The following is a 72,089-nucleotide window of genomic DNA, read 5'->3' as shown; positions in this document are numbered from 1 at the left end:
AATTCTATTTCTGAAATGTCATCTCGATGGCTCCTGCCCTCACACTTTTCCATCAGATGGCGCTCTCATCACAATTTGTACAAGGTCAGTATTTTATAATAGGCCTACGGTCCCTGGGCCAAGGCGCTCATGCTTTTTGTAGAACGCTGTACTTGGTATAAGGTCTTTTGTCCAATGAATGACCTTCCACACTCTGATTGCATGACCAAGAACAAAAGCGATTTACAAGGGGAACTCACTCCCATTTTTTTTTTTTGAACTATCACTCAAATCCTACCTGAATATAAATGGATATAATGAATAGCATTTTTTAAAAAATTATAGAAACATATCCAATATTCTATAAAAGATAAAATTTGCTTGCACTGAGGTGATAAGAGGAAGACCTTGCTTCTTATTGCAAGATTAACCTGGGAAATTGGATTGGCTTTTGGAAGACAGGATGCAAAACAAAAAAAGTCCACCTGGGTCGTAGTGATGATTGCATATCTATATAAATTCCCTAAAAGTTATCAGACTATATTTACAATAGATAAATTGTATGGCATGTAAATTATATATCAATTAAGCTGCACAAAGTGGGGGAGGTGCTTCAACTAGAGAAAATTGCTGAGGCCCATCCCTAGGAAGACAGAAGGGGAACACTGGGGTCACGTTATCACAGGGCCATCTAAGAACCCTGGTGCCCAGAAGATAAGGAATAAGTGGTAATAACAGGGGAGAAAATCCTGATTTTACTCGGATTTGCCCACTTTCTGGGACACGGCCTGCCCAGATGAGTCATTTTCTTTCTCTACCATTTCTGCAGACTCATGTTGGGTGCGGCAGAGGGGGGCAATATTGAAATCACCCCAGAAGGAATTGACACTTTGATGTTCTTGGCTCTAAGCATTAGTGACCTGGGGCATGGAGGTTAGTAGCAGTTTTCATACAAGAAAGGAAGCAAGAACCTAGTAGAGCAGACAGAGGAAGTGCTATACTAACGCTGACCTGAGCCAAGGTATCCTGGGTGATCCATCTTAAAGGGAAAAGGGAAAGAAACTTGTCTGGGGTAAGTGAACAACCTCAAGGTCACTGAGGACACATGGGCCCCAACAGAAGCACAGTTCTGAAGGTGCCCCTAGACCTGTAGAAATGGTGTGTTGCTTACCAGTGAATGAGCATGATTGTTCCTAAAATTGTTCTTGCCTTACTCAGGTTTTCTCTAGGGGCTAGGACTTGTTCTCAGGCGGCATTCAAGCGTGTCACCTTTTCACACTGAAAGAGGAGGACGAACTATATGTAGGAAGATTTTGTTTTATGAAGAAAGCGTGCATAGCAAAAATTGTTGATTTATTTTGACTGTATTGACTGGTTATAAAACACTGATACTTTATGCCGTGATTATCCAGTGAGACAAGATGTCCGCAGCCCCCATAAAGAAGCTCAAATATAATGAGTTGATCTTGTCCGTGACTAATGTGGGGCAGGAGGAGGGAAAAAGTATTCTTTGCAGCGGTGGAAGACAGTCTTTAATTTTAATTTGCGCATGGAAAAGCAGTTTCAGAGTAATGAAGGAATGATGCTGTTCTCCCTTTTTGAAAGAGGAGTTGCACTTTGGGGAGTGAACACTTGTTATAAAACGTACGGACGTTACTGAAATAATTTATCCTGACTCCGTATCCCTAGCCCTTTATGCCCATGAGAACCCCAGACCCCTGATATTTTGATGTTGATCAAAATCCCAGAGAGCATCTCTGTCAGCCTTCTCATTTTATAGATAAGACGAGGCCCAAAGGGCTGGAGGTGGCTTTCACGAGTACCTGAGTGACTTGATCAGGGATGGCAGGCTCCCTCGAAGAGGGTCTTTTCCAACTCAATCTCGAAAACCACAAAGACAGTGATCAGTGTGCTGTGGAGAGCATGGGTTACCTAGAAAAAAGTCACTGCCTTCAAAGGGCTTGCAGGTACACCTCAGGGCTTTGTCCTAGCAGATCACATTGGTCAGAACATCCTGTGAAACCCCCCCATTAGAAAGTAGACGCCCGTTCTCTCAGGCTTTTCTGTTGAATGGCAAGGAAGGGTTAGGCAAATTCTTTAAAAAAAAAAAAAAAAGGAAAGCAAGCAAGCAGGCTAAACTCATTACCTATTTTCTCTCTTTCCACAGGATCATGTGTTTTTACTGCCAGTATTGAGAAATTCATGGAAGATATGTCAGCAGGAAGTAAAAATTCACGGAGAAGGGTGTGTGTGTTTGCTGCTTCCACACATTAATGGCATGATTTTTTTTTTATGCAAAAAGAAAAAAAAAGAGAGAACTACCCACATTTTAATTTAGCATGAGCCAATTTACAGAGCATGGAAATTCACTTTCACTCCCAGGATTGGCGCGTGTGCAATTAGCAATGCAGTGTATATACAAGAAGCCATGCTGTTAACAGTTTATCTTAAGTAATTTGGTGTCATTTACAAAAGGAAGAAATTCCTGCCGCCAGAACGGACAGAAGATGGGACGATGAAATCACAGAGAAACACTAAAATTACTAACTCCACAACAGCTCGCCTTATTTTTCTTGGACCCAAACTGTCAGGGTATAAACACTATTTGTTTCTTTTTTAAAACATCTATAGTTTTGCTGTAAATAATAACACTGTATAAATTCTAACAGAAAAATAGAATAAATGTTGATAAGGCACTGCCTCTTAGAACACAAACAGAATATTGCAAATGCATTTAACATACTAGGGGTCTCAAGTGACCACCCTAGAAGAGGGGGGAGGGATTTTGGGTGGGGGGATCTTCACTGATTCTTGTATATTAGCAATTATAATGTTTGTATATGCAAAACTGCTAGCTTGATTTAAAAAAAAAAAAAAACAACAAATCTTTAAAATCTGCTGCAAATTTAAATAATTCCCTAAATGAGGAATTCTGTAGTTCTGTGAAAAAATTTTTTCTTCAGAATACTAATATTTTGATGCATGTGTATCACCTTATTTTGATTAAATCTTTTCCAGTTTTGCAAACACTACAGTATACTGCAACACAGAAGATTTTATCTGTAAACACAAAGCCCTTCATCTAATATTTGTTGCTATTGCCAATTTTTCAATGAAATGACCTAAAAATGGAAAAAAAAAAATCCCTATACGGTAGTTGCTTTAGGGGGAGGGGGGTGCTGTTAGTGCTTAAAAGGGGGTAATGCTTGCTGCTTTAGAGGTGGATGGTGCTCATAAGAGGCCCCAGTCGGGCGTATTTAAAATGGACTGAACCGAAATTCTTAGCTAGTAGAATGGCAGCACGCTGTACAATTACTACTGTATCGTGTACTGGCTATAAGATGTAGACACCTTTGAATAAGCCAATCATTTGTAACCATTCTAGCAGTGTCATATTAGGTTAATAAGGCTGCTGTGTTTTAAAGGGCATTTTTATTTGGGTTTTGGTGAAATCCTTTAATTTGTTGATTATATTCATATAAAATCAGCATTCATTGACACATAGCTCTAATGACATATGTATGAAAAACCATACACTGGATGACCTAGTCGATTATTTAAGCCTAAAATAAATTGTGTTAAACTCTTCACCCACCTCTGCTCTATAGTGTCCTTGTGTTCTCTGGCAAAAGGTAACCGTCTGACTCCTGGGCGTCTGGCCTCCCCAGCCCCCTCCCCGGTCCTGTTCCAGCCCCTGCCTCCGGGGTCACTCGAGTCCCTAACGTTCAGTTGTGCCCCGCAGACTCCCAGCTTACAGAAATCTGTGGAGGAGCCAAGACTTAAACATAAACATTAACTGACAACTGATCTTTGCCCTCATCTGGTTTGTGCTGCCCACAGAAAAGTGGGGAATTGGGGCTGTTGCAACCACATGTCCGGAAGTTGTACACAGACCCTTGCAGCAAGCATCCAGCCTGCAGTTGTTTTAGCCCCTAAGGCACTCGCTTGTTGGCCATTGGCGTTCATTGTCACTGCTTGTAAGTCGGGAGATGTCACATGATAACCCAGATTCCTAACTTCTCCTAAAACACAAGATGGGGCAACAAGAGCCCTCATTCCCCGATGGCAACAACCTGCCAGGGCCACGTGGTCCCTGCGCTCCAACCCAGTGTGTGTGGTCCAGGCCACACGGAGGCCAGCCCACCTCTTACATTTATGAGTCCTGACGGGCCTGGTGGGCACCGGAATTTGCAATCACACCCTACATGATAAATTCAACAGGGGCAGAGACCATGGCTGTTTTAATTTGCATTCTAGCCCAGAGCCTGGCACATCGTGGTGATACTAGCAATTCTCACTGCTAAAATTGGAACCCTCACTGCATGCTCGGCTGTATACACAAGTGCATTGCATCGAGCAACTCAGTCCTCATAACCACCGTAGGAGGTAGGTCTTATCTTTGGTAGTCGTTGGCCCCATACCAATATTACATGGGTGCTTGGAGCCATTTGACAGCGTCCCGTATTTCTGTCCATTAAAGATGACTGCTGACGGGACACCTGGCTGGCTCAATCAGTGGAGCATGGGACTGTTGATCTGGGGTGTTGAGTTCGAGCCCCACATTGGGGGTGGAGTTTACTTTAAAAAAAATGCTGAATCAGATGAGTTGTTCCCAAAAAGGATTCAGGATCAATGCAGAACACATGTACAGAGAATCTACTCTGCATGAATAATGGGGCTAGACATTTGCATGATATCCCAAACAAATGGAAAGTACCTCTACACCTACACCAAAATCATCTGATGAGGAGCAAACTCAGACCCCTGAAAGGCTTTTAAAAAAAAAAGCTCCCCCAAAGCTTCTCTTTGTAAAACTGAGATCAGAATTCAGATATTCTAACTTCCCATCTAAGAGTTATGGATTTCTGACTCCCAGTCCTTGACAGATAGGTGTTTATCCTGAATTGGAAACTCAATGAAGTATACTTATCTGGGTATTAAATAATTGCTATATTACATTTATATAGCTAAAAAATTTGACTGCTGTTCAAGAAAAAGCTCATAAATTTACTCAGAAGTATCCAAAATAGGAAAATAAAGATTTTATTGTTATATATTATTATATATTATTATATATTATATATTATATAATAATATATATTATATATTATATATTATTATATATTATTATAACTATATTATAAATTATTTATTTATATATATTTATATATGTGTGCATAGATTGAATGAGGGCATACATTATATATTCCTAATAGTCTTTGGCCTGCTGGCTTATAAAAATGTATTTAAGCTTTTCCTTGATTTACATTGCGGTTTAAAAAAAAAAACTGATTGATAGATTTCTGATATTTGCTGTTTCATTTTATATTCTTAGCAAATTCCTGAATTTGTTAAATTGAAATGTATTATCACTATTGTGTTGCCAAGTTATAGCAATATACTGTGCATGGTTATTTCACCATTTCTAAGAGGGATCCCACTTCACCGAACACATAAGCATTTGTGTTTCTCCAGGGCAAATAAAAAATTGTTCATTTCCTTTATTATTATGAGCATCAGGTCACATTTGGCTGTGCAGCAGGGATATGTGGTAAGCCCAGAAATAGAAATCACAGGAATAACAACTCATTCCTTGAGTCGCTGAAGAAACTAGAATCCAAAAGCTAACTTCCCATCTGGATAAGTCTTAGTATTTTTGGTTTGTTAAGGAGGCCCTAACATAGTAAAAGATGTATAATTCCCTAGTCATATAGCACGGCTTCTTTCTCATGAAGTCATGACAAAACAGTCCATAAACAAATATTTTTGACATTGAGCTACGAGTCAAACTTCACAAGACTTCTTTCGATAATGGCGACAAGAAGCAATGGTGTAATTTCCTTATGTGGTGACTTGGCTAACAATGTACCAATACAAAACAAAAAACAGAATAGACTCTGAGGAGCATCCTTGGTAATCAGTCCAATAGCCTTTACTTCTTTAATAGGATTAAATGCAGACAGTTCCAAATAGGGCACAAGGAGCTTCTGCACTGTATCTGCTATGCTCGGTGAGTAGAAGCTGTGAGTAGCATGTACAGCTAAGTGAGTCTGCAGTGAAGACATTTTATTCTTTATCCCCTGGGCCTTCCTGAGTTAAGAAATAAACATCCCAAGGGTTGCATTTTCAACAGGACTTCCAGGGTGTCCTCATCAATTCCAAAGTCGTCCCAAAGCAAAGTAGCGAGGGACATGCTCAGAGGATTCTAAAGGCCGTGGGAGCTGCTAGGCTATAGGAGGCACCCAGGAAGCAAAATCTGCCAGGACTTTTTTTTTAAGATTTTATTTATTTATGAGAGAGAATGAGCAGGGGGAAGGGGCAGAGGGAGAGAGAGCAGCAGACTCCCCACTGAGGAGGGAGCTTGACACGGAACTCGATCCCAGGACTCTGAGATCATGGCCTGAGCCAAAGGCAGCCACTTAACCAACTGAGCCACTCAAATGCCCCCTGCCAGGACTTTTGGTCCAAGACCACCTCAGAACTTCTTGTTGATATCCCAGAACATAAGCGCTCTCCCTGCCTCCTTTCCCCTGACATCCTCAGTTGCCACTTCTCTTCTGACCCATAAGTCAAGCAAGGGCATAACTCTGGGAGCTGGGAAAGAACAGTGATTTGCCGGATTTTTATTTTATTTTTATTTTTTTTAAAGATTTTGTTTATTTATTTGACAGAGAGAGATACACAGCGAGAGAGAGAACACAAGCAGGGGGAGTGGGAGAGGGAGAAGCAGGTTTCCTGCAGAGCAGGGAGCCCGATGTGGGGCTCGATCCCAGGACCCTGGGATCATGACCTGAGCCGAAGGCAGACGCTTAACAACTGAGCCACCCAGGTGCCACCAGATTTGCCAGATTTTAAAAGTCCCAGTCTGTGAGGCACACTACCGGGTCCTCATGCTAGACTACGCACTTCCTGGAGCAGGGACCGGGTTTTGTTCTCTGCTGTATCCACAGCACTAGAATACTGCTCGACACCTCATAGGTAGTTTGAGTTCCTGAATGAATGAATCCATCACACATCAGAGGTCACAGAACAGTAAACAGGAGATGTTACTCCATGCACCATCCTGTGCACTATTTTCTATACAGTTTCAACCAAGTTGGAAATCAAAGGAAAGCATAGCTTTCAATTCTAATGATTTCATTCACCAAGGACAAATGTGCTCTTTCCAGTTGCACCATGCCCTTGTTAGCCACAAAGCCTTAAATAATTAGATTTGAGTACACCAGTGCCTTCCACGCAAACAGCACACCAGCCGCACTGCTGAGCTGGCCATCTTTCCCATGGCCAGAGCTATCGTCCGTGTCCTTATCACAAAGAGGCCACCGAAAAACCTGGCAAGAATGTGGAGAACCCATCATGAACCCTTGTCTCTGTGAAAGGCACCTTGGTCTCCTCTCTTTCAGATGGGATAGTCAGATTTTTTAAGAAGTCTTGCTACCTCAAGATTCCCACCCACTGCTGTTGTGTTTGCTGGGTTGGTAAAGGACCAGAAGGTCCAGAAATTATACCCTAGAAATCCTGGGGCCATATCCAGCCTGCAGAGATTTTGTTGGATCACATGAAGTTTAAAAAAAGATGGCCAGCATTTAAAAACCAGGAGATTTTAGGGGCACCTGGGTGGCTCAGTGGGTTAAGGGTCTGACTCTTGATTTCGGCTCAGGTCATGATCTTGGAGTCATGGGATCGAGCCCTGTGTCGGGCTCCACGCTCAGCGGGAAGTCTGCTTAGGATTCTGTCTCTGTCTCTCCTTCTGCCCCTCCCACTGCTCACGCACTTGCACTGTCTCTCTCTCTCAAGATAAATAAAATCTTTTTTTAAAAAAAATCAGATTTTAATCGAAAAATGGATTGTGAGTTCTTTTTAAAATCTCAAGAAGTGACAATGCTATTTCTGGAATTCCTTCTAACAAAGGCTTACCATGGCCTGCCCTTGTCCTACTGCCTCTAAACCCAGTCAACTTTATTCTTGTCTATTCAGTCTCAGTTTGGTCTCATTGGAAAATGGAGATGACAAATTGATGTGATCCTGCTTAAATCCTTCCTTTGTTTTTGGCAAACCAAACATCTACTTCATTTTCATCCTCTCTCTCAGTTTCAATAGGAAGATGGAATAAGGGCATGAGGAACTGAGAAGAGGAGGAGGGTTCTCCACACCCACCCATCCAGCCATCGCACTCAGCAACAGGCATTCCGGGCTGGCCATTTTCCAGGGGCTATCCTGGGTGCAGGATGCCACAGTTCCCTGCCCCCACCTTCAAAGTGAGGAGCACACAAACAGCCTCTGTGTGCAACTGAAACTAAGGCCCCCTCAGGAAAAAACCCTATGATGACTTGTGGCAACAAAACTGGTGCAGGACACTGTAAGGAGCCCATGCTGGAGGATGAGGGGAGACCAGGCAGAGGGAGAGAAGCAGCCCTGTGGCCGCTGAGGGTAGCCATGGCGCTTTCATATCACACCAGCTGGTCCTAATCCAAGGAGACTCAAGGGCTGATGAAAATAGCAATTCAACAGAAAACTTTATTTTTTTTAAGATTTTATTTATTTAAGAGAGAAAGAGTAAGCGAGCGAGAGAGAGAGACAGAAGGAGCAGGGGGAGGGGTAGAGGGAGAGGAAGAAGCAGACTCTGCACTGAGCAGGGAGCCCTACCTGGGGCTTGATCCTGGGACTCCAGGATCATGACCTGAGCCAAAGGCAGATGCTTAACCAACTGGGCCACTCGAGCACCCCTCAACAGAAAACTTTAAACACATCTCAAACTTATTTGATCAACTCTACAAGAGAATACAAGCCCACCTCTCTTCCAAAGATTCTGGATTTAGATGAAATCAGTTGAAACTTTAAATTCATGCATGATGTTTTTCAACTTCCAGATAGAAAGTTCTTCCTAGTCAGACCTCCTCACAAAGTCTCCCCTGCTGATGCTAACCCACACTGGCAGCTCAGGTAAACTAAATGGGTATCCCATGATTCAGCACTCAAGTCTCCTACCTTGACAGTTTCTCTGAGTGTCTTGCTCTTCAAGAACAAGGACTGTGCTCTCCACAGTCCCAAGAGCAGATCTGGGCACACAGAAAGCTTGTAATAAATACTCCGCTTTGCATGTATAGCTATTTACTAGTTCTCTCTGGTGAAGTCTCGGCAGACTCTAGCTCTGCTGCAGTACACACCGATGGCTCAGTAGGGGTGCACACCCCACACTCCAAAGTCAGGGCTTGGAGACAGTCAAGGGCAGAGGTAGAGCTGCCTCACAGCTTGGCTCACTAGCACCGTATCATGGTCAGCGTGACTTGTCTGCCTGGAACCTAAAGGAAGAAATAAATAAAGGGTATCTAAGAAAAAGCCTGTGGAACCTTAACCTTGAATGGTCAAGGCCATCTATGTAAGTAGGTAGGTAGGTAGATGATGGATGGATGGATGGATGGAAGGAAGGAAGGATGGAATGGTGGTCATTGAAGCATGGCAAGCTTTAGAATAACTGTCATGCTTCTGGCTACGATAAAGCTTTGAATACTCAAGTTCCATAGGCCAAAGTGGTCATACTCTCAAATATCTATGGGCACTTAGGCAGGTCATCTAAATTAGGCAAAGAGGTTGTGGTAGACAGTGTTATACAGAAGTTATTGTCTGCCTCTTCCTGCAGGTGACTACTCTCCAGCCCCATGGCTATCACCTTAACTGTGCAATTTGCTTTGGCCAATAAAAGCAGAGCAGGTGCTCTAAGAGCTAGTACATTTTTCTTCATGCTCCCTTTCCTCCTACCTCAATACCAGGGATGCTCCCCCAAAGAGACTGCTTCCTGACCTGGTGCTGGAGTGAAGGTGATGTGGAGCAGAGACCGTCACCCCGCAATGGACATGCAATGTGAGCAAGAAATAAACCTTGCTAGTAAGCAGCTGAGATTTGTCAGTCATCTGTTACTATGGCATAACCTGTCATTAATATACAAGTCAGGGAGAAGACATTAGGGGTGTTGGGTACCAGGTAAGCATATTCCCCTTCTAAGTTTTTAAAATGTTGGCAATTGGGGCACCTGGGTGGTTCAGTTGGTTAAACGTCTGCCTTCGGCTCAGGTCATGATCCCAGGGTCCTGGGATCGAGTCCCACATTGGGGTTCCCTGCTCAGCAGGGAGCCTGCTTCTCCTTCCCCCACTCTGTTTGTGCATGTGTGTGCACTCTCTGTCAAATAAATAAATCTTTTTTAAAAAATTGGCAATTAATTTGATTTTTTCCCCAATAATTTTGTGTAGGTCAAACCAAACATATCTGTGAGCCACCAGTCTTCAACCTTTACCACTGGCTGTTGGCATTTGGAGAACAAACATGTACCTGGATCACACTACATAAATTTATTGACGTGTGATTTTTAATTACACACTATAAAGTTGGTTTCCATAAGCAAACAATTTAATTCCTGAGTCAGTCTGAGGGATTACCTAACATCCCCGCCTCAGTGCAGCCTGGCTGTGTTCTAAGTGCCCTTTCAAGTGCTAACACTCTCATTAAGGGTCTAAAGGAGTCACTTGGCTTTTTAAGTTTCATTTCATTGCCTGTTAGTGAAGAGCTGATCTTCCCTTGTGCATCTGGGCCTGCGGTGGTGCCTGCCTCCCTCTGCGGCCACACCCTGTCCAACTCAGCCTTTTCTCTGAGGATCCGGCAGACCCGTGAGCAAGTGCAATCCACGGACCACTCTTCATCTGAGAATTCGCTGTTGCCCGCCCAGTGAGGTAAGACACCAGATCCAGAATGTAAACCAACTGTGTTCCTAAGCTTCACTTCAGCTGAGTTTCTTTTTTCTTTTTTTTTTTTTTCTTTTTTAACATCTATGAGGCTTTTTTGAGAAGGAAGTGGTGCACAGATTTACAATCTGGTGCAAGTTCCTCGTTGCAGATTGATGCGCTGTGTCGCACAGCTCTGGCAACACTAGCTTTCTTTTCTGTTCCTCAAAAGTGCCAAGTTCCTCCTCATCTCCTTCCCATCCCATTGTCCTCGCCAGGGAACCTCACATTTCACTCCCCAATGTCCCCGCCTCAGGCCTTCCCTGCACCCCTCCCCGACTCCCCCATTACACCGTCACACCTCCATATTTATTATCTTCATAGCATCACCACTCTAATCACTCTTTCGTTTGTATGTTTGTTTCTTGTCCCTATCCATTGCTATCTCCAAAGCATCCAACGCAAGGTGTTGCAGTAGTGGGCGCTCAGACATTTGCTGAATAAATAAAACGAGGGACGGAGGGAAGGACAAACCAGAATGGCTCAGGACACATTCCGTACAGATCTGTATGTGACAAGGAAACACAGCAACACCTGCTGTGACTCATTGTGAAAGATCAGAAAGACTTTGGCTTGCCTTTGAGGGTTGCTGTGCTTCACCCCCCAGGGAAGACTTGCTGAGGAGAGTTTTATAACTCAGCTCCCCCTCCACGGCATTTTATGAGAGCTTTGTTACAGACCGTCAGGTATCATTGTGGTGTTTTTCTGTCTTGTGCTGAGGACATGTGATGGGAAGTTTGTTAAAGTCATCTGGTACGTGTCACAGCATCAGATCTTCAAATGACTCTCTGAGTCACCCAAACACACAGCACAGCTGCTGTTAAACTGGTACTAGACAAATGAGCCATCTTGCCGGATGAAACAAGGGTCTTGCTGGTGGGACAAAAACGGAAAAGGGCTGCTCAGACAGCCCGAGGGACTACACTGTATTATGGCTACAACTCTCCCTACCCTGGTGGGGCCAACCTAGAATTGGAATCTAAATTCTCCTTGGGCTTCGCAAGGTTAAAAAATCAGATGCTACAGGGCCTGATGCAAGGCATGAGAAGTGATAGGGCCTGAGAGCACATGCCCCAATTAAAACCATGACAGTGAGTTCTAACAAGATATTACAATGCAGGAAGGCAGGCCCAGTGTCACCAGCACTTCTGGGTTTTTTCAAGAGAACCTGGAAATCTAAATGAGAATATGGAAGTGGGATATGGATATGTAGGAGTATAGTATCTATCCAATTCAACTCCAGTGTTATTTATCTCACCCATGCTATGTCCAAGTCACTGTCCTAAATATCTTTATATATCCTAGATAGAACTATTTTTCAAAAATAAAAAAGAACAAGAACTGGAATCCATAGACTCAAGAGGCTTTAACCTTCTCAGATAAGCAAGATAGGTTTGTTTGTTGTTGTTTTTTTTTTAAAGATTTTATTTATTTATTCATGAGAGAGAGAGAGAGGCACAGGGAGAAGCAGGCTCCCAAGGAGCAGGGAGCCCGATGCGGGACTCGATCCCAGGACCCTGAGATCATGACCTGAGCTGAAGGCAGACGCTTAACCGACTGAGTCACCCAGGCGCCCCTATTTTTATTTTTTTAAGTATTTTATTTATTTATATGAAGAGAGAGATAGCAAGAGCAGGAACACGAGCAGGGGGAGTGGGAGAAGGAGAAGCAGGCTCCCCGCTGAGCAAGGAGCCCGATGAGGGACTCCATCCCAGGACCCTGGGATCATGACCTGAGCCGAAGGCAGACGCTTAACCATCTGAGCCACCCAGGCGCCCAAGCAAGATAGGTTCTTAAATAGAACATGAGACGATCCGCGGAGGGCTACGTATTAAATAAGTAAATGTGTGTAGAGCACCTTGACGGTCCTGACTCGCAGTCAGTGCTGCATGTGTCGGCTCCGATGATGAATGTTATGAGCGTTAATAGTATGATTACATTATCCTGACAACCATGATCGCAGGATCACCCTGACAAAGTGAACAGAGAAAGCCAGGCAGAGAGTCTTGTACATGTCGGGCGCTCAGTAAACACCAGCTGAAGGAAGGCCTGCTTGCTGAGGGGGCGGGACTTGGGAAATGAGCAGAATTTCAACATATCAAGAAAGGAGGCCTGGGCAAAAGGAACAAAGAGGGTAGAAGGATAAATGCATCCCTAAAGCGTGGGCAAAGCTGGTTTGGGTCAGAACATCAGGAGAAAGCACAGGAGGCCAGGGTGGAAGGAGACCCTCAGCGGGAGAGCCCGGGCTGCCCGCGCAGACTCCGTGTGGACCGCAGGAGGCACCGGATCACATCGTAAAGCCCGCTGGGCACAGCCTGCTAGACAGTGTAAGTGACAACTGGGCCAAAAGAGAGGCTAGTTCTCAAGAGCAGCCCCAAATTTTAGATGTTTAGGACCTGGAGAATGGTTCCATGTGCATACATGCTTCTGTATAATTTATATCACGCCGTACTAGTTATATGGCCTCAGACAAGTTACTTAACCTTTATATTTCTTCATCTGGAAAATGGGGGTGTTAGTTTTATCAACCTCAAATAGTGGAAATGAGATCATCCACGTAAAGCACTTCAAAAAGTATCTGACAGAAAGGAAAGTGCTCCATAAACGTTACTTTTTATTATTTGTGGGGGTGTATTATGCTGAGAGGTGAAAGAGAGGAAAATGCCTTGCTTGGGCCTCTGTGATTTGTGAGTCGTGGTGTAGGTGGGAGGCCCATGACACAACCTTTCATGTCTAGGTTGCTCCACGCTGCCCCAGAGACCAGGGGATGGACACCCACTCTGGGACTCTGCAGTCCAGCCCCATCCCCATCACCCTCCGAGGCTCCAGCGGCCCCCCTCTCTCCCACCCTTGCCGGTGGACAGGTAGGCCTCCATCCCCAGCCCAGAGACAAGAAGTGAGTCTCCTGCCAGGAAACACCCCCCTCCCCACCGCGCCGCTGGTCTCCGGCGGTCTCCACCTGCTGCCCCACCCCCTCAGTCAGTAACTAGCTCCCACTCTAAGGCAAGAAGGTCCCCTCTTGACACAATCACCTCTAATCTCATTCTTGTTTCTCTAAATTCACTTCCTCTGCTCCATGAGAAAAGAGAAGTACTTTTTTGTTGTTCACAGAAGCGTAAAATGTGTATCTGTGGTGAGGAGCGGAGGTTGAGTTATGAGAAACTTGTATCCAGAACCTGTTTTTTAATGACCTGGACCCACAAGTTATACCAACAGATTAAAATGAAAAGATTTTGATTCTTTGATTTATCGACCTCTTCATCATCCACAATCATATTAAAATTCAAAGCTTACCAAGTCCTAAATGAAAGCAAACGCCCTGCAAAAATCCAAGAGGACGTTAGGATGGAGAGCTGCGTCTTCCGTGTACAGGCTGGGCAGCAGCCCACGCTGGGGACACACTGAGTTACAGGAGAGACCACACACCAAAGCTCCGTGATCCCAGCCGCGAAGCCAGGGCCACAGTCAGGACTGGAGAGGGGGGTTCTCATGAGGATGCAGGGAGGCTTTCGAAAGCAGTAATCCAGAAGCAAAGATGAGTTTGGCAACCAGGCAGTTGGGATAGGAGGTGAGTCAGGAAATTGGATTCAGGATTGCTGTCAAATGCTTTCCCTGTTGCTTGAGCCGGTTTCTATTTTACCACTTTCAAATGTGGCAGCTTTCATTCCAGCGACATCATAAGGCACCACTTGCCTCAGACGTCAGTCCTTTACAAAGTACCTCAATAACACAGGTTGTTTTTAATGGTTCTGCTATTAATAGTGAATGGTGGCTCTGATTCATCAGAAATCATTCAAAGTCTATTTGCCTTTCATAAATGTCTATTATTTTGGCTAAAGGACCAGGCACTCAATTTCAGTGCTTTGTTGCTTTTATTGCTTTCTACTGTGCCACCAATAGGAACAAGAAGGGACATTAGGCTCCAAAGACTTATTTTTCTCCTTATTTCTCTAACTTTCCAAATGCTGCTAGTTTTCCTTGTTTTTTGGTTTAAGTCTGTTTAAAAATAACAGAGAGATAAAATGTAAATACTGGTTAAAGAGAACTTGTCCTGTTGCCATAAAAGTCTCCTGTGAAGCGAAGGAAACCACCAACAAAATGAAAGAGCAACCTACAGGGGCACCTGGGTGGTTCAGTTGGTTAAGTGTCTGACTCTTGATTTCGGCTCAGGTCATGATCTTGGGGTCGTGAGATAGAGCCCCGTGTCGGGCTCTGTGCTGAGTGTGGAGGCTGCTTAGGAGTCTCTCTCTCTCTGCCTCTGTCCCTCCTCCTGCTTGTGTACTATTTCTCTAAATAAAATCTTAAAAAAAAAAAAAGCAACCTACCAAATTGGAGAAAATATTTGCAAATCATGTATCTGATAAAGAGTTAATCTCCAAAATATATAAAAAACTCATACCACTCAAAAGCAAAAACAAACAAAAAAACCCTCCCCAAACAATCCAATTTAAAAATGGGCAAAGAATCTGAATAGACATTTTTCCAAAGAAGACATGAAGACATTCAGATGGGCAAACAGGTATGTGAAAAGGCGCTCAACATCACTCATCATCAGGGAAGTGCAATTAGAAGCCAATGCGGTGTCACCTCACACCTCTTAGAATGCCTATTATAGAAAAGACAAGGACAAATGTTGGCAAGGTGTAGAGAAAAGGGAGCCCTCGTACACCTTGGCATGAATGTAATTTGGTTGCAGCCACTATGGAAAATTATATGGAGGTTCCTCAAAAAATTAATGATAGAACTGCCATGTGATCCAGCAATTCCACTCTTGGGTATTTATCTGAAGGAAATGAAAATGCCAACTCAAAAAGATACATGCACTCCCGTGTTCATCACAGCATCATTCACAATAGCCAAGACATGGAAGCAATCTAAGTATCCATCAATGGATGAATGGAATATTTTCCATATGGAAATTTCCATAATGGAAAGGTGGCATATTTTTCACCCATTAAAAAAAAAAAAATTCCTGCCATTTGCAACAACATGGATGGACCTTGAGGGCATTACACTAAGTGAGATAAGCCAGACAGAGACAACTCCCATGTGATCTCACTTACATGTGGAATCTAAACAAAAACCAAACTCCCAGAGAACAGACTGGTGCTTGCCAAAGGTGGGGGATGGGCAAAATGGGTGAAGGGGGTCAAAAGGTACTGACTTCCAGTTATAAGAGAAATAATTCCTGGGCCTGTAATGTACAGCATGGTAACTATAGCTAATAACACTGAACTGTATATTTGGAAGTTGCTAGGAGAGTAGATCTTAGAAGTTCTCATTGCAAGAGATGTGGAGGTGATGTGAACTGGACTTACTGTGATCATTTCACAATCTATACAAATCATGTTGTCCATCTGAAACTAAGATGTTATATGTCAACTATACCTAAATTAAAAAAAAATCTGAATACATCAAGCAAGTAAAGGCAATATGGAGAAATAGAATAGTCACAGGCTTCTCAGTATGACAAATCTGGGTTCAAATCCTGACTCTCGGTGATCATGGGAAAATGATTTTTCCATACGTACGTGGAATACTAACCCTATCTTGCAAGGATATTTGGGGATTCAAGATAATGTATGTAAAAGTTCTTGTCTGGTAATGTGCTATTTTAATCACAGACAGAATTTTGACGAGGAATTCAATGATTCAATGATCATGCCCTGACAGAGTCAGGTTGGATACCATGCAGATAGCAAACGAGTCATTTTAAAGGTGCCTTGTGCTGTGGCAGGTCTGCCGCATGGCTGGGTAGTAACAAATGGAAGGGATATGTGAGGGGCAGGGAACAAGTGTATTGCAAGTCAAAAACATTCTTTGTCTTTAAATATGCCGTTATAACTGTTCTGAAAACTCTTTGTTTCACATTGTTTGGGATAAATTAAAATATTAAAAAAAGAGAGAGAAAGGTCTTTTCATTCTTGACAAATGAAACTAAAAATGTCTACCTTTACCTCCTCCCTCAAAGGGAAGAAAAAAAGAAACTTGCTTTTGTCTTAGAAAATACAGAATGCTTAAGAGAACTCATTATTAAGTACGTTGACTTCCAAAAATGAGCTCTGTGGGTCGGTATTAAATCAGAAGTATGCTTATTGCCTGTACTGTGGGGGAAAAAATGGCTTTAAGTATATTTGTATCCCTTTATTTGTCTTAAGTCCTAAACATCCTGTTGTCATGGAAATGCATTCCCTGAGCATCATATATGAGGTGCGTTCATGTTCTGCGTAAAGAGATTTCCAGTATTTGTCACACTGACCAATCCCATATAGAAGAAAGCTGATTATCCAGGATTCATATATGATATATAATATCTGAAGCATCTGGCATGATTAAACCACAAGCTGGAACTGAAATGGAGTTGAAAGGAGGCATTGACAGCTCCAGAATGGCAAGGAGGAGGAGAAGAAGAAAGATAAGAATAAAACCATCGAGTGAGGCGACTTAGGTAAGAAGCACCACAGATAAGGCTGCATATTTCTTCTCTGTACTTTTCTAATGCTGATAACGAGTCAGGGTCCTTGGTTGAAAACAAAGGAATCCACCTGGCTAACGTGAGCAAAAAAAAAAAAGAGTTTACTGAAAGAATGTCAAGCAGCTCACAGAATCATGGAAAAGGTTAAAGCTTTGGAAAATAGGCACAAACCAGGCGAAACCAGGACACTGGAATTGGAGCCAGAGTCATGTCACAAGCAAAGCTTGGCTAAGGAGACCTTGGAAATGCCAGCCACGCTCAATGCCACCACTGTGCTCGCTTCGTCGTGACACTCACTCTAGACCCAAAATTCCGGGTGGGATGGTCTGACAGGCTAAGCTGGGTTGCATCCTAGCGGCCAGGGGCCAAAAGGAACTTCCACAGCTGGAGGTAGAACCCCCACCTCCTACCAGACTCATCAAATAGAAGGAGGCTTAGATGTTGGGCAGCCCCCACACAAAATCAAAGTTCCCCCACAGAAAATGTTCTTTTGCATTTATGGTTTATATACTCTTCCTACCTTCAGAGAAGACTTAAAGAGGCTAGCAGTAAAATGTACAGATTCAATGGCCATATGAAAATAAAGGAAAGGTATTTAGAAGCCCTGGAACAAGGCTAGAAAGGCCTTAGATTGGGGCAGAGGGACGCTAGAAGCAAGAAAATAATGTATCCTATCATTTCTGTTGCATTTTTCCCTCTCCCTCCCTTGATGAATTTTCTTTCATTCTCAGTAGTGTGAAAAGGTATAAAAAGACACTCTCAGGCCATAGGACTTCTAGAACTTGTTCTTCTGTCTTCCTGGATCAGTTTTCTCAAGGTTTAAATGTAAAGCACAACTAGTAGGTGCCTGGGTGGCTCAACTGGTTGAGCGTCTGCCTCCAGCTCAGGTCATGAACCCAGCGTCCTGGGGTTGAACCCCACATAGGGCTCCCTGCTCAGCAGGGAGTCTGCTTCTCCATCTCCCATCTCCCCCACTCATGCTTGCTCTTGCTCTCTCTCCCTCTCTGAAATAAATAAGATCTTTAAAAAAAAGAAAAGAAAAAAGGACCACTAGTATACAATGTTGAAAATCCTGGCACATCACTGGCCATTACTAAAAGCAAAATCCTCTGAATCTCTCCAAGAAATGAAAGTGGTTGAATTCAGGTGCTATGGTGAGATGAACCTTAGCCTGAGTCATCAAAAAACCATATTCCAGCCCAAGGTTTCACCTATTAGAGGTTAGAGGACCACAGGAAGCCCGCCTAACCTCCACCTTGGTATTCAACATTGCTAGAGTGACAAAAGACTATGTATGAAAGTTAAGGTGATTCCAGACAACTGTATTCATCCATCCATCCATCTATTTATTCATTGAGCACTTACTACATGATAAGCCTAGTGAATAAGCCACAAGGTTACTACCCTCAAGAAGCTGACATACTTGTAGGTTATTTAAGGTTTGGATAGAACTCAAATGCCTTCAGTGAACAGAACAGATAAGCCGTGAAGAAGCTGGTTTTTTTGGTCAGTATTGAGTGGGGAAGACACTCTGCACAAGTCCTACCTAAAAGCGTTGTCTGTTTAAAAAAAAAAGAAAAAAGGACATATATGTGAACAAATATTTAAATACAGAATACTGGGTGTAATAAAGTGTGTACAAATTCATACAGAAAGAGATTTGTTCACCATGGGCGTCAGGGTGTTAAAGTTTCCAAGAGAACGTGATGCCTAAAAAGGGTTCAAAAGACCAAAAGGAGACGCCCAGGCAGATAAGTGGGAGAAGGGCAGCTAAAGGCAAAGTGAGTATCCAGTGCAAAGGTTGTAGGATTGAAACTTTCAGGGTATGATGGGATCTATAAGATGTTTGGAGCAATGGAAACCCAGAAGGAAGCAAGGAAGAAACGAGACTAGAGAGAGAGACTAGGGACAATGAGTGGAACACCTATTATGACCACTTATAGGCAAGTAGGGAACAGACGGTTTCACACAGAGAACTGAGAGGATCTGGAAGCAGTTGGGTGGATAGATTTGAGAAGCATAAAACTGCAAGTGAAGAGAGTTACTAGAACGGATGGCCGTACCACAGGTGACAGATGACGAGGCCCTAAGTGAAGTGGCTGAGGAAATAGACAATCTAAGGACAATCAAGGAAGTAAGGCTGAGAAGAACTAGTGGTTTAATAAATCTGTGAGCTGGGGCACGTGGGTGGCGCAGTCAGTTAAGCGTCTGACTCTTGGTTTCACCTCAGGTCATGATCTCAGGGTCGTGAGATGGAGCCCCACATCAGGCTCCATGCTCAGCAGGAAGTCTGCTTGAGACTCTCCCTCTGCCCTTCCCCCTACTCACATGCTCTCGCTCTCAAAATAAATAAATAAATAAATCTTTTTTAAGAAAGTCTGTGAGTTAACCTAGTGTTAAATGTTCTGCCATTGAAAGAGATCTGTAGGATCAGGGAGGTAGAAAGACAACAAGGAGCCCACAGTGTCATGAAAGTCAACAGAGGAGACCATTTTAAATGGACATGAATGTTACCAGTGTGAAATGTTATGGAAAAGTTAACTTAGAGGCAGAAACATGTCTGCTTGACATTTGTAAGGCTTTCAGACATTTTGGCAAAAGCAATGTAAGCAAATTTAATGAATGGTAGGGATTACCCTAAAACAGGGAAATGCATCTCAGAAGAGGACAGTTTTGTTTTGTTTTGTTTTTTAAGATTTTATTTATTTGACAGAGAGAGAGAGAGACAGAGCACAAGCAGGGGAAACAGCAGAGGAAGGGGAGAAGCCGACTCCCCGCAAAGCAGGGAGCCTGATTCGGGGCTTGATCCCAGGACCCTGGGACCATGACCTCAACCGATTGAGCCACCCAGGCACTCCAAGAGGACAGGTTAGTAGAGGCCACGATGAAGAGGACCACTGGCCCTACACGGTAGACACAGAAAGGGAGAGGTGAGAAATGACCAGATAACTCCTATTTTGCGACCAGACATACATTCCTCCTTCTAGCAACAGCATCTTGATTTCCCTTTAGAGAACTAATCTTCCATCCCCCAGAACTGACTTGGCTGGGGATGTAGCCACCATATGGACACAAGACCCAGGCCTGGTCAGAGAATTCCATTCCCTTGGCCACAACAATGGATTCAGTGATGAGCCCATAACCCAAACCAGACCGTGAACACACAATCCTCCATTTGTTTTTCACATATTTGGGTTGGTTTGGTTTGGTTTGGTTTAGTGTGAACTGGTTTTCTGGGTTTTGTTGTTGGGGAGGGGCAGGTTGTAGAGCCTTGTTTTTGGTTTTGTTTTGTTTTGTTTTTTTAGAGCTTTTGGTTCTTCTCTCTGGAATCACTAAGTTTGTAGGATACATCCCTGGAGATCCCACCAGCTGCAGAAGACCGGCCTTGGAACAAGGCCAGCACAGAGGAAAGAAGCACTGAGAGGTGGGGAGGAAGCAGAGGAGGAGAGAAGGGGGAAAGAAGTGAGGTTGTAATGACGTCATTCAAGCCACACTCATATACTTTTCAATAAAATGGGCCAGTAGATCCTCTCTGGTTTTCTTTCTCTTCTATCCTAAAAGCCCAGTCTGAAACAGCAGGTGGAGAGGTTTAGAAGTAAACCAGGTCCTGCAGCCTTGCCGGGAGCCAGCTCTGAACACGGATCTCCATGTTCGCCCCCCACCCACTCAGGCACCCAGAAGTTTAGGGGCCTTACCCTCCAACGCCCCCAGGGGACTGAGTCAGAAGAACACGTGAGGAAGCTTGCAGGATCTCAGCAGCTTGGTCCTGAGCCCGGGCCATCCTCTTGCTGATGGATCAAGGTTTCCAGGAACCAGCTGTGAGAAATGGAGATAGGGTCCAATTCCGAGGGCTTTTGGAGCAAGGACCCCTGACTGCTGCTATTCTGTAGAAATTAAGGGCCAGACCGCCCTTTTCTGCCCAAGTAAGCCAACTTCTAAAATGCAATTACTGTAAGAAAGAGAAACCCAAACGCCTGCCACTCGGCATTTAAAGCAGATATTGGGCCTTCTTTGTGCAGAAGTGCAGTGCTTACCCCCAGGGGCACCAAACCCACGCAGTTATGTGAGCAGCACCCGTATACCCTGTTCCACCTGCACCGCCATCTGTAAGGCTCCTGACAGACACTCCCTAACCAGCTAATGCACATTCGCATCCCCGGCCCCTACCGCCCAGAAAGCCCCTGCAGCTGTGTGAACTCCAGAGTGGGGTGAGAAGAAAGCAGCCATGTGCAACAGCTCAGACAGCAAGAACCTTTATGGTTTCAGATCTTCAGAAATGAGCTGCTGAGTTGTCTGTATGAACCACCTTGTCCTGGTCCTCGGAGCTGAGTGCAGGGCAGGGTTCACAACCAAGGTTAACAGAACAGTCCACCCCAGTCTGAGCCCCTGTGCATTCTCTTTCCCAAGGAGATTAAGTTGATGAAACAGGGACTAAAACAGCCGCTCCTTAAGAAGGCATCTGGATTTTTGGCAATGGTGCTATTGAGTCCATTTATAATAAATAAAAATCAGGTAATTTAAATGTGGGGCAGCGTCAGAGTTTGGGGCCTTATTTAAACCCTCAGGATTCCATGGTGGCCCTTTTCCTCCAGATATGGGACACAGTGAAAATTCAGAATGAAGTGCCCAAAATCTTTGCAAGCCTGATACTGAGTCCACCTTCCATGATAGGATTAGTGTGTCCAGTGAGGCCGAGCTACAGGTGTTTGCTCCCCAACAGTTCCACGTGGGAAGTACAGAGAGATTCTCTCTAGCTTCCCAAGGCAGAGAGGGTCTCAAAGACCCAGTAATTGCCCCTAAACCTCAATGAGAGCACCATTCTGATAAGAGTGCTGTGTTGTTTTCTCCACACAGAAAGACTAAAAAGACATTTTTCTTATTTCTTCTGTGAAACTGCAAGTATTCAGAAATCATTTTCTCCCTAACTGTATTGTCCATTGGCAGTTTATTTGTGCTCATGGGTACAATTTGATTGGAGATTTTTAAATTTTTCTTGTACCAGTGAGAACTTCTGCTCACAGCGAATGATCTCCTGACCTCACCTGCATTTTTCTGAGTAGCAGAAACATTCACCTTGGATGATCTAGCCCTTAAAAGTCTGTACTGTGTGTTTGTTTCCAAAGAGTCACTGTTCCAAAATAAGAACTGCATTCACAATTGACAGAGGCCTTTGTCTTCTTTCACACTTTCCATGATGGGCTCTCCCAGCCCAGCATCAAATATGCTGCCAGTTCCCAGTTGTATAAATCAAACAGAAAAATCTTTTGATTCCCTTCAGTATTTCAGAGGTACGGATTATAACTAGGAGATCAGAGTGAGAACCTACCATGTATTAAGCACCTAAGATGTGCTTTACAGATACTATCTCTAATCTTAGAATAACCCAGCAAAAGAGGTATTATGAGCCCCATACAGAATTATTTGCTGTTACAGCTGAGATTTAAACTCACATCTACTTAGGCCCAAAGCCCAGGATCTTAGGCCATGGACTTACTCACTAGATCAGTTCAAGCATAGAAAGGCAGGCGTCTTTAGCTCGCAGAAAACAGGAATTTTATCAACTTGATATCACACACAGCACAGTTGCTCCAGGGACTGATTTGGAGACCCCGATGGCGGCAAGAGAGTGCTGATCATTAGATTTATAATGATCATGCGCTCAGGGATTAGGCCTCATTGGCTCAGTCAATAAGTCGGTAACACTCTTCACAGCAAGGACACAGAGGGAAGAGATGGCCTGTAGCAGATCAACCAGAGCAACAGGAAAAAGCAGATGCCAATCTTCGTGATTGGGTCCAGTGTTCGAAGGCAGCCAGGTATTTGATATTCAGACATAAAACACTGAATTGAAGAGTTGAGCACCTAAGTGGAACGCTTACGAGGCTAAATATTTCCTGCCTGGTAATGAGAAGCAAGATTTAGACAGCCACGAGTGCCCGCCAATGACAAAGCACCTTCTAGAAACCATACCGATGATCCTATCAGTGTCACCAGATGCATGGAGAAGATAATGGGTAGGTAAGGAATCCTTCACATCTCCAGTTCAAACAAGTGAGCAACAAAAATTTTCATCAAAAATGTCTGAATAGTTACGGTTCTTATAAAACTTTTAATATAGTGCTAGAAGATAATTAGGAGGACAGAATAATTGGCATTATATCACACAACAAGCAGATTTGTTGAAGTATATTCAAACTTAAGTTGGAGAAAAACTGGACTAATCCTGGAATTCCCTGGATTTTAGTTTACAAAAATTCATATAGATTTATGTGTCTGATTCTAAATCTGAGTTTTAAAATACTAAGATTCCAGAAAGACAGGTGTTCTAAAACAAAATTAAAATTAAATCTTATTTAAAACACACACACACACACACACGCCTCAGCTGACTTGACCATCACATAAAAGATAAGGTCACACTGAAATAATCTCCTATTTTTGAAAGAGAGAAAATTTATTTCTCTATTATCTCTGTTATTATTTATTTCTATATTATCATCAAACAAATGCTCTTAAAAACCATAGGGAAAACAGAATCGAATAAGTGAGGTTCATGGACCTGTAGAATTGAGGAGTTGGGTGGTCAAGGGATGTGTGAACACTCTGAAGTCTTCTGTGTATTTGTGCAGTTGGTGAGAGGAGATGGGGGAAGCTCATCACATGCTTCTCAGAGGAGTATGTGACCCAAATAAGGTTAAGACTGACCGTAGCAAAGTCTGAGAAACTTTTAAACCCTTGGCAATTATTGGAAGCTGTGACTGTCACTGATGGGAGCCTAAAATAAGAACTAACTAAAATATATGTACAAAATCTCTGAACTCCAAAATCAGAAGAACAAAGAACCCTTCGGGAATTATAAAAGAGCTGACTCTGTGACCTTCAGTAGCATCCAGAGAGCCAATAGTCCATCAGGTCATTGTCCCTCTCTATTCCCCCTACAAAGGACCAAGCCTAAAATGTGTATGGGATTTGCTTTGTTCTTCCGACCACAGGGCCCTAGCCGCTCACAGCAGCTGGAGCCAGTCCAGGCCACATGCTGGAAGGGATGGGCCTTGTATTTCATTTTTATAGACCAAATGGCTTCTCAATAATTTATCATCCGTGTGATGGAGAAAGGTACCAATAAAATGTGACTGTAAATCTCCACCTTCTTCCAGGATCAAGGAAAGAACTTAAAGAAAGCCAAAAGAAAAATGACAACACAGCTTTGTGAGCTAAAAATGCAGGTCTTCCAAAATCAGATGCTGCCCCTATTTTCTGAACTAAATGTCTTTGAAGATGTTGAATTTGAAAAGTAGGGAAAATTGAGTGGGGGAGGGGAGAATGTAGAAGAATTGTGCATAGCTGCGCAGCCTATTGAATGAGATCTCCCCGACATAGAGGTGGTAAGAATCCCCTGTGAAACCTGTTATCTGTTATTTCCTGTTAACATGCAGAGCTGCATCTCTGCATCGTGTTTGAGACCCTCGTCCCAGAAAGGGTTCTTTACAGATGAAGGAAAATAAATCACGCACATGAAGAGGAGGACGGGGCTGACATTACAAAGGGCTATAAGGAATAAAACTCAGAACAATAATAATAAACAAAATAATTAAAGAATGTTTAAAAAGAAATAAAACATCACTGGATGGATTTCACTATAATCTATTTCTGGGATGACTCCTACTTACACATTTATGGCATTTTGCCCCAAAGAATATATTTTCATTATAAGATTTTTTTCCCTTTTCAGCAAAATTCTGTGGCACTGTGCTCTCTCAGATGCATTGTCAGCAGCTACCTTGAAAGGTCAGTAGCTCTGGCCTCTGAGCAACTTCCACACTGCCCTCTACAAATATAGGCGCCCGTAAGAATTCCAGCCTGCACTGAACAACCAGGCTGGAGACTGGACCCCTTGCTGCCTTGTCAATGTCCCAACCAAACCCAGGGCACACAGGAGGCTATTCCGTAGTCACAGAACAACAACAGCTAACATGCCTATAGAGCTTACTGTGCCCCGGGCACTGTTCCAGGTTCTTCTCAAAAGCCTTCCATGGTTGGTACTATTATTACCCCATTTTATGGATGAGGACATTGAGACATGAGAAGATTTAACTTTTAACGAAGGCCACACAGTTCTTCAATAACAACCCGAAGGGGGACAGATGATTTTTCCTACTTTTTGGACAAGGACCATGAGCCTCAAGAGGTCAAGTGGCTAACCCAAATTCACACAGTTAACAAAAGCAGCCAAGATAGAATCAAACCCAGACCAGTCAGTACTCTTTCCCAATATCTGTTCACAAGCCTTTAACAGCTTCAGCAGCACTTAAATCCTGGACAAAACTTCGTACTTTAGTTCTTTTTGACTTAGAGGACATCAAAAACCATTCTTCCAGACAGAAAATAAGGGCTTTAGAAATAAAGCTCCCAAGAAATAAAAATGTTCTCTAGATTTCTTGTTCTCCCAATTGGTGAAAGATTAATACAGTAATGTGCTTAATTGCTTCAAACTCCACTGGCAAGAACAAACAAGTTTGAAGATCGTACACACTCAAAATATCAATAGCACAAAAAAGGAGATGAAAATACATATCAGTGTCTTGTCAAGAACAAAGGAATTTCAGCTTACATCACTTAAATTCAGCTAAGGATGAGATATATTAGATCTTTATTTCTAATAAATGAACTATTTACCTTGGCAAACATCGGAGTAGAACTTGCCTTTTGAAGCACAATGTCATTTGTAAAAAATGTACTCATCCCTGCATAACAAGGACATTTGCACTGACTAGAAGCGTTTATAATCTTAGAGAGAAAACAAAATGTTTTTGGCACAATGGTTTTAGGCTTTGAGTTAGATAAACCAGGGCTTAGACAAAGGACTTGCTCTTGGCAGTTCTCTGTGAAGCAGCCAAATCTTGCTGTCAGCACCTCTCCAGCTTACCTGCCTCCCCTGCCTCCAGGTGTGTTCCTAGGACTTACATACTGTTCCAAGGATGTGCACCATCAGATCCACCCCGCTACTATTAACATTGCCTCCCTGCAAAGTCTGATGTGACTCTCTCTTTTTGTACAACAAAGACTGACTTTTCTCCCTTAAGTACAGAGAATACAAGGGCATGTTTTTGAGAGAGGAGAGGTGTGAACTGGAAGAATAGAAGATATTGCTAAATATCTCTCCAAAACCCATTCACTCTTTCTATATTTTTGTAATATAATTCCCCTGCCAGCTAGAAATGATATAGCACAGCATCCCTTCCACCTAGTCTTGACCATAGGACTGACCAAAGTAGTGGCCAATTGGATGTAAGCAGGAGTAATGCATGCAACTTCTTAAAAGTAAGTCATCAGGGGTGCCTGGGTGGCTCAGTCAGTGAAGCATCTGCCTTCAGCTCTGGTCATGATCCCAGGGTCCTGGGATTGAGCCCCGCCTCGGGCTCCCTGCTCTGTGGGGAGCCTGCTTCTCCCTCTCCCTCTGCTGCTCCCCCTGCTTGTGCTCTCTCTTTCTGTGTTAAATGAATAAATAAAATCTTAAAAAAAAAAAGTGAGTCATCAGACCTCCACTCCCTTTTTCCCCTTCCATGGGTGCTGGTAAGCCAGTTTCAAATATGTGGATGAGGATAAAACACAGGGAATGGGGAACAACAAAACAGAAGGAACCCAGGTCCCTGGATGTCCTCAAGGAATAAACCTTCCTATAAACCCAGGACCATCTGCCTACCATCACATCACTGAGAGAAATAAACTTTAATTCTGACTGAGCCCCCGTTATTTTGACCCTGTAAAGTGGTCAAACCAATATCCTAAGTAGTATGGGCAAGACGAGAAAGACCAGAAGTCACACACACACACACACACACACACACACACACACACACACACCTCCTCTGTGCCCAATTTCTTCATCTAGAAAAAGTAATAATACCTCTCTTTCAGCACTATTGTGAGGATTACATTAAATAATGCAATGTATTAAGTAGACATCATAAGGTTTCAAGTTATGATAGCTTTAAAAAAGTTACAATCTTCTCAATTGAAACATCAGATGTTCTTTCCTTCTCACATTTCTATGTGCAAAATATCTTAATCAGAAGATTCTAGGAAGATAGCAGAGTAGGAATCCGTCTTCCCACCTGACAACAATTGCACTGGCAGAACTTGTCTAACAATTTTGGAACTCTGGAGTCTATGGAAGGCATGAAATTCTGTACATTGTGGTTAATTTTGGTCAATTTCAGCTGTTAGCAGAGTACCCATCCCTCCCACCCCCATGGCAGACAGCTGTGGACATGCTCTTAGAGCAGCTTGCACACAGCTTGCAGGACTCAAGGTGGGCCTAAAAAACCCTGTTCTTGGGTGTCTGGATGGCTCAGTCAGTTAAGCATTGATTCTTGGTTTCAGCTCAGGTCATGATCTCAGGGTCTTGAGATGAAGTCCTGTATCAGGCTCTGCAGTCGGCACAGAGTCTACTTGGGATTCTCTCCTTTTCCCTCTGCCCCTCCCCCCACTCATATGCTCGCTCTCTCTCTCAGGTAAATAAATAAAATCTTAAAAACAAACAATCCTGTTCTCCACATATCCGGGATCTATGCTCTGATCACTGATTGCTGCTTCTGATCACAGAGGAGCAAAGAGGCAAACAAGCACCGTTGTTGTACCTCCCCTTCCAGCTGACATAACTGCCAGGGAATTGAAAAGCTGGAACAATTCCACCTGCTGCATTCCTTCCCTTCTTTTGGGAGGCAGACATTAAAGATGAAGACATAAAAGCAACTGCATAGATGGGAAAAATTAGAAAATGTGCACACCCAGCAAAAGTCACAGACTCAGAAAAGACCTGAGAAGACCTTAAGCTTACACCTCAGGCTGATCCTTGGCACAGAGACCGCCTATCACAATCAGCACAACAAAAACAGCAAGCCCCGAGGAAGAGAGAGAATCCCAAGTTAACACATTCTTAGATTCAAACGTCCAGCTTTCAACGACAACAAAAGAATCACAAAGCATAATTAAAAAAATAAACAAAACAACAGGAAGTATGGCCCATTCAAAGGAAAAATAAAAATCAACAGGAGCTTTCCCTGAAAAAGACCTGATGGCTGATCCACCAGAGAAAGATTTTTAAAACCACCATCATAAAGATGCTCAAACAACTAAAGGAAGACACGGAAAAAGTCAAGAAAATGATGAACAAAATGGAAATAGCAACAAAGAGAAAACTTAAAAAGAAATGAAAAAGAAATTCTGGAGCTGAAAGTAAGATAACTGAAATGAAAAATCATTAGGATTCAAAGGCAGATTTCAGCAGGCAGAAGAAAAACATCAGTGAACATGAAGATAGAGTAATGAAAATAATGGAGTCTGAGAAACAGAAAAAAAAAAGTTTAAAGAAAAGCAAACAGAGCTTAAGAGACCTTTTGGACACCATATGCATTGTGGGAGTGCCGGAAGAGAAGAGAGAAAGAGGCAGAGAGAATATTTGAAAAATACAGCAGCTGAAAACTTCTCAAATTTGATGAAAGACATGACTATAAATATCCAAGATGCTTAATGAACTCCAAGTAAGGTGAAATCAGAGACTCACACTGAGATGTATTATAATTAAACTTTAAAAAGATAAGGAGAGAATCTTGAAAGCAGCAATAGAAGCAACTCCTCACATACAAGGAATCTTCCATAAGATTAGAAGCAGATTTCTCATCATAAACTTGGGAGGCCAGAAAGCAGTGGGCTGATATCCTATATCCAGCAAAACTGTCCTTCAAAAGTGACACAGGTTGGAAGATGGCAGCAGAGTAGGAGGAACCTAGGCTCACCTCGTCCCATGAATACAGCTAGATAACTATCAAATTATCCTAAATACCCCAGCAATCGACCAGAAGACTGGCAAAACAAACTCCACACTAAAGGTAGAGAAGAGGCCATATCAAAGAAGGTAGGAAGTTGCAGAGACACAGTTTGGGAAACAGATCTTGGCTGCTGCAGTGGGGAGGGAACTATGGTTGCAGAGAAGGGCGAGACACAAATTCACACACAGAGGAACACAGGGGGAAAATGATTCCACATGGCAATCAGCTTGGAAAACAAGAGGACCTTAATTTCTTGCAACCAGCAGGGCTTAAAGCCCGGAGTGTTACAGGTCAGTGTGCTTGGCTCTGGGAGAGCTTGGAGGACATTGGGGCTGCTCTTGGAGAAAACAGGGCAAACAGCCTTCGTACACACAACACAGACACAGTGATCTGAAGAGTGCCTGTGGCACACAGTGGGGAGGTTAGTTGCTCATCTTGGAGTGTGTCCCAGAGAGGTAGAGTTCACAAAGAGACCTCTCAGGGAACAAAGGAAGTGGCCAGCACCATTTCCCTCCTCCTCTCCTCAGCATAAACACAGAGCCACCTGTAGGAACTTGCTACCTAACTTGCTTACACCAAACCCCGCTCCCCCCTCCTCCTGCCCCATGCTCCAGTGGAACCACCCTTCCTAGTCACACTTGCCCCAGTTCCAGTGATTCTGGCCCCTCCCCCAGAAGACCTGCCCAAACCCCTGTCAACAACCATCTCCTGACCAGAGAGTTTTGTGAGGCCTCAGTTCTGGTGGCAGCAGTAATGGGTCTCATTTCTCAAGCAGACCAGAGCACATCTAGTTAAAACGTGCCACCATCCTGGAGTCCCGGGATCGAGTCCCACATCAGGCTCCCTGCTCAGCGGGGAGTCTGCTTCTCCCTCTGACCCTCCCCCCTCTCATGCTCTCTCTCTCTCATTCTCTCTCTCAGATAAATAAAATCTTTAAAAAAAAAAAAAAAACGTGCCACCAAACATTGCCCACAACAAGCAAACAAAGCCCCTGCAGACAACTGGCCTGAAGGATAAAGTAGCCAGGGCACAACAGCAGAGTCTATGTAGCACACATTGGAGCCACTCCTAGAAGCACCAGGCCCTGGAGAACAGGGCACTATAGGACCTTTTCTTTATAAAACCATTACCCTCAAGAACAGGAGACATAGCTGACTTTCCTAACACAGGGAAACAGTCACAGAAACTTAGGAAAAAATGAGAAGACAGGGTAAGATGTCCTAAATGAAAGAGGCGGACAAGGCCATGGCTGGAGATCTAAGCAAAACAGATACAAGTAACATGCCTGATGGAGAATTTAAAGCAAGGATCATAGGATACTCAATGGACTTGAGAAAAGAGTGGAGGACATCAGTGATACCATTAACACAGAGATAAAGAATAACATAGCAGAGATAAAGAGCTTGATAAACAAAAGGAGAAACACATTTGATGGAAAGAAGAGCAGGCTGGAAGAAGCAGAGGAACGAATTAATGACCTAGCAGACAGAGTCATGGGAAGTAAGCAAGCTGATCAAAAGAGAGAAAAAAGAATTATGCAAAATGAGAATAGACATAGGGCACTCAGTGATTTCATTAAACATAATAATATTCATATTGTAGGAGTCCCAGAAGAAGAGAGAGAAAAGGTGCAGAGAATTTATTTGAAGAAATAATAGTTGAAAACTTCCCTAATCTGGGGAAGGAAATAGATATCCAGATGCAGGAGGCACAGAGAGCTCTCAACAAGGGCAGATCCACACCAAAACATACTGTAATTAAAATGGCAAAATATAGTGATAAAGAAAAAAATATTAAAAGCAACAGAACAAAAGAAGACAGTTACATACAAAGAAAACCACATAAGGCTATCATTGGAATTTTCAGCAGAAACTTTTGAACAAGGTCATGATCTCAGGGTTCTGGGATAAAGCCATGCGTCGGGCTCCCTGCTCAACAGGAGTCTTCTTCTTCTTCTCCCTATGTCTCCCTGCCCCCCGCCCCAGCTCATGCTCTCTCTCCGTCCCCTCTACCGAAATAAATAAGATCTTTTTAAAAAAGAAACTTTCTGAGCAAAAAATAAAAAACAAACAAATAAATAAAAAGAAATTTTCTGAACCAAAAAGGATGGGCATAATATATTCAAAGTGCTGAATGGGAAAAATCTGTAGTCAAGAATACACTATCCAGCAAGGCAGTCATTCAGAATAGAAGGAGAGGTAAATAGTTTCCCAGACAAACAAGAACTAAAGGAGTTCATGACCACTAAACCAACCCTGCAAGAAATATTAAAAGGAACTCTGAGTGGAAAGGACAGGCCAAAAATGACAATATGAAAGTACTAAACACAAAAGCAGTGAAAATTAATATTTCTGTAAAAAATCAGTCAAGGAATTTACAAAATAAAAGGATAGGAAATATAACAACATATACCTAAAATGAGATGAAAGAAGCAAAGAACAGGTTCAAAATTAAATGACCATCAACTTAATATAGACTGCTAAATGCAGAAGATGTTTTTTAATGGTAACTACAAATTTAAAAAGCCACTAATAAATATGCAAAGAATAGAGAGAAAGAAATCCAATTATGGCACTAAAGTAAACCAGCAAACCATGAAAAAGAGAAGACAAAAAAGGATCAGAGAAAATCTTCAGAAACAACACAAAACAGGCAATAAAATCACAATAAATATACCAATAATGACTTTGATTGTAAATGAACAGAACACTCCAATCAAAAGACACAGGTGATAGAACGGATAAAAAAAAAACAAGACCCATCTATAAGCTGCCTAAAAGAGATTCATTTTAGACCTAAACACACCTGCAGATTGAAAGTGAGTGGATGTCAAAAGAAACCAGAGTAGCAATACTTATATCAGACAAAATAGACTTTAAAACAAAGACTAAAACAAGAGACAAGGAAGGACACTATATGATAAAAAGGACAATCCAACAAGAAAATATCACAATTGTAAATATTTATGCACCTAACATGGGATCACCCAAATACATAAAACAGTTAATAACATAAGGGAACTAATTAATGTTACAAAGATAGTAGGGGACTTTAACACCCCACTTACATCAATGGAAAAATCATCTAAACAGAAAATCAACAAGAAAACAATGGCTTTGACTGACACACTGGAACAGATTAACAGATATTCAGAACTTCCCATTCTAAAACAGCAGAATACACATTTTCAAGTGCACATGGAACACTCTCCAGAACAGATCACATATTAGGCCACAAAACAGGCCTCAATAAATTCAAAAAGATTGAAGTCATACCATGCATCTTTTCTGACCACAATGCTATGAAACTAGAAGTCAACCACTAGAAAAAATCTGGAAAGACCACAAATACATGGCGGTTAAGTAACATACAACTAAACAATGAATGGGTCAACCAGGAAATCAAAGAAGAAATCAAAAATTACATGGAAACAATTGAAAATGAAAACACAACAGTTCAAAACCTTTGGGATGCAGCAAAGGCAGCTCTAATAGGGAAGTTTATAGCAATCCAGGCCTACCTCAAGAAGCAAGAAAAATCTCAAACAACCTAACCTTACAACTAAAAGAGCTAGAAAAGAACAGCAAACAAAACCTAAAACCAGCAGAAGGAAGGAAAAATAAAGATTAGAGCAGAAATTAATGATATAGAAACAAAAAAACTATAGAACAGATGAGCAATGAAACCAGGAGCTGGTTCTTTGGGGGGGGGGGGAAAAATCAATAAAACTGATAAGCCTCTAGCCAGACTTATCAAGGAAAAAGGGGAAAGACTCAAATAAATAAAACCACAAATGAGAAGAAATAACAAATACCACAGAAATACAAACAATTATAAGAAAGTATTATGAAAAACCATATGCCAACAAGTTGGGCAACCTAGAAGAAATGGATAAATTTCTAGAAACATATAACCTACCAAACAGAAACAGGAAGAAATAGAAAATTTTAATAGACTGATTACCAGCAAATAAATTGAATCAGTAATCAAAACATTCCTAACAAACAAAAGTCCAGGGCCAGATGCCTTCACAGGCAAATTCTAGCAAACATTTAAAGAAGAGTTAATACCTATTCCTCTCAAACTATTCCAAAAACAGAAAAGGAATGGAAACTTCCAAATTCATTCTATGAGGCCAGCATTACCCAGATACCAAAACCAGCTAAAGACACCACAAAAAGAGAGAACTACAGACCAATATCTCTGATGAACATAGATGCAAAAGTCCTCAGCAAAATACTAGCAAACCGAATCTAACAATACATTAAAAAAAATCATTCACCACAATCAAATGGAATTTATTCCTGGGTTGCAAGGGTGGTTCAATATTTGTAAAAAAATGAATGTGATACATCACATCAATCAAAGAAAGGATAAGAATCATTTGATTATTTCAATAGACATAAAAAAGCATTTGACAAAGTATAACATCCATTCATGATAAAAACCCTTAACAAAGTAGGTTTAGAGGGAACATACCTCAATACAATAAAGGCCATTAGTGAAAAATTCATAGCTACCATCATCCTCAATGGGGAAAAACCTTTCCCCTAAGGTCAGGAACAAGACAAGGATATCCATTCTCACCATTTTTTTTTTTTAAGATTTTATTTATTTATTTGACAGAGAGAGAGAGAATGCGAGCATGTGCACACACAAGCAGAGGGAGAGGGAGAAGCAGGCTCCCCGAAGAGCAGGGAGCCCGATGCGGGATTCAATCCCAGGACCCTGGGATCATGACTTGAGCCGAAGTCAGATGCTTAACCGACTGAGCCACCCAGGCATCCCACTATTCTCACCACTTTTATTCAACATTTGATTCAACTGGAAGTCCTAGCCACAGCAATAAGACAACAAAAAGAAATAAAAGGCATTCAAATCAGTAAGAAAGAAGTAAAACCTTCACTCTTTGCAGATGCACGGAACTATATATAGAAAACCTGAAAGACACCACCAAAACACTCCTAGAACTGATAAACGAATTCTGTAAAATCACAGGACACAAAATCAACATATAGAAATCTGTTGCATTTCTATACACCAATAATGAAGCAGCAGAAAGAGAAATTAAGAAAAAAATCCCATTTACAATTGCAACAAAAAAATAAGATACATATGAATAAACCTCACTAAAAAGGTAAAAGACCTGTACTCTGAAAACTATAAAACACTGATGAAAGAAATTGAATACTACACAAAGAAATGGAAAGACATTCCATGCCCATGGATTGGAAAAAATATATATATTGTTAAAATGTCTATATTACCCAAAGCAATCTACACATTTTTTCATCTAAATTATTTTATTCTTATTTATAATGATTTTCTCAATTTTTAACTGAAATTAAAATGTTTTTATTTACAAAATGAGAGTAATTTGTCTCTAATACATAAAGTACTCATTTTCCTAACCGAAATGAAGTAAATAAGTCTTATTTAGGTTCATAGAAAGCTTTTAACTCCATAAAACTTATAGGGGAAAATGGCCATATTTGCAAATAGCCACAGGGATCAAAGTAGGATACAGGAGGGTAATGAGCAGAGTCATAGACCATACTACAGAAGTAATGTATAGTCAACCTCACTGGAATCTGTAGAGTCACATTCTTATATATGGATTTATATTTCATATTGTTCCATTGGCAGATATCCTTATTCTTCAAAGCCCAAGGATCTGCTACTTCTGCATGAGCGCAGCATTCCAAAATTGGAAACTCTTGGTCATAATACATCAAGAAATCAGGGTTCTTGACCACAATAAAGGTTTCCCCATCTTGACTATGCGGCCAATTAATAGTGATAGTGCGCAGGCAAAAAAGCTTGGAAACAAGGCTCTGTGAATCTTGTCTGGCATAAATTAGAACTTCAGATTCCTTGGACAAATAACTGGGAGCTTCTATATTAAAATTTTCTGAAACCATCACTGCCTCTGTTACGTTTCTCTCTCGAAATGAAGCTAGCTCATATGGATTCACAAAAAGTCCTGTCAGGATATACTGTTTAATCAAGAGTCAGCAGGCCTGGAAGTCCTCAGTATTTTCTCCAAATTTCACTTCTATTAAAAGGTCTCTGTGGGAACCATCTTTTAAAATTTCTTGCCTCAAAATAATTTCAGAGCAAGTGGCCCTTGTGCCAGGATTGGTGGGGGTGGCAGTGAAAACTGTGGCTGGTGTGTCGGTGAGCCCAGCCATGACCCAGAGGAGTGGCCAGGCCACTGTCCGGATGCCCGTAACCTGGCAGCCAGGACGGGGAAGAAACGTGGATGGAGGAGCCTGTGCACACCTCAGGCCATTCCTAGAGTGTGCTGCCACGGAATTAGTGACCACCACAGAAGACTCAGTGACACCCCCCTGAGGTCCTGCCATTCCCTGTCTCTCTCCGGCTCTGGCCCCTGCGAGTTCCGGTGTTGTGGGAGGCAGCAGGCCTGGCATCCTTGTTCTCTCCCTCCTTGCCCCTCACACTCTACACATTCAAAGCAGTCCTGATCAAAATACCAACAGCATTTTTGACAGAACTAGAACAAACAATCCTAACATTTGTATGGAACCACAAAAGACCCCAAATAACCAAAGAAATCTTGAAAAAGAAAAGCAAAGCTGGAGACATCACAATTACAGACTTCAAGTTATATTACAAAGCTGTAGGGTTCAAAACAGTATGGTACTGGCACAAAAATAGACACAGATCAACAGAACTGAATAGACAATCCAGAAATAAACCCACAATTATATGGTCAATTAATCTCTGACAAAGCAGGAAAGAATATCCAATGGGAAAAAAACAGTCTCTTCAACAAATGGTGTTGGGAAAACTGGACAGCAACATGCAAAAGAATGAAACTGGACCACTTTCTTACACCATACACAAAAATAAATTCAAAATGGGTTAAAGGCCTAAATGTGAGACCTGAAACCATAAAAATCCTAGAAGAGAGCACAGGCCGTAATTTCTCTGACATCAGCTAGCAATTTTTTCTAGATAGAGCCCCTGAGGCAAGGGAAACAAAAGCAAAAATAAACTATTGGGACTACAACAAAATAGAAAGCTTCTGCACAGCAAAGGAAACAATCAACAAAACCAAAAGGCAACCTATGCAATGGGAGAAGATATCTGCAAAGGACATATCTGATAAAGGGTTAGTATCAAAACATATAAAGGACTTCTCTAACTCAACACCTCCTCCCCCCCAAATAATAATCCTATTAAAAATGAGAAGACTTGGACAGACATTTCTCTAAGAAAGACATACAGCTGGCCAAGAGACACAGGAAAAGATGCTCAACATCACTCATCATTAGGGAGATGCAAAACAAACCACAATGAGATATTACCTCCCACCTGTCAGAATGGTTAAAATCAACAACACAAAAAATAACAAGCGTTGGCAAGAAATGTGGAAAGAAAGGAACCCTCTTACACTATTGGTGGGAATGCAAACTGGTGCAACCACTGTGGAAAACAGTATGGAGGTTCCTCAAAAAATTAAAAATTGAACTACCATATGATCAAGTAATTCCACTAAAGCGTACTTATCTAAAGAATACGAAAACACTAATTCAAAAAGATATATGCACCTCTATGTTTATTGCAACATTATTTACAATAGCCAAATTATGGAAGGAGCCTAGTGTCCACTGATGGATGAATGGATAAAGAAGATGTGATATGGGGCACCTGGCTGGCTCAGTTGGTAGGGCATGCAACTCTTGATTTCACAGTCGTGAGTTCAAGCCACATGTTGGGCATAGACTTTACTTAAAAGAAGAAGAAGTGGTGTGTGTGTGTGTGTGTGTGTGTGTGTGTGTGTGTGTGTGTGGTGGTATATTACACAGCCATAAAAAGAATGAAATCTTGTCATTTGCAAGTCAATCAGAGAAAGACAAATACCATATGATCTCACTCATATGTGGCATTTAAGAAACAAATGAACAAAGAAAAACAACAAACCAAAAAATAGACTCTGGGGTGCCTGGATGGCTCAGCTGGTTAAGCATCTGACTCTTGATTTTGGCTCAGTTCATGATCTCGGGTTTGTGAAATCAAGCCCCAAGTTGGGCTCCATGCTGAGCATGGAGTCTGCTTGAGATTCTCTCTCTTCCTCTCCTTCTGTCCCTCCCCCTGTTTGCTATCTCTTTCTCTAAATGAAATAAATAAAATCTTTTTTTTTTATTTTTTTTTTAAAGATTTTATTTATTTATTTGACAGAGAAAGACACAGCGAGAGAGGGAACACAAACGGGGAGTGGGAGAGGGAGAAGCAGACTCCCTGCCGAGCAGGGAGCCCGATGCGGGACTCGATCCAGGGACTCCAGGATCATGACCTGAGCCGAAGGCAGTCGCTTAACCAACTGAGCCACCCAGGCGCCCTAAATAAAATCTTTTAAAAAAAATTCTCTTTAAACAAACAAACAAAAAAAACCCCCAGACTCTTAACTGTAGAGAACAAACTGACAGTTACCAGAGAGGAGGTGGGTGGGGGGATGGGTTAAATAAGTGATGGGGATTGAAGAGTGCAGGTGTTGGGATGAGCACTGAGTAATGTGTAGAATTGTTGAATCACTATATTGTACACATGAAACTAATATAGCACTGTATATTAAGTATACTGGGTTAAAATTTAAAAAAAAAAAAAAAACTCCAACGAGATACCACCACATACCAATTACTATGTTTTGGCTACTATCAAGAAAAACAAAAAAAACCCCAAAAAACAGAAAATAACAAATGTTGGTGAGAATGTGGAGAAATTGAAACCATTCTGCATTCTTGATGAGAATAAAAAACGGTACAGATGCTATGGAAACCAGAATGGAGGTGCCTCAAAAAATTAATAATAGAACAACCGTATGACCCAGCAATTCCACTTGTAAATACATACCAAAAAGAATTGAAAGCAGTATCTCAAAAATGTACTGGTACACTCGTGTTCGTAACAGTGTAATTCACAATAGCTAAAATGTGGAAGCAACCCAAGTGCCCACCGAAGGACAAATAGATAAGCAAAATGTGATATAATTCATACAATGGAATATTATTCAGCCATAAAAATGAAGAATTTTCTGATATATCTACAACATGGATAAACCTTGAGGACATTATGCTAAGTAAAATAAAACAATCACAAAAAGACAAATACTGATTGATTCCACTTCTATGAGGTACCTAGATTAGTCAAAATCATAGAGACAGAATGAAGAATGGTGGTTGTTGGGGAAAAGGGAGGTTATTGTTTAATGGGTATAGAGTTTCAGTTTTGCAAGATGAAAGAGTCATAGAGATGGATGGTGGTGATGGTTGTACAACATTATGAATGTATTTAATGCCACTGAACTGTACAATTAAAATGGTTAGGGTGGTAAATTTTGTCATGTGTATTTTTACAATTAAAAAAACCTTGGAAAAAATATATTTATGATCCATCTTTTTCTCTTAATTCTTACTACTATCACTTAAGTCTGGCCAGGTGTCAACAGACTAGCCACAGGCTGAATCCAGGCCAGAGACATGCTTTTTGTTTTTGTTTTTTAATTAGTTGCCAATATAAAAACTGGGAATCTCCAGATACCATTTTCCACTTAGGAGAACCAAGATTCTTTGGAGAAATGACAGTTCCAAGTTTGGGCAGGAAATTTTAAAAGATGAGCTGGGACATCGTGTCATACAAGATAGTAAAGAAGTTACCAACTTCTTTAATTTTGGGTTGTGCCAAATGACTCAGGGGCCAACTTGCAGAGGCTCAGATGTATAAAATGTGAGATGATTTTATCATCAACCAGAAGAACTGCAATACATTAAAAACCGTTGAATATATTTAAATCTTTGAGTTCATAATCATAATAAAAACAATTAATTGATAACCAGGAAGATGCATGGGAATTAGCTCATTATTTTGAAAATATACAAGTAAAAGGAAAGAGTCAAATGTTCTTCCTGCCATCCCTGAACAAAGTACACTGCTAAGTAACCAAATAATGGATAAGGGAAAGCTTCTCTTTACAGAAGTATTCTAGCTAATAAGAGGTTCTTATGCGCACACATACACTATATACATATATAATTGATATAATAGAAAATCACTATTCTGCAACCTCAAAAAACTAGTTGAACCAGATATTCAATATGAATGGCTGCTAATATTATAGAAAAGAGAGACATTACATTACAGGTCTTCTGGCATATGAAAGAACACAATACCACTTATTTAGTAGGTTTGCCCAAATAAGTTGAGCTGAAATTTGATCAAGCTTCTATATCTGACTACCAGTTGACAGAAAATACAGAGGAAAGGTGAAAACATTAAATGATACTTTAAGGATGCAATCAGAAAAATCCAGACTCTGGAAATTTTTACAGAACAAACATCCCAGTTTCTTTAATACATGAAAAAAATGCAAGACACCCATGAAGGATTATCTTCTAATACTCAATAGCACTGGGGTTTAAAGCACAGACTTTAAGCATCAGAATGTCTTAGAGACAAGTACTGCCTCTGCCATTTATCAGCTATTTGCATGGAGAAACTAACCTAACCTCTTCAAGTTCAGGCTTCTTTACCTATAAAATGGTAATACTAACAGAAACTATCTCATAGAGTTGTGAGGATTGAGATAATGGACATAAAACACTTAGCTCATTGCCTAACTTATGGTACATGCACAATAAGTTATTTTTATAATCTTCATCATTAAAGAATGTGTGCTGAATGAATGATTAAATGAATGACTAGAATTAATCAGCTAAAAATACTGAATATGAACTATTCTTAGCTGATAATGTTGGCCACGTCATTTACTCAATATTTATTGGGCACTGGAGCTAGTGCAGAAATGTACAAAAATGAGTAAGATGTGGCCTCTACACTTGGACTTTTGCCTTTTCAAAAAAAAAAATCCTCCATGTCTTAACCCCAAGGAATACTAGCTAATGAGGCTGTCAAGTCCCCTCTAACAGTCTGCTGGGAAGAACTCTGAGAATAGAGGACCATCATTCATTGTTCTTTCCTACAGAACCTGATTGAGGGGTGGGTAATGCTCATTGTCATGAGTGTACTCTGCATTATTGAAACACTTTAGAACTATGAACAGTCTTAACAGACCTTGGCTGCTTTCGTCTGGCTCTCTTCTGCTCTTGTCACTTCCACCTGTTCTTCCTTTCCATCTGCAAGTTTTCCTTCTGCTGCGTACACCACCTGAGGATCAAAAGATAGGCATATTCATCGGTAGGACTTGGACAGCAGAAAATGAGCAAACGGAATGTTGCCAGAATGTTAAGAGAACAAGTACTTCCTCATTAGAGAAGAGACAACTAACCTACTTAAAAGCTGAGATCCGAACGACTAATGCAGGACAGACAGTCCCCACCTTATGAACACTCAACTTACAAATGACCCAGACACACATTACTGCCCTACCCCAGCCCCAACCCAGGAAGCTGCTGTTAGCATGGGCACCACTAGGTGCAGGAAGAGGGGGGAATGAAGATTTTATAGAATCAGGCGTTCAAAATAAAAGGGAAAAACTGAGACAAGTTTAGCTTGTTTTCATCGCTTGGCATCAGGGAAATCCAAATCAAAACCTCAATGAGATACCACCTCACACCAGTCAGAAAGGCTAAAATTAACAAGTCAGGAAACGACAGGTGTTGGCGGGGATGCGGAGAAAGGGGAACCCTCCTACACTGTTGATGGGAATGCAAGCTGGTGCAGCCACTCTGGAAAACAGTATGGAGGTTCCTCAAAAAGTTGAAAATAGAGCTACCATATGATCCAGCAATTGCACTACTGGGTATTTACCCCAAAGATACAAATGTAGGGATCTGAAGGGGTATGTGCACCCCAATGTTTATAGCAGCAATGTCCACAATAGCCAAACTATGGAAAGAGACAAGATGTCCATCAACAGATGAATGGTTAAAGAAGATGTGGTATATACATACAATGGAATATTATGCAGCCATCAAAAGAAATGAGATCTTGCTATTTGCAATGACGTGGATGGAACTGGAGGATATTATGCTGAGCGAAATAAGTCAATCAGAGAAAGACATGTATCATATGACCTCACTGATATGAGGAATTCTTAATCTCAGGAAACAAACTGAGGGTTGCTGGAGTGGTGGGGGGTGGGAGGGATGGGGTGGCTCAGTGATAGACATTGGGAAAGGTATGTGCTATGGTGAGCTCTGTGAATTGTGGAGGACTGTTGAATCACAGACTTGTACCTCTGAAACAAATAATACATTATATGTTAAAAAAAAAAAAAAAAGAAGATAGCAGGAAGGGAAGAATGAAGTGGGGGAAATCGGAGCGGGAGACGAACCATGAGAGACTATGGACTCTTAGAAACAAACTGAGGGTTCTAGAGGGGAGGGGTGTGGGGGCGATGGGTTACCCTGGTGATAGTACTAAAGAGGGCACGTTCTGCATGGAGCACTGGGTGTTATACGCAAACAATGAATCATGGAACACTACGTCAAAAACTAATGATGTAATGTATGGTGATTACAATAACATAATAAGAAATAAAAAATAGAAAAAAAAGAATAGCTTGTTTTCCCAACCATAGCTCAAGTTTATTCAGTTAACCCTGTTTTACTGCCTGAAATTCTGTATTAGAGAGAGCCATGGTTAGCAAGCAGGGCTTTTTAAAAAGACAACTACTTCTAATGGGAGTTTTTGCAATCCTCTGTTACTTTCAGGGTAATTTTTCACTAATGATATGAGAGACTCTTAACGTCAGTGGTTTTTTTTTAATGTATTTTTAATCAGAGAGAAAGATTGCCCTGATCTCACCAACCACAATAGGTACTCAGCACCATAGGCACAGCATCCTGAGCAAGGGACGTTCCCTTGTTAAGTCTAATTCACAGCCACCACGTGTTGGAAACCCAACCACCATTTGTACATGTAATACAACAGGAAAGGAGACCCCTGGAGTTCTTATTTGGGGGGTCTCTAAGATGGAGGACAGAGACCTGAGACAGCCCGCAACAAAGTCTACCCCCTGGAGGAAAGCCAACCAAAGTAAAAGAGGCCAACAGACAAAGAGAAGCTGATCTGAAAAACGTATAAGGAAACAGACACAGAGAAAGAGAAAGAAAAGGAGGAAAAAAATCCTGCTGAAGTCATTTGAACTAGAAATTATGGACTTTCTAGTTACACAAGCCAATACAGTCTTGATATGCTTAATATACTCTGAATTGTGGTTTTTTTGTCCCCTCCAAACAATAGCCCTAGAAGAGCTTCATTCTCAGACCCACTGGTTCACTTCCTGGCTTGTCTCTCCCTGACCACTCAGCAGGCATCCACCTGGTTTCCAGAGTAGTGACCTCTCTCCTCAGGGCCTGGTCTTCCAAGGGCAGCTCTGAAATAAGACTGGCCAGTCCCCCAGATCAGCTTCTCTCCCTGGAGCTGGCCTATGAAGGGGGAATGCTATACTTCTAGGTACAGCATTCCTTCCTAATTATGTGATCTGGGCCCTTATTTTCCTCCTGTGTTGTTGGATACCCCTTGAACAGTACTATATAGAATTCCAAATATTTCTCAACAGCTTTTGAAAACAGTGGAGATACACCGTGAGGGTCCCCAGAGCTGGGTGGTAAATATTTGCATTGGTAGAGTAAGTGAAGTTGAGCAGTGGAATACTATGGGTAACCAATGGGCATTTGTTTATTGCATTTCAGGTTTGAGCTAAGGTTTTTGCCGACTTTATTTCAATGTAGTTTGTGTAGTCATTTCCCAGAAATTACATGACCTTCTAGGATCTTTTTAGATTTTTTTTTACATTTTATTACAAGGGGGAAAAAAAACTTAAAGAAAAGAGACCATATTTAATTCCACCTTTCCTTTTTTTAAAAAAAGATTTTTTATTTATTCATTTGAGAGAGCGAGCACGCCAGGGAACACAAGCACAAGCAGTGGGGGAGGGTGGAGAGACAGAGGGAGACATAGACTCCCCACTCAGCATGGAGCCCTACACGGGGTTCGATCCCAGGACCCTGAGATCATGACCTGAGCTGAAGGCAGACGTTTAACCAACTGAAGCACCCAAGCGCCCCTAATTCTACCTTTCTAAAATAAGTATTTCCTTCCAGTTTGCACCTAATGTATTTTTTTTTTTAATTTTAAAAGTCAGAAAACCAATTTTTTAATTTCTAAAACTCTGTCATAGATTTCTGGCAGGTGCCGATAGTCACCTGCTACACGAGACCCCTGTAGCTGGCAAACAGAGTCTAGCCATCAGCAGACCAGGCCAGAGAGGTTCACTGGGGTGGCTCCGCCTCGCTGCTCATACTGATAACTTCCTGCTTCAGTTCGTCTACAATGATCTTGCCTTCTAAGTCCCAGATCTTGATGCTGGGGCCCGTGGCAGCACAGAGCCTGTAACGGTTAGGACTGAAGCCCAGGGCACTGATGATGTCCCCACCATCTAGAGTATAAAGATGCTTGCCTTTGTGGAGGTCCCACACCATGGCCTGGCCCTCCTCGCCTCCAGAGACACAGAGGGAGCCATCTGGAGACAGACTCACAGCGTGCGAGTACCCTGCGTGGCTGATGTGATTGGTCTTCAGCTTGTAGTTTGCCTCGTTCCATACACTGACCAGCTCATCCCAGCCACAGGAGACAATGATGGGATCACTGCTATTGGATGAGAAGCAGACACAAGACACCCACTCCGAATGGCTCCCATCCTGGACAGTATATTTGCATACACCCAGAGTATTCTACTACTCGATGGTTTTATGTATGGAGCCAGAGACAATTTGCGACATTGTCAGAGGAGAAGGCCTCACTCAGCACACCCTTGGTATGGCCTACAAATCTGTGTGTGGGGTATCCGTTGAGAGATCCCAAAGCCGGAGGGCTCCACCTCAGGAGTCTGGCCATCTGAGGAGATGACCCTGAGGAACACGCTGGGGATGCCCTAGTCAGTCTCCTCCCTGGTCAGCTTCTACATGGTGATGGTCTTCTCTCAAGAGGCAGACAGTATCATGTCCAGGAACTGGGGAGTGGCGGGAATCTGCGTCAACCAGCCTTTGTGGCCTTTGAGGGTACCACAAAGTGTCATCTGCTTAGTCACGGCGGTGCCGAGGGCGGGTGTCCCCCCAGCGACAGGGATGGAGCTGGATGGCTCAGAGAGACTAGCACCATAGCCGCTCCGGCCACAGCCCTACTGGGGAATAAAGAGCTGCATCTGATGTATTTCTATTTTTCCACATGTGGAATCCCAGTGATATAACTGTCTGCTTTGTCACTTATATTAAAAAATAAAAGCTTTTCTCCATGCCTGGTCTTCATAAATATAATTTAATAGTTATATGTGTAATATAATGTAACTGTAAACAGAAATATAATTTAATTCTATCTATTCCTTCCAATAGATATATAATTTACATGATATTCATAATTTACATTATCTAGTCGCTAGACATTTTAATTTTTTCCCAATGGAAAGTGGAATTATTAGGTCAAAAATCTATGAACAGCTCTTGCTGTGTATTATGTAAAATTCATTCTCAAAAGAATTATTTCAAGTCACTCCACCAGCCAAGTGCGGGTGCACATGTATCAGTGTTTCACTTAACATGCAAGAGATCCTGTCTTTGGTACTATCTTCTTATTTCTCTTTTTCTAATATAATAGGTACATGTTACTTTAATGGACATCATCTAAATTAAAATCTGAATTTCAAAAGGAATAATTAAGACTTAAGAAAGGAGACAAAAATGAAAGCTCGCAAGTATGTAATTTTTCTATTTCTAAATCTTTTGAAAGTTAGCACTATTAATGTATACTATTTATAATTCTTTTCCCTGTTTTAGACACTGTAACTTACAGAGAAGAATGTAATCTCGCATGGGCATGCTATCCTACCAGTAAAGACTCTGGTTTCACAGGGCATTAAAACAAAGATGCAGATCTGTCATTTAATACTCCACTAAAAAACAGGTATACCTTGTAAAAGACAAAACTGTAAGGAACAGAAGAGTCAGAGAAGGCAAAACCTCGAGATTTCATTTGAGAGGTTTTACAGAGTCACAAAGAAGAGGGGTTAAAACTTATGAACCAATACCATTCAAAAATATCCCATGCTTTTCTGACGCTTGATGCATCTACCGTCCCTGTTCCAAGGTCTGAATCTTTCTTTAGGACAAGTATCCAAGCTATAAATCTACAGGGTGCTTTACTTAGGAAGCAGTAACAGGCTGAGTGGGGCTATGTGGCCCTAGATGAGGACTCTGGAACAATCTTTAACTCTGGAATTCTGCCAAGAATGAGGTGCAGCTCTAGGCTAGACTTAGGACAATGAAGACTGAAAGGACTGACACATTTAAACAGTTGTGGTCAGACTGCAGAGACTAGCAGCCCTAAAATAGATTGCATGCAAACTTGATAGACTGTTTTTAACTCCTTGCTTGTTTATCAGAGAAATGTGTGTAGTCTTCATAAAAGCACTTTAGCAGGTTATATGATGTTTATATTCCAAATGCCATACTCTAAACTTGGATTTCTACAATTCACCCACAGGCTCTTGTTGTTAAGTATATATAACAGCAAAAAAAAAAAAAGTTAGAAAAAGACTATTTCTATAATTATTCTACAAGAGTATTGAAGGTAATATATGTGAAGTGCTTAGTGCATTCAACCCTTCATTCATTCAACAAATTTTTACCGCGTACCTATTAGGCATTAGAAATTCGGTGATGAATAAAGGTTCTTGCCCTCTGGGAACATACATTTTCAGAGGTGGAACAGAGAGGGCAGACAAATAAATACAATACCTCTAATTAATTAAACTATTAAATATAATTTATGTAACAGAAAATTACATTAAGTCCTCGAAGATCGCATAAAGAACTGAAATGGAAGATGACAAAGTTGAGGAGGTGGGAAGATCCTAAATGAGATGGCTCTTTGCACTTTACAGCACCTATCATTTCCAGGATCTGTGCTAGTCCTTCCTTCTTCCTCTGGCCTGCACCAGCCTACAGCCGCTGCAACCCCAGCCCGTGTGCACACGCAGGACACGGTCACGCATACGCACGCCCCTTTTCTGATGACCCCGAGACTTGGCTCAGTATTATGAGACTAGAAAACCTTACTTTAAAAAAAAAAAAAAAAAAAGATTTTATTTATCTAGGGCGCCTGGGTGACTCAGTCATTAAGCTTCTGCCTCCGGCTCAGGTCATGATCCCAGGGTCCTGGGATCGAGCCCCCCATCGGGCTCCCTGCTGGGCGGGAAGCCTGCTTCTCCCTCTCCCACTGCTTGTGTTCCTGCTCTCGCTACCTGTCTCTGTCAAATAAATAAATAAATAGTCTTTTTTTTTAAAAAAAAAGATTTTATTTATCCATTTGAGAGAGGGAATGAGAGACCACAAGCAGGGGGAGTGGCAGGCAGAGGGAAAGGGAGAAGCAAGCTTCCCGCCGAGCAGGGAGCCCGATGGCGACTTGATCCCAGGATGCTGGGATCATGAGCTGAGCGAAGGCAGACGCTCAACCGACTCAGCCACCCAGACGCCCCTAAAAAACCCCACTTTAAAGAAACTGCAGGCAATAGGCCCTCTTAGCTGCCCAAAATGATACTTGATTATTGGAACTGCAGCTTGACATATTTTTTCCAGTCACCACTTTAATCTCTCATAGCACATTAACCAAAAACCACTGAACAAAGAGCATTTGAGAGAAAGAATAGCTGACTTTAAACACGGAGAGAGAAAAGCTTGGGGGTAGGAGAGGAGCGTGGGCACTCACCAGGCACTTGTGTAGAGCATGGCCATTCACAGTCTCCACTGAAAGTCGCTACCGGTTCAGTACCAACTGCGACAGTGTGGAAACGACTCTCCCAAGGTTAGAAGTAATCTAACTCTAGTTCTCAGGGCAGTCCTCACCAACTCAAAAGAAATTAGATAAATCCCATCTGGGAAATTGCACCTGAAGGCTGCTTTCTGCAAGTCTCTGGGAGAAGGTTCAGGAAGCCCAGCAATGGGGATCACACCAGCTGCATATATCTCACCAGGGCTAGGAGGGTGAGGAGGAGGGGCAACGTCCAGATTTTGACTCCCACGCAGTCCCACCTGTGTGCTTGACTAACGAGTGAGGGCAGGCATACATCAATGACCAGGATGGCCTTCTTGTCTTACATGAAAACCAAGAGTCATGTTGTAGTTCTGTAACTCTGCCCCAAGGCACAGGTCTTAATTTTTTATTTTGGCAAAACTTCAGATAAAATGAAGTCACAGAAAAGAGCTCAAAGATGCCATAGACTCTTTTTGGCTCTTTCTGGCCACAGCTTAAAGAGATACACATGAGGTCTCCTTAACTGGATTCACTTGGGATAATTTAACCTTAAAGAGGAAGCAAATGAATAACAGGTTTAGTTTTTGTTTTTAAATAATATGCAGTCACCAAGAAAGAACTGTAATTCAATTTAATCCCATTAATTACCTGGAGGGCTTGTTAAAAGTAAGATTTATCCAGAACCCTCAGGTTCTTATATGGTCTGGCAAATCCATTGATCTAGAGATGCAAAAACCACGTCTTCACTCAGAGAAATAATTGCCAAAGTGTGGTATGTGGGGCTTTGGCACTTAGTGGGAGAGGTTCTAGTGATAGCCCCTGGCCTCACACAGAGACAGGGTTTTATTCAGTCTGTATGAGATGAGCACTGCTGGTTGAGCTGCCACTGATGTAAACATTTTTTTTTAAAGATTTTATTTATTTATTTGACAGAGAGAGACACGGTGAGAGAGGGAACACAAGCAGGGGGAGTGGGGGAGGGAGAAGCAGGCTCCCCGCTGAGCAGGGAGCCCGATGTGGGGCTCGAACCCAGGACCCTGGGATCATGACCTGAGCCGAAGGCAGACGCTTAACCGACTGAGCCACCCAGGCGTCCCCGATGTAAACATTTCTTGGTCATTTGTAGGCTATGTATACAACCCGAGTTGGTTTATAGAAAACAAAAAGACCAACAATTAATTTATATCTGTGGGATATAAATGTAAATAAGAAGATGGTTTAAATCTGTCCTTCCCAAGCACAGCAGCCCCCCCCAGTGGTGCCTGGCTTCCAATGGCTGGAGGATCTGCTGCTTGTGTCTTGGGCCATGTGGGTGGGTGTTAAAGAGCCCATGCGGTACAATGCTCATTTCCTGCATTTGAGGCAAACAGCAGGCGGACTGCCTTCTGACTGTCTTAACAGGCAAAACCACTACAAATTCCAAAATTGGGTGGGCAGTGTAAATCCATGAGAAGAGTGGAAGGGCACTGAAGGAGAAATAAGCACTTCCTATATGATGATGATACTCTAATGGTAGAGTATTGGAGATTATTAAATAAATGCATTTCTATTCGCAGTTAACTCTAGCTCCTAGTTGACTTATAACTCATATCAAGAGCCATGTAGTGTCTTTATCACCTAAAGACTTTACCTTTCTGTCATTCAAGTTGAGCAAGGAGGTTGAGCGGCATAAATGCAGTCCCCGTAGGAAAGAGGATGAAGGAGAAAGCCTGTCCTGATCAGTACCTAGAAATCATGGGTAAGGGTGGGGAGAGGAAGTAAGCTATTTGCCATGTGAACTCACTGGTCTGGGAGCAAAGGATTATTACATAGGTTTGAATAAAAAGCCAGAATCAAAGGAGTTTTTGACACACTCCCCATTTGGAATCTTGGAATGAGACCTCCATGCAAAGCACTCTGCCTACCTCTGGCAAGGGGTTGTGATGGATGGGTTGAACGAAAGTAGAAGAAAAGACAGTGCTCCTTGTTCCCTACAGTGTGTGCCTGGTGTGCAAAGAATACAGAAAGATGGGACACCGGTGGCTTAGTTGGTTTAGTATCTGCCTTCGGCTCGGGTCATGATCCCAGGGTCCTGAGATCGAGTCCCACATCGGGCTCCCTGCTCAGCAGGGAGCCTGCTTCTCCTTCTGCCCCTTCCCTCTGCTGGTGCTCTCTCACTCTCTCTCAAATAAATAAATAAAATCTTTAAAAAAGGAACACTAGGAGTATCTTTTGTTCTAATGTTTGGTCTTTCACCCCATACCTAACACAGGGCTCGTAAATCCCTTGGAATTTAATGGGTGAATGTCTTTTGTTCTGAGGTGACTCTTGACGGGCTCTTGAATGAGTTCCTTATCACCAGAAAGACCAAGCCATGATAAGAAGCTTGGAATTTTCATTCCCACCCTCCTTTCTCCAGGGAGGGGAGAAGGTCTGAAAATGGAGTTAATGATCAATCATGCCTACCTGAGGAAGCCTCCATAAAAATCCCCAAAGCATGGGGTGTGAAGAGCTTCCAAGCTGATAAGCGCATGCAGGTGCTGGAGGAATGGCTGGCCAGAGAGGGCACGGAAACGCCACGGCTCCTTCCCACATGCCTTGCCCTACATGTCCCTCTCCATCTGGATGTCCATCTGCATCCTTTATCATATCCTTTTATAATAAACTGGTAACCAGTACATAAAGTGTTTTCCTGAGTTTTGTCAGCCACTCTAGCAAATTAATTGAACCCAAGGAAGGGGTTGTGAGAACTTCTGATTTAGAGCGGATGGGTCAAGTACCGGTGACAACCTGAGCTTGCAAGTGGCCTGTGAGGTAGGGTCAGGACAGTTGCGGGGTTGAGCCCTTAACCTGTAAGATCTGATGCTACCTCCAGGTGGATAGTGCCCAAACTAGTTAAATTATAGGACATCCAGGTGGTGTTGCGGAGAACTGCTTGGTGAAGGAAAACTCCTACACAGCTGTGCCAGAGGTGTTGTGAGTGAGACAGCGCCCTGAGAGGAAAAGACAAGCATAGGACAAAGACAGGTTTTCTTTATACCATCTTTGGGGAAAATATGATAAGGGAAGGGGGCAATAGCTCCATGATGAAGACAGATTTTTGACTGGCTAAATACTTCCTTGGAAGGCTTTTAAAACCAGAAGAAGGTAACATGGTCTCTTTCACTCCCCAAAGCAGCCCTCTGCTATCTAGCAGTGGGTTATGAGAAAGATCTCCTACAGGAAGTAAAAAAGCTACATTTTCTTTGCACATCTAGGTGGAATGTATAAATCACTGTATAGTAAGTACTATTATTACCCCCCTGTTTTACAGTTGAAGAAATTGAGGCACAGAAAGATTAAGTAACTTTCTCAAACTTTCTCAGTGATAGGGTGAGGATTTGAACTCAAGCACTCAAGATGTAGAACCCATACTTTTTTTTTTTTTAAGATTTTATTTATTTATTCATGAGAGACAGAAACAGAGGGAGAAGCAGGCTCCCAAGGAGCAGGAAGCCCGATGAGGGACTCGATCCCAGGACCCTGGGATCATGACCTGAGCCGAAGGCAGACGCTTAACCATCTGAGCCACCCAGGCGCCCTAGAACTTTTTTTTTTTAAGATTTTATTTATTTATTCATGAGAGACAGAAACAGAGGGAGAAGCAGGCTCCCAAGGAGCAGGAAGCCCGATGCGGGACTCGATCCCAGGACCCTGGGATCATGACCTGAGCCGAAGGCAGACGCTTAACCATCTGAGCCACCCAGGTGCCCCGTTTAATTAAAATTTTTATAAGATTATGGCTTCACTTTACAAGTAGAAAAATACAGTGAGGCTTGTATTAATCAGGAGAGAATTGGCTTCACTACAATAATAAATCTCAAAAACTCAGTGGCTTAACACATGCAATTTTCTTTTCTGCTGCAGATCTGGCAGCTTCCTTTTGAATCCTAACTCAGCAATTGGATCTACTTCTAGCTTATAGCTCCACTACTTCAACCCTTGGTTTCTAGGGTCATTAGAGGTAAGGCATAAAGGAGAATGAAGAATTTACACCTGCTATTAAATGCCTCCATTGGCCAAGAACCAGTCACATGACCCCACTTAAACTCTAAGGGGTGGGAAGTGTAGTCTATCATGTGCCCCAGAAGGAAAGAACTGGACATAGGCAAACATAAGTAATCTCTATCATAATGTGATTTCCATTGTAAGAACTTAATAAAAGAGCATAGCCTCCAGAGTCAGGCTGCCTGGGTTCCTATCCCAGCTTAGGCACTCACTGACAATGTGACTTTGAGCAAGTTATTCAACCTCATTGTGCCTATTTCCTCATCTGTCCAATGAGGAAAACAATATTGCTGTGCAGGTTAGATGAGGTTGTATGTTGACAAGCACAGTAAATCGTTCACAGAGATGACTAATATAACTCCTCCTATCCTTGTATGCCTGCCCATTTACACTGTGATTTTTCCTCTCCCCCCATAAAAGCATACAGTTAATCACCCTACCCTTGGATCTGGGTTCTACCTGTAAATTGCTTTGATCGATAGAATGTCATGGAAGTGATGTGTGGGATTTCTAAGCCTAGAATTCAATGAGCCTTGCAGCTTCTGCTCTTACTTCTTGGAATTCTGTCCTGAAACCTCCATGTGAAGAAGCCTGGCCTGGCTACTGGAGGATAAGAGGTCAGTGAAGGAGAGACCAAGATGTCCCAGTGGAGGGCCCTTAGACCAAGCAGCTAACAGTGACCACTCATTGCCAGACATAGGAGAAGGGACGACAAGTTAGGCTATCAGATCTGCCAGATAATTTGCAGCCATATGCATAACCACAGGCAAGAAAGCAGAAAAACCATTCAGCTGAGTCCAGCCCAAATTGCTGACTCACAGAATCATGAGTAAATAAAATGGTTGTTGTTTTAAGCTCCTAAGTTTAGCACAGTGTCTGTCTTAGCTTCATCACACTGCTTAACACAGTGCCTGGCACATAATAAGTACTTAACAAATGTCAAGTGGTGTTATCACTTCTTCATCTAATTTAAAGCTCATAATATTTATAAAAGGCAGCAGAGATTTCTAATCTCATTTCATAGGTGAGGAAATGAAGGCTCAGAGGTGGTAGATAGTTTATCTGATATCACAGAGTCCTTAAGGAGTCAGTTGAGCATTTAAGACTTGACCTTGTAAATCCTTCTCCAGTGAAGGCCTGTTCTCCACAAATAAATCCTTTCATGAATAGGAATAGGAACCACAGTGGAATATTTGCTCTTACAGTTTTTAAATTACTAATTTCTCAGCAAAATGGATAATCAAGCTCCCAGTGCTCAAGTATTTCTTTTTTTTTTTTTTAAGATTTTATTTATTCATTTGAGAGAGAACAAAAGCCAGGGAGGAGTGGGGGCAGAGGGAGAGGCAGAGCAGGGACCCCGACACAGGGCTCAATACCAGGACCCTGGGATCATGACCCGAGCTGAAGGCAGACACTTAACTGACTGAGCCACCCAGGTGCCCCCCAAGTATATCTTGTTAATGACCTTTAGTACCTGCAGCATCAGGTTGAACTTCAGAGAAAAGTAAGTTATTATTATTTTTTTTAATGGCAAAGAAACTGGTTTTTTTGGAGAAGATGTGAAAAAGATGATCTCTTTGAAATCAGAAATGAGATTTGCAGGGTATCCATCAGCAGTGATCAAAATTCCCTGAAAATGAGCTCTACCACTTTAGTGATAGACCCCACTGACCTGTTCCAATGTCCACTAGTTCCCCACAAATTCCTGCAAGCATATTTTTGGTCATGTATATATCTCCGTGATTTTTAAAGATTTTTGCTCTCTTCCAGGTGAAGGATGAGTTCTATTCCATTGAGCCAACAGAGATCTATTTCTTCTGCATGTAAATATTTCTAATCCTTCTACCTCTGACAAAGTAGACCGGCAAATATAGCTAATTCATCTCTTCCTTTCATTCCCTCATAAACAATTCATCAGGAAGTCCTGTGAACTTTACCTTCCAACTCTACCCCAAGTACAACATTCCTCGCCATCTGTGCTATTACAGCCCCTAGTCTAAGATATCAATGTCTTTACCTTGAACTAGTGGTAGCCTCTAACGGCTTCTGCTCTCTCTAGAACAGAACTTTTTGCAATGATGGAAACATTCTGTGCCTACACTTCCAGTGGAAATATCCTATGCCTACACTTCCAATATGGCTGCCACTAACCACATGTAGTTATTTGAAATGTGTCTGCTGTAACTTGGTAACTAAATTTTAGTTAATTTTAATTGATTTATCTTTGAATAGCCACATAAGGCTAGTGGCTACCATACTGGACAATACAGATAAAGGGCATGAATTCTAATTATGTAATTTGGGGCGCCTGGGTGGCTCAGTCGTTGAGCGTCTGCCTTCGGCTCAGGTCATGATCCCAGGGTCCTGGGATCAAGCCCCACATTGGGCTCCCTGCTTGGTGGGAAGCCTGCTTCTCCCTCTCCCTCTCCCCCTGCTTATGTTCCTGCTCTCGCTATCTCTCTCTCTCTGTCAAATAAATAAATAAAATCGTAAAATAATAATAATAATTATGTAATTTGCCTGTTTAAAATCCTCCACTGCAATTAAGATAAAATACAAAGTTCCTGCCTGGCCCACAAGGTCCCTCATGGTCTGGTCCTACCTACTTTCTTCCCCTAGCTCAGTACACTCCAGCCATAAGGACCTTCTTCATGTCTCTTGAACACATCAAGTTCACTCTCTCTGACATGTGTTCTTCCTTCTTCAGTGAATCCTCACATAATTGACTCCTTCTTCTCATGCAGGTATCTGCTCAAAAGTTATTTCTTCAGAGAACTTTCTCTAGCCATCAACCCTAAAGTCTGCCCTAAATCCTAGTCTATTCAACACATTACAAATCAGACGTTTATAACATTTATCATAAACTGAAACTATCTCACATGTGTATTTCCACATATTTGTTTCTAGTTTTGATTGTGTCCTCCATCAGAAAAAAAAGGCCATTAATGCAAAGACTTGGCTTATTTATCACCATCCTAGTGTCTTGATGAATCAGGGAATCTGGGCTCTTGAGGTGAGAGCCCAACGGCAATACCAGTGGCCCAGTGTTTCTTTGACTATTACATGTTGAGGGGATTACATGTTGTTTTTCCTATGACTTAGCACTTACTGAGTGCAGGCAACATGTCCTAAAAGAGAATGAACCAGGCCTTGGCAGGTGGGCTTAGACTTACTCTGGGAAGGTATGAGAGCTGCAGAAATCATTTAGCCTTTCTTTCTCTTCCCCATAAGATCCTGACCATTTCTTCTTACTAGTGGCCAAAGAAATAACCTCTGGTGAGAATGAAGTCACGAAGAGTCTTCCACATTCTCTCATCTCTCTGACCACAGTGAATGTGAATGAAAGATCCAGAAAGAATTTTCAAAAGCTTGCTGCTCAGTCACCAACCTTTGGGAGAAGCTGTGGATTGACTGCTGCCTGCGCTGAGGTCTCCAGAACCTGCGGCGGCTTTCCAGGCGAGCTCCTGGTGCTGGTAATGAGACACGGCTGACCCTCACAGCTGCATTTTAGCCCCAAACCCGGCACTGACTCACGCGGAAGCTCTCTGATTTCCTGAAGGATCTTCCACAGGGACATTCCACACTTCCCAAACCTTTCCTGATCTAAGAAAACCAGACTAGGGCACAGAGGGCAGTTGCGGCGGAATGGTGGCTACCAGTGTTTAGCCTAATTGGCAAGCGAGCAGTTTCCATCTCAGTGTGTGTTCAAGCGCATGGAAGTGTCATGAAGAGTGAAGACTATGCTCTCCAGAGTGACGACGACCAGGGTGACTATCCCCTGCCCGATGTGGTCCCCGCCAAGAACCTCTCTGCCACCCAGAAGGCCTTGAAAGAGAAGAAGACTCCCTGGAGCAGCCTCTCCATTGAGGAGAAAGTTGAATTGTACCGCATCCAGTTCAATGAGAGCTTTGCTGAAAGGAACAGGAACACGAATGAGTGGAAGATGGTTGTGGGCACCGCCATGGTCTTCATCGGCTTCACCGCTCTCATTCTGAACTGGGAGAAGCACTCCGTGTACAGCCCTGTCCGGCACACCTTTGAAGAGGGTGGGTGGCCAAGCACACCAAGAGGATACTCAACGTGAAGGTCAACCCGATTCAGGGCTTCTCAGCCAAGTGGGACCATGACAAGAACGAGTGGAAGAAATAGGAGCCTGCCACTCACCGATCTGAGCCTCACCTTGTTCTGCCCCCTCCACACAGCTCAGCATCTTCACTGGAAACTGTTGTATTGCAGCACCAGTGCTAATAAGCGAGCAGTCTATGTGGAGAAAAACAAACAAACAAAAACAAACCCAGACTAAAGATGAAACCAAATAAAGCCTAGGGATTTGGAATTTTAGTCATGTTCTTTCATGTGTCAGTAACTATAAGGCAGGTTCGCACAGAGTGGCCATAAAGTGGTTAAACAGCAAAATTCCTGACTACTTCCGTAGTCAGTGAGAAATGTCTGAGAGCGTTTCATAGAGTCAGGACTTGTGTGCAGAGAGGAAAATATTTCAAGTCAAGGATTCATTCATTCATTCATCAACCTCTTCATTCATTCATTTCCTGCAATAAAGATTTAGGAAGCTCCTGCTATGTGTCAATGACTCTGCAGAGGTGTGGGGAAACAGAGACGAATGCTATGTAGCCAGTGGTTTTTGACCTGAGACAATTCTCCACCACCTTTCTGATAAGAGACCAGCCCTTCCCCAGCATGACAGCATTGGCCAACTGCAATGCTCCATTCCCCCAGCCTTAGTGACTCTCCTTTCAGGAATTTTCATCTGGGACTAATAGCAAAGACTGCCATTTGCCTGTGGGGACACCATCCTGAAAACCTAGTACCAACATAGCCAAACAATCCATCGTGTGAAGGAACCGTGTCTGCAGTAGGAGTGAAGGAAGCCACTACACAGCCTGAAGCAGAGTGAGGGGTAATGGAAGAGAAGAAACGAGAAGAGGAAGGAGAGGAAGGAGGAGAGGGAGAGAGTAAGGGGAGTAAGAGTAAGACCACTTGGTATTATTTTCTGCCTGGATCCAGTCATGCCAGATACCAGCACCATCCCTCCCTTTTAACAAATCAATTTCATAATCCTGAGATAATATATATTGCCCTCCTCCCACGCTTCTTTTTTCTTTTTTTTTGTACAATGATTTCAGTTACCTGCCAACTGAGAGAATTTAGATGAAATCAGAGAATTTGAGGAGGTCACTTTAGTAGCACAGCAATCATATTTATAACCACAAGACAAATGTGATATAGGCATAAATACAATATACAGTCGTGGCAGAAAAGGGAGAAGGATCAACTCCACCTCGATGGTTCCTAGCCCAGAGGCCAGGGCTTGGTTTCTTTTGGGGGGCATGTTGCCTTGTACTCAGTAAATGCTAAGTCATTGAAAAAACATCATGCAGTTGCCTTGTCACTCAAGAAAGGCTTTGTGACACTGAAGTTAAGTCTGGAAGAGCATAAATCTGCCAAGCTGAGAAACTGGGGAAGATGCAAATGGAATGGTATTAGAAAAAATAGACCTTAAAAAAAGAGAGAGAGAGAGAGAGAGAAGAAAAAAAATAGATCTTAAAAAAAAAGAGAAAAAAGAAAAAAAAATAGACCAATGATTCACTAGATGTGGTACCCTTGGTATGGCAGGTTAGCGACATCCACAAATTCTTTGCCACTCCTCCTAGTGAGAGGTGGGATCTAATTCCTCTACCGTGGACTGACCTTAGTGACTTGCCTGATCAATAAAATGCTGTAGAAATTATATTCTGGGATTCCTAGATCATAAGCAGTTGTTGTTTTATGCCACTAAGTTTTGAGATGTTTTGTTACATAGCAATACATAACCAAACAACATAACCAAAACAATTGGCATAAGAAGAGAGTGGTTTTCGTATTAAAGGTAAGGTTACAAAAATTGGCAGATCCTGGAGGGACATGTAAAGAGCTTGGATTTGGGGGCGCCTGGGTGGCTCAGTCGGTTAAGTGTCTGCCTTCGGCTCAGGTCATGATCCCAGAGTCCTGGGATCGAGCCCCATATCAGGCTCCCTGCTCTGCAGAGAGCCTGCTTCTCCCTCTGCCTGCAACTCCCCTTGCTTGTGCTCTCTCTCTGTCAAATAAACAAATAAAATCTTTTAAAAAAAAAAGCTTGGATTTTATCTTATAAGATTTGAGGATCCATTAAATACTTGCAGTCTAGGATAATCATTCCAATGATATTATGGAGATTGGATTGGAAGGGAACCAATCTAGAATTAGGGATAGAAACCAGGTGTAGGTAACTGCAGGAATCTAGGCATGAGATGTGAGGACCTGCCCTAAGATAACAGCAAGGGGGACTGAGAGGAAGGATCAGTTACATGACATGATGGAGGCAGAAATGAGACACTGATTGAATGAGAAACATAAAGAAGAGAGGTAAATATCAAGGCTTGGATGACTGAAGTGGACATTACCAGATTAGAAACTATATGAGGATGAAATGATTTGGACAAGAGTGATTAAGAGTTCAGTTTTTGACACAATGAACTAGGGGAAATCTGAATGGAGATATCTACTAAACACTTAGCTCACAGCTGCAGTTAAATGATTATTCATATCTTTTGTTTAGCATCTGTCTTTCCCCGCTAGATTTTAAGCAGAGACTATTTTTGTCTTATTGACCATTAAACACCTAGCACCTGACAGTGTGTCTAGAACACAGCCAACCTTCAATGAGTATTTGTTGAATTAACAAATGAATGAAATGATATCTAGCAGGGGACTCTACCACAGTAGTTCTCAGCTTCAGATAAATATAGGAATTATCTGGATAGCTTTCAAAGCCACTGATGGCTGGATCCCCCTACCCTTCCCCCAGAGATTCTGATTAAATTGGTCTTGGTTGCAGCCTTAGCATTAGGACTTTTTAGAATCCCTAGCTGATTTTGATGAACAGTAAATACTGGATGTGTGAATCTGGACATGATCTGCATATAAACAGCTATGACCTTAAAGTTGTTCCTGTCCCAACAAAAAGCTAAGATGGACTATCAAACTCTTCCCAATATAAAATTACTTCCCATAAGTTCTGTCCACAAAACAGAGCAGAGGAGCAAAAAGAGGAGCCCTCAACAAGGGTATGTACAACCAGCATTTTGCCAGTAAAGGAACTAAACCTCCTTAAGTTTTAAAGTTACATGGAATTAGGCAGTAGATAATTAAAAACAGCATTAGCCAGACTCATAGAAAACTATAGAAATATGGTTTTGGACTCAAACAAAACCATCAAGAAAGTGAAAGAGAACCCACAGCCTGGGAGAAAATATTTGCAGAACTATATCTGATAAGGAACTTGTATCCAGAATATGTAAAGAAATCTTATAACTCAGTATTAACACAAATAACCTAATTTTAAAATAGGCAAACAGTTTTAACTATCATCTGTATGGTAATGACTTCTTCATCTGTATCTGCAGTCCAGATCTTTCTTTTGAGCTCTAGCCTCATACGTCCAGCTTTGCAGGGCGTCTCCGTTAAGATGGCTTACAGGACAACAAACCCCAAAGATCCAAAACTGAATTCATTATTGGCCCCCACCCAACTGTTCAGCTCATAACCTTGAGTGTTATCTTCTCTGCCTGCCCTTCTCTCATATTCTGTACCTAATCAGTGACTGAGTCCTACTCGGTTACTCTTAAAATGATCCAATTCTATCTAACACCACTGCCTCTGTGCAAAAGTTCACCTTTTGTTCTCCCTTTTCACCTGGTAAACTTCTACTGGTTGATCTTTAAGGTTCGGCTCAGTCACCATGTCTTCATGAAAGCCTTTCTTGATGTTCCCACCCTCACCCCATGAGACTGAGGTGGTGTCTCTTCTCTGTGTTTCTAGAATATCTGTTATCCTTTATAGCACTCTTCATACCCTTATAATAGGTTATCTTTTTATCAGTCTCCTCCACTAGACTAAAAATTCCCTGAAGACAGAGAATGTGTTTTGTTCATTGTGGGCCTGCACTACACATAGCACCCCAGGCCTGGTACAAAGTCATTGTTGAACTCAGCTTGAAGGGAGACTAGAAATAAAGCCCACATTAGTACATGTGAGAGCTCATGTATGAAAGTTTACTCAAGTGTGTTCCATGAAATACTATTACCTTGGAGGTAAGGGGAAATTAAGTTCTATGGTCAAATAAATATGGGGAAAAACATTGTATCTTCATTTTAAAGATTATTGAAGGGGTACCTAGATGGTTCAATAAGCCTCTAACTCTTGATCTCAGCTCAGGTCTTGAACTGAGGTTTCTGAGTTCAAGCCCCACATTGGACTCCCCTGTGTGGAGCTTACTTTAAAAAAAAAAAAAGGATTATTGAAAATTCACAATGTTTTCTAACATATCAAATTCTATGAGAAGTCTTGCAATACAAAAGTCCTTTTAAAATTTTGCTATCTTGTTCCCCAAGTAGATTGAACATGGGATCATTTGTTAATATCCTGTGGAATGAATGGCCTACAGATTTCTTTTAGGTTGGCAGATCAGTATATCTCACCCTTCTTTTGGAGAAGCTATTCCCCTCCCCCTACATTGGGATCAGCAAATTTTTTCTGCAATGGGTCAGATAATAAATATTTATACTTTTTTTTAAAAGATTTTATTTATTTATTTGAGAGAGAGAGAATGAGAGAGAGCACATGAGAGGGGGGAGGGGCAGAGGGAGAAGCAGACTCCCCGCCGAGCAGGGAGCCCGATGCGGGACTCGATCCTGGGACTCCAGGATCATGACCTGAGCCGAAGGCAGTCGCTCAACCAACTGAGCCACCCAGGCACCCTATACTTTTTTTAAAGAGGAAGAGAGAGGTAGGGAGAGAGAGAGAGAGAGAATCTTAAGCAGGCTCCATGCCTAGTGTAGAGCCCAATGCAGGGCTCAATCTCACAACCCTGAGGTCATGAGGAGCCAAAATCAAGAGTTGGATGCTTAACCGACTGAGACACCCAGAGCCCCAGTATTTATACTTTTCTGACCACATACATCTCTGTTACATATTCTTCTTTGCTAGTACCCTACCCTACCCCCAACTTTTTAAAAAATACAAAAATCCTTCTCTGCTCAATGTGTGCACACAAAAAAAAAATCAGGTGCCAGGGGCCATAATTACCAACATCTGCCCTGGATCTACATGGTTATTATCTGGGCTACCACCCTCTTGGCCACAGCTTGTTTCCTCTAAGGGTGGCTAAATAAACCAAACTGGGAAAATTAAAATCTCTTCCCTAGGAAATTAGAATATGACTAAGAGATATCTGATTGGTCTTTTAAAATGAAGAGAGGGGAACCTAAGAATAATTCTCAATAACTGTGTCCTGCCATGTGGCCTGAGAATGGAAAGAGAGACCCTCTGAGAGATGGGAATGAAGCAACTGAGAAGGAGAGATAAACAATGGGTAGAGGATTGCCTGAGTATCCTACAGTCCCCAGGGTCTGTGTTCAGTCTTTCCTGTGTTTCATTGCATTGCTGCCCTTGCATACCATGAATATCTCTCCCCAACACTATCCTCAAAGTACATGCTGTTCCTTCATCTAAGATAGGTAGAGGTGGTTTCTGTCACAGGCAACCAAAAGGGATCTAATAAATATACTTTGGAAAATTAAAAAAAGAAAATAGGCAACAGATTTCAATAAACATTTCTCCAAAGAAGACATGCAAATTAGTTAATAAACTGAAAAAGATGCTCAACATCATTAGTCATCAGGGAAATGCAAATCAAAATCACAATGAGATAATACTTCACAAACACTAAGATGGCTATAATTTGGGGGGAAAAACAGAAAATAAGTGTGGGCAAACATGTTGAAAAACTGGAACCCTCATATATTGCCATCCTCTATATATGGCAAAATAAGATATAAAAAAAGTGGTACAAACCACTTCTGAAAAAATCTTTCAAAATGTTAAACACAGAGTTTCCGTGTGACTCAGCCATTCCATTCCTAGGTATCAACACAAGAGAAATGAATGTCTGTACAGAGACTTGTACTTAAATTTGTTCCTAGCAGCATTATTCATAATAGCCCAAAAGTGGAAACAACCCAAATGTCCATCAACTGGTGAATGGATAAACAAAATGTGGTATATATCTATACAGTGTAATAACATTCAGCAATTAAAAAAACCCAAGTAGATTTTTAGGCCAATGAAAATACTCTGGATGATATTGTAATGATGGAGATATGTCATTACACATTTATCCAAACCCATACTATGTAGCACACCAAAAGTGAACCCTAAGTTAAACCATGGACTTTGGGTGATTGATTATGTGTCAATGTAAGTTCATTCTTGGTAACAAATGCACCACTCTGATGAGTGATGTTGTTATTGGGGGAAGTTACGTATGTGTAGGGGCAGGAAGTATATGGGAAATCTCTATCTTTCTCTCAACTCTGTTGTGATAGGTTGTAAAAATACAGGGGCACCTGGGTGACCAGTTGAGCAGCCGGCTCTTGATTTTTGGCTCAGGTCATGACCTCAGGGTCCTGGGATTGAGCCCTGCATCAGGCTCCCTATTCATTGGTGAGTCTGCTTGTCCCTCTGCTTGTCCCTCTGCCCCTCCACCTGCTTGTGCTCTCTCTCTCTGTCAAATAAATAAATAAAATCTTTTTAAAAAGCACATATTATAAAGATTTTTAATTAGACTTCATGTCAAAAAATTAAGTATTTCTGAATCCAAAAGATAAGAAATAACAAGTGTTGGTGAGGATAGAGAGAAAAGGGAGCCCTTGTGCACTGTTGGTGGTGTGAAGCCACTATGGAAAACAGTATGAAATTTCCTCAAAAAATTAAAAATTGACCTACCATATGATCCAGCAATCCCACTTCTGGGGATTTATCTGAAGCAAACAAAAACACTAACTCAAAAAGATATCTCACCCCCATGTTCATTGTAGCATTATTTACAATAGCCAAGATATGGAAACAGTGTAGGTGTCCATCAATGGATAAATGGATAAAGAAATTATGGTTATATATTCAAGTGAATATTATTCAGCCACAAAAAAGAATGAAATCTTACCATCTGTGACAACATGGATGGAACTTGAGGGCATTCTGCTAAGTGAAACAGAGACAGAGAAAGACAAATAACATATGATCTCATTAAATGTGGAATCTAAATTTTAAAAAGTAAATTAAAGGGGCGCCTGGGTGGCTCAGTCGTTAAGTGTCTGCCTTCGGCTCAGGTCATGATCCCGGGGTCCTGGGATGGAGCCCCACATCAGGCTCCCTGCTCAGCGGGAAGCCTGCTTCTGCCTCTCCCACTCCCCCTGCTGGTGTTCCTTCTCTCGCTGTCTCTCTCTCTGTCAAATAAATAAATAAAATCTTTAAAAAATAAAATAAAAAAATAAAAAGTAAATTAAAAAAAAAAAAAAGACAAGCTCATGAATTCAGAGAACAGCCTGAAGGTTGCCAGAGGGGGGTTGCTGGGGAAGGGTGAAATGGGTGAAGAGGTCAGAAGGTACAAACTTCCAATTATAAAATAAATAACTCATAGGACTGTAATGTACAGCATGGTGACTATACTTAATACTACTAAATTGCATATTTGAAAGTTGCTAAGAGAGTAAATCTTAGAAGTTCTCATCACAAGAAAAAAATTACAACTATGTACCTAGACTTATTGTGGTGGTCATTTCATAATATATACAAATAACAAATCATTATGCTGTACATCTGGAATTAATATAATGTTATGTGTCAATTATACCTCAATTTTTAAACAAACTTTAAAAAAAGAAGAGTGAAAATATGTACAAGGGGGTTAAAAAACTAAACCTGATGAAAACCGGTATACCTTCATTAATAGCAAACATACACATTTTATTTATTTATTTTTTTAAAGATTTTATTTATTTGACAGAGAGAGACAGCGAGAGAGGGAACACAAGCAGGGGGAGTGGGAGAGAGAGAAGCAGGCTTCCTGCTGAGCAGGGAGCCCAATGTGGGGCTCGATCCCAGGACACTGGGATCATGACCTGAGCCGAAGGCAGATGCTCAACGACTGAGCCACCCAGGCGCCCCAAACATACACATTTTAAATTTGAGAAAGACACTTTACCCTTGTAGCCTTCCCCACTAAACCTGTAACTCCCATCTAACCACGACAAAAACATCAGACAATCCCAAATTGAGGGACATTCTACAAAATATCTGAATAGTACCCTTCAAAACCGTCAAAGTCATCCAAAACATGGAAAGACAAAGAAATTGTCACAGTACAGGGGATACTAGAAGACAGGATAACTAAATTCAGCATGGAATCCTGAACTGAATTCTAAAACTGACAAAGGACATTGGTGTTATATGTTAATTATGTATGAGAAAAATGAGTGAAATGCAAGGAAAATCTGGAGTTTACTTAATTGTAATGTGTCAATGTTGGGTTGTTAGTTGTGACAAATGTGCTTGGTAATATAAGATATTAATTTTAGGGGAAACTGGGTTATAGATAGACAGGAACTCTCTGTACTCGCTTTGCAACTTTTTTGTAAATCTAAAGATATTCTAGGGGCACCTGGGTGGCTCAGTCAGTGAAGCGTCTGTCTTCAGCTCAGATCATGATCTCAGGGTCCTGGGATCGAGCCCCAAGTCAGGCTCCCTGGTCTGCAGAGAGTCTGCTTCTCCCTCTCCCGCTGCTGCTCCCCCTGTTCCTTCTCTCCCTCTCTCTCTCGCTCTCCCTCTCTTTCTCAAATAAATAAATAAAAATCTTTAAAAATAAATAAATAAATCTATTCTAAAATCAAAGTTTATTAAAAAATAAAAAAGGATTTCTGTTCATCAAAAGACACCCTTAAAACAAACCACTGGCTGGGAGAAAGTGTTTGTAATAAAAATATTAATAAAGAACTCAATTCTAAAAAAAATGTACATATGTATACATATATATGTATATATATATATATATATAAAACATCCATTGGTGTACTAAGGGCAGGGCAGTAGGAAATTATGCCCTACGTGCAGACAATAAAACATTGTATTGTCTGTGAAGAATGTAAAAGCAATAATAAAACTGACTAAAAGTTGGTATGTACTTTATTACCTTGGGCTGGAAATTCTAAACAATGTCATAATGAAATACTCATCTAGGAAAAAACATCAGTTGTTGGTGTCAGTTCTAAACCTGAAATATGATCCACAGACCTAAAGTAACCTTTCAGAGAGTCTATGGAGTAAAAATATTTTCATAATAACATAAAACATTATTTGGCTTCTCATTCTGTTGACTACGTGCTCTGATGGTCCAGAAACCATGGTGAGTAAACCTGCTTACTGGTCAGCAAGGGAGCAGCACAAATCGTGCTAGTACACATCGCATTCTTCACCACTGGACACTCACAGTTAACAGTAACAAAAACCTAATGTTACTTAAGAATGTCCCTAATGAAACAATAAACAATTTATTAAATCTCAACCCTTGAGCGCCCATCTTTTTTGAGTAATGAAATGAAGTCTAAAGCACTCTGCTATCCCAAGGAAGAGCACTTCAGTGATTATTTCAACTGTGAGCTGATCCAGCCACTTCTATGGAACACCATTTTGAGTTAAAAAAAAATATCTGATGCGGCGCCTGGTTGGCTCAGTTGGTTAAGCGTCTGACCCTTGGTCTCAGCTCAGTTCTGATCTCAGAGTCCTGAGTTCAAGACCCACACTGGGCTCCATGCTGGGTGTGGAGCCTACTTAAAAAATATATATTGACATATATATCTGATAGACTATAGTTATTCAGACCTGGTTATTTAGTAGACATTATCTCAAAAATGACCTAAGTAAGCCTAGCATTATCAAAGAAAACAACTTAAATATTCATTACCTAAAATTTGAGTTTTCAAACCAAAGTTGAATGCTGGAAATCTATATCTGCCACTGTGAGCTTAAAAGCTTCCATGAGCATACACTCTTCTGATGAGGTCAGCGGTGAAATTAATATGATGTTTTTGCTATTACAAAAAGAAATGTGTCAACATTTAGAAAAGTTGCATTGATTCAAGGAAATAATATTTTCCAAATCACCAATGCTCTATGCTACAAAGTCATGCATGAGAAAAAAAGATGCATTCAGGATGTAAGATAGGCCAACAGATTTTAATGTAACAGAGTATGAAAAGTTTATTTATGTGGTTTCAGAACAGGTTATAACTAACCTGTAAAAAACTACTTCTTGTCAAGTTTTGGTGTAGCATCAAGTCTTTGATATCTACAATTATTTCAATAGGATATTAGAGACCCTCTCTTCTCCAAATACACTGGAGTGTGTGAGGCCAGATTCTTTTCATATACTTTAACTAGAATAACATATTGCAACAAATTGGATGCAGAGGCACGTATGAGACTCCAGCTGCATAAATATAAGATGATGTCATTCTTATCAAGAAATTTTGTTTGGCTTTGGAAAATTAATTATTTTTTATAAATTTGTATTGTGTATGTTAATAAGCAGTGGATTATGTATTTTTAAGATGGAAATTTAATTTAAAAATAAATATTTAAATTATTTTTCAGTTTTAATTTCTAATAAGGCGAATATCAATAGATACAACACATAAACAAAAGCAAAGAGCTCAATAATTTGTAAGAATGCAGTAACATCCTGAGAACAAAAAGGGTTTTTTTTTTCCTGAGACCAAAAAGTTTGAGCACTGCTATTCTGAACAACTGTAGCTACTATTGTTGAATTTTAGTATTACATGTAAGTATCAAATTAGCATACCTTTATTACTTTTCCTATAATAAGCATTTTGTTCTATACAAAAGTTAATTCAAAGAACTTAACTTCTTTTTTCTTTTTAAGGTTTTACTTATTTATTTGTCAGAGAGAGAGAGCACACACATGCAGGGGGAGCAGCAGGCAGAGGGAGAAGCAGGGTCCCCTCTAAGCAAGGAGCCTGACACAGTACTAGATCGCAGGACTCGATCCCAGGACCCCCAGGATCATGACCTGAGCCAAAGGCAGATGCTTAACTAACTGAGCCACCCACGCGTCCCCAAAGAACTTCACTTCTACAATTAACCAAATACACACAGACTCAGTTACATGCATTCGTTTCAGAGAGTAAGTTCTTAATTCAGAATCATTCAAGCTTGCTTCATGCATAGTTCTTGTCTCCACCTCTGTGGAAACACATATTCCTACATTTAAAGAGTGGATTCAAAATAACACGATAGAGCAATGATCATAATAAAGACAAACAGAGCTCAAGTTACTTCAATTCTGTAATTCTATGTGACCATTTAGAGCTTTTATATGTGTTTAAAATTTAACACAATGAAACAGTGGAAACTGTGAGGTACAATTTTTTTTGAAGGGGAATTTTAGTTCATAAATGAAATATTTTACTAAATTTTACTAAATTACTGAAATGTGTTCTTTTTAAATTGTTCATTGTTTTTTAACCTAAAGAGCAAATCAAGAAAATAGTTTTACTACTTATTGCATTATTGTTGCTAAAAAGAATTTTGTCATATCAAGAAGACAAATGACATTCTTCAGGTGTTACATGTAATCACCACCAAACCACACTAAATGATGACATTTTGGATTCTGTCCTCCCAAGTTCAGCATCAAAGCCTAGTGTTTTAAGGATGCCCATAGAATCTTCATATGTCCTCTTTGTGTCTGATTTTTTAATCCACTCAAAATTATGACTGAAATTCATCCATGTTGGTGGATGTATCAGGAGTTCAATTTCTTCAATCTTCTCAATATGGTGTCATTTTCCACAATATTGTTCACGTCAACTCGTAAGTGAAGCCCTCTCAATTCCTTATGCAATTAGGTACTCCTTCTGTGCTCCCATAGCTTCTTGTAGGTATGCAATTCAACTAAGAGCACTTACCACATTGAAGTTAGTCTATCATCTCTTTTAAGCTAGACAGCTGGGGAATTTAACTCCTAGCCCAGGGCCTGACACGTAATAGAATTGTGTTCATTGTATTAGTCAGGAGATATATATATATAGCTGGAGACACAGGAAAGCTGATAGTGTGGTTCCAGTCTGAGTTGAGGAGCCTAGGAAGGACCAGGGTAGCTAATGGTGTAGTTCTAGCCCAAATGTCAGCAGGCTTAAAACCCAGGAAGACCCAATGTTTCAGATTAAGTCCAAAGGCAGGAAAAAAAAAAAAACTGATGTCCCAGCTTGAAAGCAGTCAGGCAAGAGGAGTTCTTACTCAGCCTTTTTGTTCTATTCAGGCCTTCAACAGATTGGATGAGGTCCAACCACATTAGGGAAAGTAATCTGCTTTACTCAATCTACCAATTCAACGTTAAGCTCATCCAAAAACACCCTCACAGAAACATCCTAAAGAATATTTAACCAAATATCCGGGTACCCTGAGGCCCAGTCAAGTTGACACAGAAAATTAACCATCACATTTATTAATGTTTCTCTGTCTGCATTGGTCTTTGCCATCAACAGCTCAGGAGCAGAATAATCATGTAAAGATCCAACTTGAACAGCAGAATGAAACAGAGCTCACGAGGGGTATATAGGAGGCAGGTTTCACTTCATTAAGAGTTAACTTCTTTCTGGAGGAGCAAAGATGAGTAAGATTCAGATAGGAGGAGACTTACTATCGAAGACAAGATCTTACAGACAGGAAGCAGCTTCAATGCAAAAGGCTCTTCTGCAGTTTGGATCCAGATCACATTTGCAAGGCAGTCTTTGGCTAAAGGAGGTTCCTGAAACTGGTACTCAGATAAGTAAACACACAGAGTGCTTCCCTAACTGGGGTAAAGCCAAAAAACGGTCCTGTGCTGAAATAACCATTGTTGTTAGCCTCAAGGATCAGTCTTGGCTCTGAGTTAGTTACCATGGAGACCATCTAAATCTTATGTTTTTCCTTAGTGATGTCCAAGAAAACTCAGACTGATAACTATTCAGGAGATATTCTAATATATGGCTTTACACCAAAATAGATGATTAGGTCCTTGGTAGAAAATAAAAGCAATGGTGTTTATGCAAGAATGTGAAGGCCAGAGTTCTCTGAAAATGCAAAACTTGATAAGGAACTATAATCACTCTTTACATTTTATTTCACTTTTCTGATTTCTAAGTAAAACATGTTTATTTTAGAAAATTTGGAAAATACATAAAAACATAAAGAGGAAACTTAAAACCACCCCTAGTCACTTTTCTCCTTTTATGGTGAGAAAGAGTATAAAGCAAAATATGCAAGCCTTTTCCTCCTCCCCCATCCCTGAGATAACCACCTTCATCAATTTAGTCCTTATCAGCCTTGCCAATTTCTCTCTTGCTTATTCATTTATTGATTCAGCAAAAATGTATTGAGTGGCACCTTGAGCCAAGCACTATTCTAAATGTAGCCGTTTCACTGCTAAATAAATCTAAGATCCCTATTCCCATGGGCTACATTGTAGTAAGAGAAGACCTATAATAAACCAGTAAACAAATGAACAAACAGAAAAATACTCGCTGGTAATAAATGTTATACAGAAAATTAGATGGCAATATTATGTCTGACACTAGACTGTGAGGATAAAGTCAGCCCAGAAGACCGAGGGAAAATATTGCAAGTACAGAGAAGAGTAGGGGAAAAGGCTCTATGATCAATACAGAAAGCCAGTGTGGGTCTATAGCATGGTGGGATGGAGGGAGGGAGTTATGAGGTTGGAGGGATGAGCCTGGGACACATCACAGAGGGCTTTTGGGGAAGAGAGTATCAACAGAGGCTGGTCTTTAAGTCAAGAGGAAGCCACTGAAGAGTTTAAACAGAAAAGTGATAAGCTCCAATTTATATTTTTAAAATTTTCACTCTGGCTTCACTGTGGAAAGTATATTTAGACCTGAGATTCCCAACATGAGGTCAACAGACACTCCCAAGTCCATAGATAGAATTCAGGGGGTTTATTACCTTGAAAGGGAGAAAACTACCTGGCCCAGGCCCTCTATGAAGTTAAAATCTCAAAATTATCCTATTGTGTTTATTCTCCAGTTAGGCTTCCTGAAATATCAAAACGATCCTCTCTGGTTTCCCTGAGCACCCTAGTGGCAGGATCTCAGTTTGACAGGAAGTGTCTTCTTTTTTCTGTTTTTCTTTTTTCTCTTAGGGGAGTATTTCAATCTGAACCCCATTGCAGGCCTACTAACTTAAAAGACTTAGATTCAAAAAATAAAAGTGAACAGATTAAGAGTGACTTTGGGGTCAGGGCAAAAGAACCCTCACAACTTGAACCCCATACTTCCATAACCTGCCCCAGCTGATCTCAGATTCTGGTTCCCTGCTGCTGACTGCAAAAAGGAATAAGACATAAGAAATGCCTTGTAATAGGGCAGGTAAACGGGGTGTGGGAAGCACACTTGTAAAGAGAGATGAAATAAAACCCTTCTTGAGATTGTTTGCTTAGCAGTCTTTCCCAAACATGGGCACTAGTTAAAAATACAAATACCTGTGCTCCACCCCAGATGTATTGACTCAGAGTTTCCAAAGGTGGGGCCCAACAATCACCTCTGGGGATTATAATGATCAACCTGTTTGGAAAGCACTAGAAATATCTGTGGGGGAAAACCTAGGAGACCCCATGGAACATTTGATTAGCAGGCCCAGACTGAGAAAGCATAGTCTTACTCTTCTAGCCCTCATAACTGGTTTGTGGCTCAAATAATTGTGGGCATTTTCATTCGCAGATCATTAAAAGGGTGACTGGCCAGTATATTAATAAACTAAACAATTGATATTTGATAAAACCGCTGAGGTTACTGACATTGAAAAAGAGAATAACTGAATTTAACTTTCATTGTACCCTTCAAGATGTAAAATTATTTCTTTTCATACTGTCAGAACAAGTGGACTCCATTTAATGTGGCCGAGGACCATATAATTTATTAAATGATACTTGGAAGCCCTCATAAAAGTGATTAATATGTGTGCACTCAGAGCTCTGAGTATAGTCATTCTTCAGATAGTCTATTGTTCCTACATTCAGAGAACCAACTTGAGTGTGTCTGAGATTTGTAGGAGGAAGGGCTGTTTCTCATTCCTTATTCTTTTTTTTCTTTTTTTTTTTTTGAAGTGGGGGGCAGAGGAAGAGGGAGAGGGAGTCCCAAGCAGATTCTGCACTGAGCGGGAGCCCAAGGCAGGGCTTGATCCCACCACCCTGAGATCACAACCTGAGCCAAACCAAGAGTCAGATGCTCAACCAACTGAGCCACCCAGGTGCCCCAGGGCTGTTTTTCAAAAGAATCACAGAATATTATGGAATTACAGTCAGTGATCTCATGCAGTCTCTCATGGCCGTCAATGCTGTCTACACACTGCTAGCTCCAAATACATACGTCTGACCCTTACCTGCCCCCAAACATCAGATTCTTATATCCAACCATTTACGTGCCACCTACACTTACTTTAATATGCATCTAAAACTGTACAAGGCTACAACTGAACTTCTGCTCTTCCTCTGCATCCCTCACTCTTTTCCATCTCAGTTAATAAAAACTCTGTTTCTCTAGTTGCTTAGTCATCCTTAATTCTTGTTTCTCTCCCACTCCACATCCACATCCATTAACCAATTCTTTCTACTTTCCCTTAAGAATATATCCAGAACTCACCCACTTTTCAACACCTTCACCGTAACCATCCCAAGCCACCATCAAATCTCCCCAGAGAAGTGCAGGAGCCTTCCAGCTCATCCTCTTTGCTTCTGCATGTGCCCTCTTCCATCTACTTTTAACACAGCAGCTAAAGGGTTCTTTTCCATTTCTTTAATTTTTATTATGGAAAGTTTTAAACAAATACAAAAGAAGGGAGAAGAGCATAACAAAACCCTGTACCTACTCATCATTCAGCTTCAACAACTACCAATGTATGGTCATTCTTGTTTCTCCTATATCCCTGTTAACTTTCTCCCCGCCACAATGGAGCCTTGTTTAAACCCTCCAATGACTTCCTATCTCATTCAAAATAAAATCCAAAATCCGTGCAGTGCCATACAGGGGGCATACTGAGTCTTCCTCATCTCTCTGCTGTCTGGGAGGAAGAATTTCCTCTGCCCTTCAAGGTCCTTCTGGCTGGACTAAGAATCAAATGACATGAGACAGATTAACAAGAGAAAATCAAATTTAGTAGCATAAAAATTTAATAGATTTAATAGGTTCCCTACTCTACACAGACATGGAAATTCCAAGGGCAGTCAGGCAACATGATGCTTATATGAGCTAGGAGAGGTATAGAGGTCTGAGGATACAAACAGGAGAAAGACCATTATAGGGAAGGTGAGAGGAGAAGTTTGGAAAACAAAGATTGCCTTATTATGTCAATAAGTTTCTCAGGTAAAGAGGAATCTGTCAATAGCTCTCTTCCTGGTTCTAGCAGGCAGTTGAGGGGGAGGTAAAGAGCTTTTTCTGAATCTGCTGGGCTTGGATTGCTTTTACCTCAAAATAATGTTCATGCCAAAGTGGCCCATCTTGGGAAGACCTGGCCCTGGCCCACACATATGAATAAACATATAGGGCTGATACTGTCTGTTTCTGAAGTATGCAGTGGTTTCAGAAAAAAAAAAAATAGAGTTAATTTTTTAAATAAAATGCATGTAATGTGAGGATTTCCACAAAGTATATGACAAGTTGTATTATAATACTATGTGGACAAAATGGTGAAATGTGGTTTGTATTGGGGTACAGACAGGGAACATATAATTTCTTATGCAAGTACACCTAAAGAAGACTCACTCCATTAGTGTTGATGATTGGTTAACACAAACACTTCCTGTGGGCTAGTCACCAGACTAGAAAGCTAAATGCTTTCCCTGCTTTAATACCATTTAATCCTCACTGCAACTCTATGGAAATACTACTCTCCGATTTACAAATGAAGAAGTAGAAACATATATTAGTTAAATAATCTCCACAGTCACACAGCTAGTGATCATGGAGATGGGACTTGAACTCCAGCAGATTTCATATCAGTGTACTCACGTGTAACTGCCATGCATTCTTCCTCAACAGTAATCTGATGACTCCATCCTTATCCTATCCTATACCATTGATTTTTATTAGTAACTTGGATGACGATATAGATGGTGTGCTGATGAAATATAGTCATAATCTAAAGCAGGGAGGAGAAGCTATGGCATTAGAGGCCCGAGTTGGGATTCAAAATTATTTCAACAGGTTTGTTTGGTGCTAGAATAGATAACAAGTGACTTTGCAATTTAATGCATGGTTTCTCAACCTC

At 41.4% G+C, this 72,089-nt stretch overlaps 2 protein-coding genes and 2 pseudogenes across 3 annotated transcripts in view; 2 read left to right on the top strand and 2 right to left on the bottom strand.

Annotated features, from left to right (window-relative positions):
* The window catches only part of ANK3 (ankyrin 3), a 101,772-nt gene extending 98,191 nt beyond the window's left edge, over positions 1 to 3,581 (top strand). For both annotated transcript variants that reach the window (XM_021699504.2, XM_044916035.1), the window contains one exon: positions 2,147 to 3,581. The gene's annotated coding sequence lies outside the window, so the exon portion shown is untranslated. The remainder of the gene's footprint in view (positions 1 to 2,146) is intronic.
* Positions 3,582 to 34,530: 30,949 nt separating this feature from the next.
* Positions 34,531 to 35,251, bottom strand: LOC110589384 (annotated as a pseudogene).
* An 8,004-nt stretch (positions 35,252 to 43,255) lies between these two features.
* Positions 43,256 to 45,994, bottom strand: LOC110589383 (annotated as a pseudogene).
* A 2,554-nt stretch (positions 45,995 to 48,548) lies between these two features.
* Positions 48,549 to 55,028, top strand: LOC110589382. Its single transcript, XM_044916208.1, is given in 4 exon segments — positions 48,549 to 48,591; positions 54,111 to 54,352; positions 54,496 to 54,922; positions 54,925 to 55,028. Coding segments are annotated over 4 exon segments (816 nt in total).
* Positions 55,029 to 72,089: the final 17,061 nt, after the last annotated feature.

The sequence above is a fragment of the Neomonachus schauinslandi genome, chromosome 6 (genome assembly GCF_002201575.2).
Source record: "Neomonachus schauinslandi chromosome 6, ASM220157v2, whole genome shotgun sequence".
Taxonomy (NCBI): Eukaryota; Metazoa; Chordata; class Mammalia; order Carnivora; family Phocidae; genus Neomonachus; species Neomonachus schauinslandi.
This window is presented reverse-complemented; position numbering and strand designations above follow the sequence as displayed.